The sequence below is a fragment of the Cibotium barometz genome, chromosome 19 (assembly GCF_041138505.1).
Source record: "Cibotium barometz isolate CiBa-2024 chromosome 19, ASM4113850v1, whole genome shotgun sequence".
NCBI lineage: Eukaryota > Viridiplantae > Streptophyta > Polypodiopsida > Cyatheales > Cibotiaceae > Cibotium > Cibotium barometz.
In genome coordinates, this window is record NC_141064.1 from 49,155,359 (window position 1) to 49,227,447 (window position 72,089).

The 72,089-nt window shown below is 42.4% G+C and overlaps 1 protein-coding gene across 1 annotated transcript; it reads left to right on the top strand.

Annotated features, from left to right (window-relative positions):
- The first annotated feature begins 6,433 nt into the window (after positions 1–6,433).
- On the top strand, positions 6,434–19,829 carry LOC147628703 (monosaccharide-sensing protein 2-like). Its single transcript, XM_086813932.1, has 5 exons — positions 6,434–6,905; positions 9,088–9,654; positions 17,174–18,222; positions 18,442–18,629; positions 18,719–19,829. The coding sequence occupies exons 1-5, from the start codon at positions 6,827–6,829 to the stop codon at positions 19,188–19,190; spliced, it is 2,355 nt and encodes a 784-aa protein (XP_086670058.1). The 5' UTR covers positions 6,434–6,826; the 3' UTR covers positions 19,191–19,829.
- The last annotated feature ends 52,260 nt before the right edge of the window (positions 19,830–72,089 follow it).

The following is a 72,089-nucleotide window of genomic DNA, read 5'->3' on the forward strand; positions in this document are numbered from 1 at the left end:
TTCATGAGCCACTCCCTTGGTGAGGGACTAACCCACCCCTGTTACTTTCTTTCATTAGTAGCCAAAGGGCTATGGAATGGTATGGTTGGTATTAAGAAATGTCTTGGTTCCTTTGATGAACATGATGTAGAAGGAATAGACGAGATGCATAGGCATATGTATTGCTTGCTTTGTCAATCAAGAGGAGTATCATTCCTCACATTCGGTCATGCAGGACTACTAAACATGCTTGGGATGCACTTGTGTCATTGTACTAGGTACGTAATGAAGCATGTGTTACTTATCTATGCAAGCGATTAGAGTCAGAGCATATGAATGAGGGAGACTCTATGGATAGTTTCCTTACAAAAATCAAGGATTTTAAGGAGTAGTTGGCTAATGTTGATGAAGTATATATCCTGATAGTTCATTGGTGCCTAATGTCTTGAATGCGTTTCCATGGACTTATATCAAAGTTTTGCTTGTACCATTAGACTCGTGTGATGAAAGAGGTAATCCAAATGCCTTGAAGTTTGAGGAGTTGGTTTTTGTACTCTTGCGAGAAAAGAAATCCAGGCAAAATAGATATGTCATGTGTACAGGAGATCAGGCTTTTGCTACCAGTCAACAAAGAGGCAAAGGTAAATCCTTTGCACAGGGTAGTTACAAGCCAAAATCAGAATCATCGGGCAAGCCTGTAGACAAGGAAGGCAATAAGCTAAAGAAAAAGGGCAAATGCAACTATTGCAAGAAACCTGGTCACTAAATTAATGAGTGTAGGAAGCAGTTGGAGAAGGAGAAAAGAAAGACTCGGGTATGGCTGTAGTTGATTTGTCAGCGTCTAATGTAGAAAATAAAGAATCTACAAACTATGCACATGATGATTTGGCTTTCATTGTGCAATGCATTTTTGATCCTTCGTATAAGGATGTATGCATGGATATTACAAATGTACATGTCTGGTATTTTGACAGTGGCGCTAGTAAGCACATAACTTCTCATTGTAGTTTATTCTTATTTCTTGAATCTACTTCATAGGGAAACACTATAACATGTGCAAATAGCTCCTCATATTATGTAAAAGTAGTTGCTAAAATTGTTCTCACTGCTGCAAATGGTGGAATAATCACGCTCTCAGATGTATTATATGTAACCAAGGATCAAGAAGAACTTATTATCTGTCTCTACCATTACTAAGGCTAGCTTAGTGGTTTAGTTTGTGGATGGAAAATGTGTTGTTCATGATTGCAGCGATGGCAATACAATTGTTGCTTTTGGTACTTTATCTCATGGACTTTACACGCTAGATGCATATGAAAGACAAAAGCATGATGTATGTACAATCTGTGCCACAAGGGTAATGGGTGATGCTAAGCTATGGCATGCATGCTTTGGTCACTTGAACTTTAGTAGTTTGTTGCGTTTGCATAAGCATAGCATGGTGTTTAAGCTGTCATATCTTGAAGCCCCTATCAAGCATGTTTGTGAGGGCTACAAACTTAGAAAAATGCAGTGGGAATCATTTCCCAAAGATGGTTCAACTAGAGTTGTCCAGAGATTGTAGCTTATACACAATGATGTATGTGGTCCTATGAGGACACCACATATTGGGGACTACCTCTATTTTGTCACATTCATTGATGATTATTCCATACATACCTGGGTATATCCATTGAAATAGAAATTAGAGGTTTTTATGTGCTATGTTTCTACAAGTAAGATTGGTACCTTACATACTGATCAAGGGGGGGAGTATATGTTTAAGGAGTTTCATGCATACATGGTCATGGGATAAAATATCAATATATTGTGCCATATACACCTCAGCTTTCATGTTAAAAACAGCAAAATGTATGTTCACAAGACATATTGGACATTCTCCTTCCATTGTTCAATGCAGGATACATTGATATAGAGCATTTGAATAATCAAAGGAATGTTGAAAATCAGCCCATACAAGTTACAAACTAGCATGTTTTTCAGCCCACAAATTAGCTTATTGATGAGGCAATTGCGGATGAAGAAAGAAGGGAAATTAAGGAGTCAAAAAGTATGCCAAAATGGCTGGTGCAAACACTCCATGACAACAAATTGGCCACTCCTTTGTCTAGAAAAACGCATGCAGGTTCTCATCACACATCTCATGTTGATGCAGGTCATGCTCTTATTGATAGTTTATGTAATGAGGAACCTATCTCCTTTGATGAAGCAAAGGAATCTAAAAATTGGATGGTACTATGAAATCTGAATATAATTCGGTACTAAAAAATGATACATGGGATGGTATTATGAAATCTGAATATAATTCGGTACTAAAAAATGATACATGGGATTCAACAGAATTTCCTCTTGGCAAGAAGGCCATTGGTACAAAATGGGTTTACAAGCAACGATGACAGTGTTGAGCGATACAAAGCTAGGCTTGCAAAGGATTATGCACAAGAGAAAGGCATTGACTACGGTGAAACCTTTGCACCCACATGTTGTATGACTACCATGCAGAGTATCATTGCATTAGCAGCACATAAGTTTGGAATGTATGTCAGTTGGATATCAAAAGTGCTTTCTTGAATGGAGGTTTTCATGAGAAGGTCTATGTATCTCCGCCTCGTGGTTTTTTTTAGAAAGAGCACTAAAATTTGACCAACCCTTCTTTTTGGGAAATCTCAAAAAGATGGTCTTATCAACTGCAGGTGTTGCCAATATAAGATTGATGAAGGCACATGCATGAATGATCAAGCCCTATCATGAGAGTATGGGTTTTGGTTTCACTGTGTTTCAAAGTATGCAAATTGAAGAAATCTTTATATGGTCTTAAGCAGGCTCCTAGATCATGGTACGAAAAGATACATGCATACTTGGTTGCATAGGGTTTTTGCAACAACCCAACTGATAATACCCTCAATATTAAGAGGACTAAGGATGTTTTATTGGTCACCATGTTATATGTTGATGACATGCTACTCACAAGCCCTAATGACGATCATATTTCAGCTTTTATAGTAGCTGATTTAAAGAAGTCTTTTGAGATGTTAGATCTTGGACCATTGCACTATTATTTAGGCAATGAGTTTTGGCAGTATAATGATGGCATTGTTATGCTACAGAGAAAATACATAGATGCATTGTTGAAGAGGTTAAATCTTGAAGATTGTAAACCTATGGCTACACTTATGGAGCCAGGTTTAAGACTAAGTCTTGAAGATGCAGGTGATCCTTTTGATGTTGGCTTGTATCAAGAAGTTGTTGGACGTATTATCTTTTTGTGTGACACCAGGCTTGACATTCAGTATGTGGTCTCAATATTGAGCAGATCTATGCACAGCCCAGGCACAAAAAGTATTGGCAGTCTGTCAAACGGCTATTCCATTACCTAAAGGGCACCAAGCACTTTGGGTTATTTTATCCCAAGGGGAGTGAATCAAAGCCTATTTCCAATACAACCCTATTTCCAATACAAAACTCACTATCAATGTACAGGACGAACTGATTTTTAACTTGGACGACTCATTGTTCTCATACTTTAGACCCCCAACCCTCTCTTCACATCCCTTTAAATTGCAGACCAATGGGTGGATTGAGAAAATCCAACTTTTGTGTGTTTACAACATCTTGGAGAAACTCGCATAGAAAATGTAAAATGGAGCACCATATCTCACCTAAACCATGAAGCAACTTTGCAAGTGTGTGGGAAGGCGAAACCTTCATACACTTACAAAGTTTGTCACCATCGGGACATCGTTTGAGTAGATGGGATTGAGAAAACCCATTTTTCGTGCGTTTAAATCCTCTTGGAGAAAATCGCATTAAAAATGTGAGATGGAGTACCATATCTCACTATAAAGATAGACTCCCCTTTGCCTTCAAAGGGCCTTCTTTGTTTTAGTTTGACCACTCACATTCACATCACACAAGCACGTTGGATTGACTTGCTTTGCATCTTTTGCTATGTTTCATGATTGCTTCAAAAAGAAAAGAACCCTCTCTGCATTTTATAATAGTCATGTAAAGGAGCCTTTAATATAATTTCTTGATTAGATATTCATCATTTATGCCTTTTTTACTTATTTTACAAATGTAGATTCATTTTAGTCCCTTGAGAAGCCATGTGTCAGTCATCCTCTACTTCCACCTTGCATGTGAAAAATAGGTGGATACCAAAAACTTGCAAACCAAAAAGAGTTGGAGCATATTGGGCAAACTCATTAAAAAATGACAATTTTTTGGGCACATAAAGGTTCCAAGAACCATCTAAATGTTTCTTAATTTTGCATAATATTAAACTATCAATGTACATTGGAAGGATGAACTATTTTTTTACTTGGAGGACTCACTATCAATGTACATTAGAAGGATGCACTTCTTTTTAGCTCGAAGGACTCATTATTCTCATATTTTAGAACCCCCCCCAAACCCTCTCTTCACATCCCCCTTTAGATTGAAGACCAATGGGCTATAGCCCATAGGCTCCCCTTTACCCTCAAAGTTTCTTCTTTGTTTTAGTTTGACCACTCACATTCACATCACACAAGCACGTTGGATCTACTTGCTTTGTATCTTTTTCTATGTTTAATGATTGCTTCAAAAAGAAAAAGAAGCCTCTTTACATTATATTATCGTCATGTAAAGGAGCCTAATACAAGTTCTTAATTAGATATACTATTATCATTTATGCCTTTTTACTTTGTTACAAATGTAGATTCATTTTAGTCCTTTGAGATGTGTTTTCCTCGTTACTATGCATCATTGGCCCACACACACCTTCCAAGGAGATTTGAGTTACCCACACTAATTATGAGGACAAAACTTCACCTAGTTCAAGATAGGCTCATGTGCTTTCTGTTACAACCTTTTCATGTTATATGTGCTTTGCATATAGTTCTATATCAGTGAATTCTTAGTGAGGCAATCATACATGTTGAGTGGAAAAGGTGAATGTGTGATGAAAACTTGTGGGGATCTACCAATTTGTTAAGTGAGCATGTCAATTCAAATGTAATAGGCACATGGGGTCATATCTTTTATCAATAACATGCCTATCATGGCGCTGACAAAGGGGTTTTCTTTTAGATGTTGAGACACCCACTTTGTTTGTTAAGTGAGCACATCACTCCATCGGGTATGATGTTTGAAGATTGTAAATTTTGATCATTGAAGAGTACTTATCGTAAAGCAAAAAAAAGAAGGGCCTTTAATTGATATAGGCTATTGCAAGAAAGCATACATAATGAGATAGCTTCTTTGAGGATGAGGTGTCATGATCAAAACATGGTTGGTTGGTCATTCTTTCAAATAAATCAAAGCCTAAAAAGAATGACACTAAAGTGGTTTTTAACCAATTGGGATTGATATAGGCATACGTAATGAGATGGCTTCTTTGAGGATGAGGTATCACGATCAAAACATGGTTGGTTGGTTACTCCTTCAAATAAATCAGTAGTTGGATTACATCCTTTGAGTGCTATAAATAAATGACACTACAATTTTTTTTAACCCAGTTGAAATTGACTTCTCCTAGCCCTTATTTTAGGAATGGTATTTCATATGTTTCAGTCATAAAATCGACATTTAGTACACAATATTACTCATAGGGGAGGGGAGATGTCCACTATTGGGAGAGTATGTTTTTTTTTTGGGGGGGGGGGGGGGGGGGCACATCAATAACTAACTTGTCCCCATAATTTCCTTTTAATTCAGGGGAAGTGGGCACCATTTGGGTCTTGACTATGTGCAATTTTTGTCCCTTTTCTTTGGGTTTGATCACTGTAAAAACAAAAAGTAAACATTATAACCTTAGCCAAAATCTAACACACATGGCGCTTATTCATGCAGGGCAAAGGGTTAAGGTTGGGTTTGTGTAGGCTTGATTTTCAACCACTGGTTGAGCTCTAGTGGCAAGCCCAACCTCACGAAGTTCAAGTGGCTCAATGCTTAACCCACCTCCTCTAAAGTGGATCAATAGGTCACCTCATGCATTAGTAAGCTCTAGAAGGATGTGCCCACTTCACACCTATTTCTCCACCAATCGCATTGCTTCCCTACTATTTTGCTTCGCTAGCAAGGTCCTTGACACGTGAATCCAGTTGTTGTTTATTTGGGCTTTGGCACAAGCAAATAAGCCCGACTTGGTGACCCGCACAAACAAGCCCACACACATTCTCTCTCTCTCTCTCTCTCTCTCTCACACACACACACACACACACACACACTTTTTTTTTTTAGTAAACACACACACACACACACACACACACACACACACACACACACACATATACACACACTTTCTTCATTTTCAATTTGAAATGTTGATAAAAGGCGAACACTTTATTTTAAGTTCCTTTTTTGTGGGTTCAACTGCAATATAAATTTATTGATTTATTTTTCTCTCCTTGCCACTTGGCAAGACAAAAAAGGAGGAGCCCACATTGGATTTAAATCGAAACGAACCTCCCTGCCCCCTTCCTCTTCGAGCCATATCTATGCTCTCAAAAGCAGACGCACCGTCGTGGTTGGGAGCTGAGGGCATCCACGCATATACGAATGTGAGGGTCCGGCCTGCCAACGAATTATTTGCAGCCATCTGTCTACAATGGTTGACCCTGCACGCTTCAAAGGCACACACCACTCACTCTAGATTCTTGCTGTATGTTCGATCTAGCGTTCCATGTGAAGCAAGAGCACAGTCTCCTTATACCTTTCTCCTAAATCCATCCTTAATCTCAGCTCTTAATCCCAATAGTACAGCCTTTGCAACCACATTGTAGGCCATTGTCCAATTTAGGCAAGGTTTGTTTTCTCTACCCACAGAGACGGTGAAGGGCATTGAGCAGTACAAAAATCTGCAAGGATGAGAGCCACTAAGATGGTAGCTGGTGCAGCTGCAGTGGGCAATCTGCTCAATGGATGGGATAGTGCAACACTTGCAGGTGAGATCCCTGAAATTTCTCTCTCACTGTTAAGTATGACGAGGCTTTTGCATTGATTTTTTTTCCAGCTTTTTGGGCTTAAAATCTCCAACAAGTTTTCCCTCAAGAAAAAAATATCTAACATGCTTTTTTGCCTTTTTAAAAATTGATCTTTGCATTGTTTCCAGAGAAGAGATTTCCCTTCACATGTTTGGGGAATTTTGGGCACTATAATAGAGGCTTCCTAATATGTGTGAAGCTAATGATCTTTCACAGTCTTAAATCTATAGCTGTATTGTGGTCGTACAAGTTAAGTATCTGTGTGCTTTCTTCTCTGGTTACAGAGGACGTCGGAAGATCAACACATGCTAGTGTGAGGCCGCCAGATTCGGGGGGCCTCCTGTGCATAGAGGAGCGGCGGCCTGTCCATGTGGGGGCTCCATGCCCACAGCCTCACCCTCCCAGCCTCTTCCAAAGTATGGAGTAATTGTGAGGCAATGCTGGCCGCCCTATCAAGGCCTGTCCACATGCAGAGGGAGGCAGACGTGGGATAAACTCCAGCAACCACTGCACAGCCTGGACCTGCATGATTTGCCCTCCAACAGAGGACGTAGTAATAAAAACTTTTCTAGTCACATTGATGGCATTATAGGTTATGGATTCAGATCTCAGTTCAGTTATAGTCTTTCTCAGTATATTTATAAAGCTACACATGATTTCCTTTAGCTTTCAAGCACAGAGCCCAAACTTCTTCCAGCTCTGTCTTACTGCCTTTCTCTCATGAAGGCTTTGCATTCCCATTGCCCTGTGAGAGATGCCATTAAAATGAGCAGATGGGCATGGGCGTGCTTTGGCTATGGGCAGCTTCAAGCATATTTGGGGTGGCCTCTACCAGCGAAACCACTTGTGTGTGTGTGTGTGTGTGACAAATCAGTTGTGTGTGTGTGTGTGTGTGTGTGCACGCACATGCGCGCATCTCTAGGCAGGATTAATCAAAGTTCTGAGTCACAGTTAGTGGCTAATGGAGATGTCCTCAAGCCTATATAAAGGATTCAGTCTAGTTTTTGTCTAATCACTTATCTTGTCATGATGCCGTCGTTTTGGTCATTTATCTTACTCACATTCTTGCATTTCTTGTTATGTAAAAATGTTGATTGTAATCCATTTCTACACACCCTAATCCTCTCTAGGCATAGAATTCAAGTTGGTATCAAAGCCAACCATGATCCCTTGATCATCTAATGAATCCAAGGACAACTCTAGTTAGCTAAATCATTAGTATCCTGATTAGCCATTACATCTAGCGCCTGTTTGCTTTTGTAATGTCGTTGTTCCATCACCAAATATGAAAGGCTTGTACATGCCAGCTCATTTAAGTAGCCCACATTTTAAGGTTCAAAAAATTGAACACCTCTCTGCCTATTTTACAGATCTCTTAGAGTAGCAGACTAAGCGAGAGAAGGCCTCTCCTGATGTCACATGCATCAGGCTTCAGATGCATGTGTCATCACTGGTGAGGCAATGCATAGGGTAGATTATGTTACAGGCCATTGTGAGCCCTAACTGTATAAAGGGACAGGGCCATTGTGTGTACCATTAAGCATGCATTAGGGTAATGTAGGTGCACACCTATGATGGGCCATTGTGTACCATCAAGCATGCATTAGGGTAGTGTAGGTGCACACCTATGATGGGAGATACTGGTGGCGAAGGCAACATGCCGAGGAAACAGGAGCAGTTGAATTGGGCCACCCTAGAGGAGCCCTGGCTAGGTGACCAAGGGCTGTTCAGGGGCTGAAAGTTCTCTTTTTGGGGTCCCCTACAGCAGGCCACAGGATGACCAGTTGGAAGGAGAAAATTTCCAGTATAAAGGACCCTCTAACCCCTCATTCGAGCATTCAGCGTTCTCAAGCCCTTGGCCCTTTTGAAGCAGCAAAAGACTGCTGCATAATATTTTCAGAATCAGCAGCAAAGTGGAGGAGATACTCATTGCCTACAAATCGGAAAAATGTACTTGCAGATTTGGGCCACGGGGGGTAGGGTTAGTACACTTTGCTTTTTCTTCCAGTTTAAGCTGTCTATGCTTTCCTTGTGCAACTACAAGGTTGATTACTTTCATTATGTATGTTCATGTAATAGACAACATGGCTGTACATGTACAAGTGCCTACTTAGGAGATTATGTATGGTTTTCACATGTGCAGGTGCTTTGCTCTACATAGATCCTGAGTTCAACTTGGACGTACAGCCAGTTCTGGAAGGTTCTGTTGCAGCTGCTTCACTTGTAGGTGCTGCTCTTAGTACTACATTTGCAGGGTCAGGAGCAGATTGGCTTGGCCGACGCAAGATGCTATGCATCTCTGCAACACTATATTGCATTGGTGCTTTACTTATGTTGTGGTCACCGAATGTTTACATGCTCTTGGTGGCCCGCTTAGTAGACGGTGTCGGAGTCGGATTAGCTGTGACAGTGGCTCCTCTGTACATATCAGAAGTGTCTCCAGCAGAAATACGTGGAGAGTTGAATACATTACCACAACTTTTAGGTACATCAGGGATGTTTCTGGCATATTGTATGGTTTTTGGCCTCTCTCTTACCAACAGTCCCAATTGGAGGATGATGCTAGGGTTCATATTCATCCCTTCTTTCATCTATTTGACTCTTGGGCTCTTTTTCTTGCCCGAGTCTCCAAGGTGGCTTGTTAGCAAGGGCAGGACAAAAGAAGCCAGGCAAGTTCTACAACGGCTTCGCAGTAGGGAAGATGTATCAGGTATTTTCTTATCACTTGTTTTCTTCTGTATTTGTAAATTATGTTATGTTTGTTTAGGCTATGAGCAGTCTTGGGCTGCAATATTATTTTTGTCAAGCATGTCTTGTCATCATCATCTTGTGCATCAACACCCATGGTGATTGTGACTACCTGTGCCTTCATTTGTCAGGGTGTATGGTCCCATCTGTTTACAAAACACTGACTTGGAAGACTTGAGAACTTGACCCTGTGTATGAAGAGTGAACCAGACAAACAAGGTATCAAGAGGTGCTATGGAAGGATCTTAAGGCACACAAAGGGGCGGGAGACCATGTCACATGCCTGGCTCCTCTCTAGGCTAGTATAAACACATTTAGTGATTTTTATGATATTATTTTTGAGCTTGCAAAAGACCTACTGATGAGTAGAGCTAGTTGGACAAGTATTTTGCTTATAAGTAGGGTTCAGTTCAGTAATTAGCTTTTAGAGTTGGATATGCAAGCCTCAGCCTTAGAGCAACTGTTTAACCTAGTTTCCAATTTGCTCGCCAAAATCGTGGAGTGTACTTAGGATCATGATTATTGACCATCTCTTCAGTATAATGGTTCTATGAAATAAGTATCCAATTCATGACACTAATTGTAGACTGTGTTGAGAGAAACCTAGCCATCTTGGTCAGTCTATCCACGACTACCCAGATAGCATTATGTCCCCGAGGTAACCCAACGGTAAAGTCCGCACCCGCTCCGTTCCGGCTGCTGTTCCGTTCATCCGACAGCTCTCCGTTCCGGCCGTCAGCGCCTCCGCTCGCCAGCGCTCCGTTCCGGCCGCCCTCTCCACTCCGTTGCACCCGCCTTCGACATTTCATTCCGGCCGTCCGTTCGCTCCCGCCACGCACCCGCCAGCGACTCCAGCGCGTGCCCAGGTAACGGCTCCCGCCCGTTCCGACTTGCCTGTGGCTTCCGACTCCAGTGCCGTGCTCGCCTTGCTCGTACCGCTTCGTACGCTGTTCGCGCCCGGCGCCCGCCTCCGGGCCTGACCGCTCTCTGCGCCACAGCCATCGTCTGTGCTGAAGCCCAGGCGGCTGCCCTGCCGTCCAGACCACAGACGCCATCTTCACCTACGGCTGCTCCTGGCGGCTGCTGCTCGCTCGTCGACGCTGCACCTCCGGCAACCCCCTGCCACTCAGCCCACCGGTGGCACCACACCTCGACCTACATGCGCTTGCCTGTTCCCACACCTGCACCTGGCCTAACGCCTGCAAGAGAAGTCCCTGCCATCCGTGCTGCACTCGCCTGCAGGCACTTTCAATGTGAGTGAAAATATGCATTGAAATATTCAATTTTTGCAGACACTTCTGTGCAGGTCAGATTCAAAGAAAAATTGCAGGTGCAATTTGGGGGATTTCTCAATTTGAGGCAAAATTGAAAACTGCAATTTTGGGGTTTTCAAAATTGAGGTCAAAATCAGCAAATTGAACCTCTTTCATTTGCAGAAATTTGGGGCTTTTGTGAAAATTGGCCAATTAGATGCACATTGAAGCGATTGGAGTGCATAAAAATTGGGGATTTTCAGATTGGAACATGTAATTGGGCATTACAACTGCGATTTGTCGCGTATGTATACACATTGTGTGTAATTGGACAATTTGGTGTAGGTTTACACTTGTTTTGGTTTGCAGGTATACATTTGCACAGGACATTTGGTTGCTTGGCAGTGCACATTGGTGCTTGGTTTGCTTGCAGGTATATTTTGTTGACATGACACAGAATGCTACAGATGTATTTGGTGTGCTCACCTAGGAGGACAAGCTGGATGGATCTAACTACTCCCTCTGGAGTTTCATGATCCGTAATTTGCTGGTAGCCAAAGGGCTTTGGGGCATCGTGTGTGGTGATGACACACGCCCACTTACCATACAGCCAGCCACGCCTCAAAGGGGAGGTGCTCAAAGAGCTTCTGATGTAGAACCTGCTCCCACACAAGAGCAGAAGAGATGGGACTCTCTAGAGATGCACAGGCCATGTCATTGATAGCCCTTTCAGTGAAAAGGACTATTATTTCGCACATTCGTTCTTGCAAGACATCGAAGCTTGCATGGGACACATTGGAAGCAATGTATCAGGTACGCAACGAGGCAAGAGTTGCCTACTTGAAGGAAAATTGGATCTTCTTTCTATGGATGAGGGTGACTCCATGGCGGATCATCTCACCAAAGTGAAAGATTTGCAGGAACAATTGCTCAACATTGATGAGGTTATCCCAGACAGACAGATGGTCACCAACACTCTTCATTCTTTACCGCCTTCCTACTTGGGCTTTCACACCTCTCTCAACCTCTCAATGAGAGGAGGTGGTGATCCCGTCACTTTTGAAGAGCTCGTGGGTTTACTCTTGCAGGAAGAGCAAACTTATCGAGCAACCGTGGTGGAGACAAGGCATTTACAGCCAAGGATAAGGGTAAAGCAAAGAGCTTTAGGCATGGAGGACAACAGTCTAGCAAGGCTGGTCATGGACAGCCCTCTTCTGGTGGTGAAAAGTCTGACAAAGGGGATGCAAACAAGCCCAAAAAGAAGGGCAAATGTCACTACTGCCATAAGCCTGGACACTACATCAGTGAACGTAGGAAGCGGATTGCAAAAGAGAAAAGGAAAGAAGCAGGCAATGCAGTAGCAGACTCTTCCGATGACAAAACACAGCAATCAGCTAATGTAATCCAGGAAGAGTACACTTTTTTGGTCACATGCACTAGTGACACACCAAGTGCTTCAGACACTGATATGTCTTGCATTGCATCTGACAGACAGAATGCATCATGGTATTTTGATAGTGGTGCTTCGAGCCACATCACTTCATGCAAAGACGTATTTCAGCACTTGGTTTATGCTTCAAATGGCCGCACTGTATCATGTGCAGATCATACCACATATCCAGTAAAAGGAATTGGAAATGTCATACTTATTGCAGCCAATGGTGCCAATATTTGTATGAAAAATGTATTGTATGTTCTAGGGATAAAGAAAAATCTGCTCTCTGTCTCAGCCATAAACGACCAAGGTTTAAAGGTTGAATTTGAAGATGGGAAGTGTTTGGTAAAAGACCCATCAAAGGGTTATGAAATAGTCACTTCTGGAACACGATACAAAGGCTTGTATAAGCTGGATAGCTATGACAAGCGCACTTATGATGCAAATACAGTGGCTGCCTACACTCCTGCTATGCATGATGAAGAGCTGTGGCATGCTCGTTTTGGGCATGTAAATTTTCAGAGTTTGATGCTTTTGCAGAAGCATCATATGGTTGATAATATGCCGCCTCTTGAGTCTCCACCAAGACATGTATGTGAGGGGTGTATTTTGGGAAAGATGCAACGAAAACCATTCCCCAAAGATGGAGCTGTTAAAGCTGAAAGTAAATTACAGCGCATACATAGTGATGTATGTGGTCCAATGCGGACACCATCCATAGGGGGGCATCTTTACTTCATCACATTCATTGATGACTACTCCAGGTTTGCTTGGGCTTATCCCTTGAAAGCGAAAGCAGATGTGTTTACATGCTTTCGACACTTTGTAGCAATGGTTGAAAATATGTGTGGATGTAAAGTCCAAACACTCCGCTCAGATAGAGGTGGAGAATACATGTCAAATGCATTCAAGGATTATATGCTTCAAAAGGGCATCAAACACCAATGTACTGTGCCTTATACACAGCAGCAGAATGGTGTAGCTGAAAGGAAAAATAGATCTCTCATGGAGATGGCAAGATGCATGGTGAAAGCACAAAAGTTGCCTCACAAATTTTGGATGAAAGCTATAATGTGTGCAACTCATGTGTTGAACAGGTGTCCAACAAAAGCTTTGAAAACCATAACACCATTTGAGGCTTGGTATAGCCGAAAGTCAACAGTGGATTATATGCGTACATTTGGGTGTTTGGCATATGCACATGTGCCAGAACAACTCCGAACAAAGCTAGATGACAAAGCAATTAAATGCATTTTTGTGGGCTACAGCAATGAAAGCAAAGGATATCGTCTTTATAATCCAACTACACGAAGGATTTTTGTCAGTAGAGATGTGGTATTTGCTGAAAATTCAGAACAGCCCATGTACAGCTTGTATAAAAGCAATGATACAGGCATACAGGACATGTTTGATGGACTTTTACCCATTGCAATTAGGGGGGATTCAGATCAGCCAGCCCCTACACAAGAAAATCCTCATGTAGAACATGTGGAACAGCCAGCCATTCAGCCTCCTTCTATGGAAGAAGTGGAAGATCTTGTCAGGGAAGAGCAAACAGCCATAGACACAGCCAAGTCAGTGCCAAGATGGTTGCTGAAAACTTTGCAAGAAAGCAAACTTGCAGCTCCACTCACAGGTAGAACAAGGGCTAGTTCCAGCCATGCTTTGAATATACATCGTGGGAGTCTGCATTAGGAATGGGTAGTCTCTTTGATTCAGAAGAGCCTTCTTCTTATGAAGAAGCACATGAGAATGAGCATTGGTTGCAAGCTATGCAAGCTGAAATTTCTTCTATCATGAAGAACAATACATGGGATCTTGTGGAATTGCCTAAAGGCAAGCATGTCATTGGAACAAAGTGGGTGTACAAAGTCAAAAGAAAGTCTGATGGTACTATTGACAGGTACAAAGCAAGACTTGTGGCTAAAGGCTACTCCCAGAAAAAGGGAATAGATTATGAAGAGACTTTTGCTCCTACTTCGAGAATGACCACAATAAGATCAGTGATTGCATTGGCTGCACATAAAGGATGAATAGTGCATCAATTGGACATCAAAACTGCATTCTTAAATGGGAATTTACAGGAGGAAGTATATGTAAATCAGTCCATTGGTTTTGTAGTTCCTGGTGAGGAACATAAAGTATGCAGGTTACACAAAGCATTGTATGGGTTAAAGCAAGCTCCAAGAGCTTGGTATGATAAGATACATGCTCATCTAACCAGCCAAGGTTATGAGAATAGTCCAGCTGAAAGCACATTGTATGTGAAGAAAACCGATGCCGATATTCTCATAGTCATCTTGTATGTAGATAACATGCTCATTATAGGAACTAGCAAAGCACAAATTTCAGATTTCAAAGCTGATTTGAAAGCTGAATTTGATATGTCAGATTTGGGGTCTTTACACTACTATCTCGGCATACAGTTTATGCATACAGATGATGGCATTGTTATGCAGCAAACTAAGTACATAAAAAGTTTGCTAAAAAGGTTTCACATGGATGAATGTAAGCCCATTTCTACTCCGGTAGAACCAGGTGTACGGCTTACCATGCATGATATTGGAGAGCCTTTTGAGGCCGGCATTTACAGCCAGGGAGTAGGATGCCTCATTTACTTGTGTAACACGAGGCCAGACGTATCTTTTGGGGTGTCTTTGTTGAGCAAATTCATGCACAGCCCAGGCACAAAGCATTGGCAAGCAGTCAAACGCATTTTTCGTTATCTTAAGGGTACCCTGGATCTTGGTTTGTTCTATCCCAGGGGGGCAGCTTGCAGCTTTATGCATACAGTGATTCAGATTGGGCGGGTGATTATGATACTTGGCAATCCATCAGTGGGAATTGTTTTTTTCTTGGCAGTTCATGCATATCTTGGTTGAGTAAAAAGCAACCCACTGTTGCTACATCTACTTGTGAGGCTGAGTACAGGGCAGTCTTCACAGCTACAGTAGATTGTGTATGGTTGAGGAGACTATTGGATGATCTTTATGAGTGTCAGCAGACACCCACCACCATTCTCACTGATAGCCATAGTGCTATGGCCGTGGCACGAAATCTTGTATTTCATGCACGTACCAAGCACATTGAGATTTATTCTCACTATGTCAGAGAGAGGCTACATGCAGGGGAGATCAGTTTATCTTACTGCCCTACACAGGATAATGTTGCAGATCTATTCACGAAGGCTTTACCTCGAGAAAAGTTTGAAGCTTTCCGCAAAGCTTTGGGCTTACTCTCATACAGAGAGTGATCTTCTACCGTGTACAGGTTCACACTTCCACTACAGGGGGGATTTGTAGGCATATGCTCACTTATGGTAGTGCTATGTGTGAACAGGGCTTAACCAAGGGCACTTTTTCCCATGTGGTTTTTTCCCTTGGACATCAAGTGTGAAAGGACACTCTAACATATAATATTTTGTACTTCTATATTATATGGATGTGGCACACATGCAAGGGTTGACTTGCATTTTGTGGATACCACACTTTTGGCTCTCTCTCTCTCTCTCTCTCTCTCATTTCTGTGTGTGAGCTTCTCTACCCTGCACCTAACCCTAATGTGCAGGTTTGTGTGTGTGAGTGTGTGAGTCCAACACCCAACAATTTTCAGTATATTAATAATGTACAAAAAGGTACAAACTCTTGCCATGCCCTAGGCTGCCCTTAAAAGGTGATCTTGACTCTAAATTGTCCTATCCTACTGATCCAACCCATAAGGGACTGAATGAATGATACAATTCTTGGCTGAACCTTTTAGAGGTACTTGGGACAACTCCTTATGCTGGCGGACTGCTATTGGCCAGCTGAAAATACACAAAATATTGTGCCTGCTGCCGACAACACCTGAAGCTCTCTGACCAACCTACTGACCTGTTCTTGCATCCCTAGGATGCCCTTCGGTTGTCCTCCAGTGCCCTGTTCAAGCCCTAATTCCTCTGTTTATCTGCGCAGCCCCTTCAGGGATTAGCCATGGGATGAGCATGTCCATGTGCATGCACATGATAGATACCACATCTAATAAGTTTGGCCTCACCTTGCCACCTGCATGTGATTCAAGTATTCTTACATAGCAGAAAGAGACTTACGAAATTACTTGCTGGCATCCATGAGGATTGCTTCTACTACTGAATTGTTCACCAATTTCAAGAATCTAGTAGTGCAGAAATTTTACTGGTTTGCCTGTTACTATGGCTTGCTTTACTGAACTCTTGCAAATTTGGATCAGCCATTGATTTGTATGTTAATGTAACTGCGTATGTTGCATGTGTGACTACTTTCGTGATTGATTGTTGTTAAGATGCTCAAATTGCAGCTTCAGGACTGAACAAGATACATTTATGTGTTTGTAATTGCATGTATGCATGGTTTTATGTGTCTTTGTTACCAATTTAGGCGGCCTTTGAGCTGTGGGACTTGTGTATCACTCAAATTTCCTTCTACTACTCAATGAATAAGGAAGGGAATCTCAAGTAATATAAGCTACTTCAGGATAAATGAACCTTAGAATCCTTAGTATATAGGGCTCTCCTAGAACATGTCTTAAAGCTTGGTAGCGTTTTTCATCTCTCTCATCTTTACTGCTAGGACGTCCGTAGAGAGCAAGAGACAAGCCAATGGTTGAAGCTTGTTAACTGTCTTGCTCATGGGTTTCACTTGGATCTTCTCTTAGACCAGGCCATTGAGCCAACTTTAGATTTCTTTTGCTTGTTAGTGCTAGCGTTTCAACATTGTTGAGTTTGCCTGTTCATTTACAAGCTTAGTGTTTGAGCCTTTGTTTTTGCTTTTGGTCAGGAGAGATGGCTCTTTTAGTAGAAGGTCTGGGTGTGGGAGAAGATCCGATTTTGGAAGAATATATCATCCAACCGGATTTGGTGGGAGACCTGGATGATGTGATTGGCAGTGAAGAGGACTCTCACATAAAGCTCTTCACTCCTGAAGATGGGACTGCATGGATTGCGAAACCTATCTCTAGTGTAACTGGCTCCCAAGGGTTTCTTTCAAGATCCGCAAGCATCATTCAACAGGGAACTCCACGGCTTGGCAGCATTCCTTTCATGGATCCAACAGTTACCTTGATGGGAAGCCTTAAGGGAACTTTTGCTGACCATTTCCATGGTTTTGGAAGCATGAACAGCCAAGGCCAAGGACATAGATTTGAAGCTGTTGGTGGTGATAGAGAGGATGAAGAGAATGCAGGAAGGCCACAAGAAGCAAATGGTTATTTCTCTGAGGAAGATGTAGGTGACGTAGATGGGGGTTTGACAAGCCCTCTACTCTCAAGACATAGCAGTGGCCATTGGGAGGATTCAGATCTACATAGAGTCGACTCTTTAACTGGCAGATCTCTATCTAGGGCAAGCTCAGCATCAAGGACAGCCTCTAAATTTATCAACAGAGTTTCTCATGATGCGGTGCCGTCTAGCATTGCACCACATGGAAGCTTCATGGGGTCAGTTGGGAGCACGGGAATTGGTGGTGGCTGGCAGTTGGCTTGGCAGTGGACAGGTCCTGAAGGGACTGAAGGCAGACCTGGTCAAGGGAGTTATAAGAGGTTATTTCTGTTTCAGGAAACTCCTGCTGCAGATGGGTCTCGAATGGGCTCTACATATTCACTTCCTCGTTTTGGTAGTACAGTGGGTGAGGTGGAGTCTATTCCAGCTGCAGCTATAGTAAGTAGGCCATCTCAATATGGGAAGGATATCTATTTGGAGAACCAAGTTGGACCTGCATTGATACACCCGGCAGAAACGGCTACTAAAGGGCCAGCATGGTCTGATCTGCTTGAAGGTGGTGTGAGGCAGGCTCTCGTCGTTGGAGTGATTTTGCAGATTCTTGAGCAGGTAATGCAAGTCTGTCTTGGGCATTTGCAAGTGATTAGTTTTACCAAGGGACTTTACACATCTCTCCTTGCCTATCTGATGGGTGGGGCTTTGGATTGGGAAATACCCTGTTCATGAGCAATGCGTGGGGGTGATTACTCCTTTTTCTTGGGCATCGATGAGTGTGTAAAGCCCCTAAAATTGCTTTCAATGTGCTAACCAAGAGTACTTTTTCAATAGTTTGGTGGTATCAATGCTGTTCTCAATTTCACACCGGAGATACTTCAGGAGTCAGGTGCAGAGGTGTTGTTGTCTCGAATGGGCATTGGATCTGATTCAGCTTCCATTCTAGCCAGTGCTGCTACCAATCTGGTGTCCATTCCATTCATCATAGTGGCAATGCGGCTCATGGATGTAGTTGGTCGGAGGTATGCTTTGGGCCAACTTCTTCCTTTGATTTACTTTCTCACACTCATGCCTTTTTTCTGATTGAAACTGAGCTTATGATTGATTGCAGGAAAATCCTTTTAGTCACACTACCAATCTTAGTGTTAGCTCTACTGTCTTTGATCATCATCAACCTTGTGCCCACGAGTGAGGCTGTTTTTGCTACAGTGTCAGTTATGAGTGTTGTTGTGTATGTCATCTTCTTTGTAACGGGTTTTGGCCCCATTCCAAACATGCTGTGTGCCGAGATATTCCCAACAAGAGTCCGTGGGGTTTGCACTGGGATTTGCCAGGCTGCCATGTGGATAACCAACATCTTGGTGACTGAGCTCTTTCCGGTCCTGGATTCGTCCCTTGGTATTGCAAGGACATTTGCATTTTTTGCAGCATTTTGCTTCATAGCCTGGATATTTGTCTTCGTGAAGGTGCCAGAAACGAAAGGGATGCCATTAGAGGTAATTGTGGAGTTCTTTGCTATGTCGGCTGCTGGGAAGAAGAAGCCAGCAGAATATGAACATGCAGAAAAGGAAGTGGAGGTGTGAGATGGGTTAGTTCCTCTAAGTAGGGCTACATTCTTGATGGGTTTTTGTGATCAGCATTGGAAAGACTTTCTGAAAGAGGCATGCATGGGGCCATTCACAGAACAGGGTGGAAATGCAGTTTGCAGAAGGCTTTGGCAGTTGAATGATGGTTGCCATTGATTTTTTTTTCTTTGAACGTGGATACTAATAAGGAAGGAGAAGCGTAAGGTGCATTTCTGAAGAGGGGGAGGCGAGGTTTTGGCTCCGTGATAATCTATAGTGTGTAGTCACACAGGTAAGAAGTAGGATTGATGTTTGATTCCAACAACAGGATACCTTTTTCTTCAATGACCATTCATTCCAAGCAGATGATAGCATTGTGACTATTATCTTCCAAGAATGGGATTCTAGCCATGCTATTCTTTGTGTGATTTTTGGGGGCACAGTGAACTCTGGCATTGTCCGGCTCGTTTGAATCAGTGACTGCATAAATTTTTGTTAGGTTTTGTTCCACAGTTTGTCCTCTAAACCGATGTGAAGCTGGTCAGGTCCAGCTGACCGACCACTTGCATATGGTCAAACTGTGCTTTAATTGGTGTGGGGAAGCCTGAAGGGGTATTATTGCTATGATTTTTGAAACGGTAAATCATATTAAAACTCAATAACGGTAACAGTGTCTGGTAACTTGCACAAAAAGGTACTCGAAGTGATCCATGGTTGCACTTAATACAAGATCGTAATGCAATCCTAGCCTTAAACTACTGTCTTACCACCTCATATAGTACAAGTCCAGAATCTTGACAATAATGGCTCTACTAAACACATTACAGCTAACCATAGGTGGCTGGACTTAGGCATACTCCCACTCCTCCAATGTGATATGCATGTTTTCATCTTGTGCCACTCTCTCCATCTCCTCATATAGGCTTCCACCATACACTAATTGCTGTTGAAAAGGGAAATGCTTGATAACCAATCAAACATTAAGATTGATGAGTTGTTTCGCCACGATCGCCAGATCATGCAGGATCACACTACAATCCTTGTCTCTAGGCATTGCTCATTCTTCTGTCAAATAAATCAACAAAATAAGCACAACTGGTTTGTTTAAGACCTGATCATTTCGGCTTGTCCAGATGCAGTAGCAGGCTAAGCCACTAAACTATTCCTATGCCTAAATCAGTTGTGTTTTCCCTTCACAGAGCATGCAATTTTGCCATGGCCTTGGGCAGCACCTAGTCTATTCTTTTCAATGTATCCATGTCAGCAATGGCGTGAAGCACTATGCTTTCCATACGCGTTTCGAGGCAAACCTTTCAAGAACTTGTAAGCTTTCAAACTGATTCTGTGGCTATTGAAAAGTAGGAGTATGGCCCAAGCTTCATTGGGGTTGTGGATTGCTCTCATCATTCATTTAGCATTCAGTCTAATGGTTAGAGCTGTAATATTGAGAAGGCCAAGTCCTCCCCCTGCAGCTTTTCGTAAGCAACATATGTTTCATTTGGCTTTGGCTGCTCTCCTCTTACCATCTACAAATCGAATGACACGTCTTGAGCACCCTCTCTAGTTTCTTCAAGGGGTCTCCACCCACCAATACATAAAGTATACCACACTAGCCAACAAAGTCTTGTTTGACAAAATTTATTTCCCTGCCATACTCGAGTGACTACTTGTAGCATTTCTTTATCACTTTTTGGAGTACCCATTTCCTTATGCTGGTTAAAAGTACCTTGGCTTTCTAACAATTTGATCCTTTTAAACCCCATGGTATTGCACATGTTCTTTATTTGGTGAAGGATAGCCTATAATACAGTTTTGGTAGTTTGGACCATTGGCCATAAATAATGCATAAGTCTATTGCTGAAGCCCATGCTTCCTTGAATCAGCCCCTCATAAAATGATGTTTCTTGGCAAAACTCTATTGAGATCAATGCAAGCTTATGAACCCACCATCAAGAGGTCTCCCATTTGGATATTCTCCTACCCAGGTATCCAGCTTCTTCAATCTCATGCCCCTGCTTTTCCAGTGATCCCACATCCATGCAGTCAAGTCTAATGACTTAGGGTTGTGTGATTGATACAGTACACCACCATGATACTCTTCATGCTAGACCTATTCTTAGCATGTACATGACTAGCTCAGCTCGGAAATAGAGTCTCTTACTGCCACTAATTGTAGGTTCAAATTTATCTGAGAAGATCTCTTCAGCATCATCCGTGTTAAAGCTACTGGGTTCTTCAGATTGGAGGCGCTCCATGTCTCCCTCCATTCTCTGGCCAAACTTTGGGGATTTTTGCTGTTCTTGCTCACCTTCAGAAGGGGTTTTTCGTACAGTACCTTTCCTTTCAGCTTAAGAGGTGTTGCCACTACTTTTTCTGGCTTTCTGCCTACACAGATTGGATGTTTGTTTGTTTCCAGTCGTTTTTGGTGGTGCTGATTGTGCTTTGCTGTTAATTTATGCTTTGATTTCTTGCCTGTCATCCAGGGATCGTGTCTTTCCTCTCTCTTTTATCCGTTAGACATCTCTTCCATGTCTCTTCCCCTCTCGCCACCCTGCCATACGGAGCTCGTGGATTGAATGCGGCACAGAATTTCCCTCACAAAGGGCTCAAATCATGGAGGGGGTTATTGCTACGAGATTGCACATCTACTGCAAGGATCATGTCAGAATATCTCTATCAAATCTCCATAGAAACTCATACTACCCTTGATTCTCTTAATCACATCCATGAATCTCTCAATCGTATTTTTACCTTCTTTACAACTGTTTGAGCGCATAGGACAAAAGTGGCAACTCGTGTGTATTTGACATTTGAGGGGAGACGTGTGTTTTCTTGATTAAATTGAGGCAAGGGTCCTGCACATTGTTATATATGTGTGTGACCAAACGTTGTGTGTATAATGATCAACATGTGTATTTCTGGCTAAGGAACCTGTACACATGTGGCGGCCCATATATTCTTTTTGAGCCCTCAGACTTTCAATGGGAGGCTGGGCATTTGTAAATATGAGGCCATGTATACAAGAAATTTTCAACAGTGAGAAAAGACACAATCTCATTATCATAATTTGAGCTTGAGTCTCTTGAGCTCTTGCGGTAATAGCTTGCATAGCTCCTTCTCTCTTTGCTCCTCATCTCTCGAGGAATCACTAACCACCACTAAGGTTGAAGCCTTTAGCTTCCTCAAATTGCTGGCTTCCACCCAACCTAGCATAGACCCTTGCATTCTTCACTTATTCCCCTTATGCAAGGCTCAAGAGTTCTCCATTTGGTGAACATCTTTGGCACCACTATCGGGGAACTCTTAAGCCTTGCTTGAGGAGAAGAAGTGAAGAATGCAAGGGTCTATGCAAGGGTTTGGTGGTAGCAGCCAAGCAGAGCCAACAAGCAAATGCCAACCCCTCAATGTGAGGAAGTCAAGGGTTTAGTGGCAGCAGAGCAACCAATAAGCAAATTCCAACCCCTCAATGTGAGGAAGCTAGGGGCTTCCTTACATCGAGTGGTTGGCATTTTCTTGTTGGTTTGCTGTTGCCACCAAACCCTTGCATTTATCACTTCTTTCCGTCGAGCAAGGCTCAAGAGTTCCCTAATAGTGGTGCCAAAGATGTTCACTAAATGGAGAACTCTTAAGCCTTGAATAAGGGGAATAAGTGAAGAATGCAAGGGCCTATGCTAGGTTGGGTGAAAGCTAGCAATGCGAGGAAGCTAGGGGCTTCAACCTTAGCGGTTAGTGATTCCTTGAGAGGGTGAGAAGCAAAGAGGGAAGGAGCTATGAAAAGCTTAACCTCTACCTCAATGCCTATGTGCATATAAAGAGAGCGAGAGAGCATGCAATCAATAACTAATTAATAAATTAACAAGGAAGAAGAGGCAAACATGCAAGCATGCAAGCTATTACCACAAGAGCTCAAGACACTCAAACATGAATTGATAATGGAATTGTGACTTTTCTCTTTATTCAAAATATCTTATATACATGGCCTCATATTTACAAATTATGCCCCATAGTAAGTCCGGGGGTCCAAAAACTAGCTAAGCTAATATCCAGGCCCAAAAGCTATGTATATACAAATCCCATCTTAGCCAGAAATACACATATTGTAGGCTTGTCTAGATCCCATAATCTTATATCATTAAAGCTATGTATATACAAATCCCATCTTAGCTAGAAATACACATGTTGTACGCTTGTCTAGATCCCATAATCTTATATCGCTAAAGCGCATGTCACAGTTAAAAACAATGGAGGTGGAAGTATGTTAACCATATATGGGTAACATACTTCCAAATCGGAGGTGGAAGTATGTTAACCATATATGGGTAACATATCCCCCTTCCTAATTCAGAATCCATTCTCGAAATTGGCAAGGTATGGTAGGGAGTGAAATGTTAGAATTAGATAAGTGGCAAGAAGGGGTGGACCATGTGAGAAAATGGTTTGGTATATTCGCTCGTGAAGGGATGAGTGTATACTTTAGGGTGGTTCATAAACATGAGCTTGTAGTCCATTGTTGTGTAAAACTATCCATTGGGGATTTCCATTAGCCCTACAGTGACTTTTGTAGCTGAATCGGGGTCATGTAGGCTTTATTGAGTACCTGTGGTGTGTGAAGATGCACAGTCTAAGGAAAGTTGAACGGCATGCCCCATATCATTGAAGTAAGCTTGAGTCAATGGATCTAAGAACTTAGGCATGTTTAGTTAGGGCTATAATTGGCGAGGTTTCCCACTAGGTAGGGTTGGATATTATTACTTGAGTGGTTTAGCTCACAGTGTAGAGGTTGTTGGTGTTGTGGTTGTTATAGACGACAATCGGGGTCATGTAGGCTTTATTGAGTACCTGTGGTTGTGAAGAAAATTGGTCAATCTTAAAGATTGGGGAGGTTCTTATTATGTTTGCACGTTAGAAGGGAACCCATGTAATTGGTTATACCATGGAATAGCACCATGGCCCTCCCATCCACATAAATGTATGTGTATGTGGATAGTTATTGATGATGAGGCTATGGTGTAGGTTCTTGTGTATGTGAGTCCCTATACACGCAAGATGTGTTTGTGAAGTGCTAACCCCTTAGTGAATGATGGAGATGATGTGCATGAGTTGTGTGGGCCAAGATGGTGTGTCTAGTGTGTTCTCCTTCAATTTTTGAGATTTTCTCCATCTCATGGCTCCAACTTTTTTTCTTTCTTCCTTGTGTTGCTTTCTTTAATGCTACACCAACCCAGTTTGCTTTTCTTTACTCTCTTTCCTACTTGATGTCTGGATATCTCTAACATCCAAGCTCTTGCATAATTGCTTTCTTCCTTTTAGTTTCTTTCCTCATATCTCCCAACACTCCTACTTTATTTGACTTTCTTTGGCATTTACTCCCCTCATCCTTTTAAGGTCACTGTGCTTCTATGACACCCCTCTCTAGTTGACTAGGGTTTTGTTCCCTTTTTTTCCTTATGCACCAAGACTTGGGTTGGCAAGGCATGTCAAGGGCCTCAAATTGTGGTTGTGGTTTGAGTGAGGCAAGTGCTAAGGCATGTTTACCTTGGTTAGGGTGAATTTATGGCAACTCTACATAATGGATTGCTATGGTAACCTCCTTAGTGCCTTTGGTTGCATGGTAGAAGTGGAGGAGGGGGTATTCTTGTTCATGGATATCAAGCATTTTCTCCCTACATTTGGCTAAGACCTTTGCTTCTTTGTGGGGGCTTCTTTGGCTTTCCATTGCCACTTGGTAATGGATTGTAGAATCATACGGAGAAGAGGGTTTGGGTTTGGTTGAGGTTGACTTGGGCTACCTAATAAAAACTTATGTAATGAATTGCTCTAATAACGGGAGTTGGTGCATGGACGAGGTTAAGTGGTATAGTTCAAGACCGATCCACAACCAGATATATGGCAAAGTGGTGGGAAGCTTTGGGTAGCCCTGATGGTTAGTAAGCAGCTTGTGGAGGCGACATGGAAAGTGATAGGTGATGTGGTTGTGGAAGTGGTGTGGCCCCTTTAACATGAGGTGGTTGGTATATGCTATCCGCAACTTACGATTGGCGAAATTAGCAGCAGGACCACTATGGCATGATTTGCATGGGTAGATGGTGGTTTTTGGATCTTCCTAGCATGACATGAGAGTATGGTCCTATATCACAGTGTGATGTTGAGAGATTGGACCTCTTCGTAAGCAAAATGCCGACGGCCAAGGCAAGGCTATGTTCGTGATAAAGTGGAGTTGAAGTAGATGTTACATGCATGGACGCCTGTTAAGAGGTGCCTACAAGGTTAAGGATTCCCCAGGTGATGGGCCGTACCATGGGCCATGCTTGTACGTGCCATGGTCCCCCATCCAAAGATGTATCTAGAGGGTCGGCATTGATGAGGTTAGTTGAAGGTGCAAGTGGGTGCCTATGTCGTGAGTTGGAGAAGTGAAAAAATTATGATTCCCGTAGTGAAATATGCAAGTGATAGGCATGGGAAATGGGCCAAAGGTGTGCACGTGGGGGTGCACTGCTCTAGCACATAGTGAAATATATAGGCGGTGTGTATTGGCAATGGGCAGAATGTGTGCTTGTAGGCAATGGGAGAAAGGTGTGCTTGTGGGGATGCACTTCTCCAGCATGAATACTTTCTTTGACTCTCTTTTCTGCTTGATAGACCTTTTCTTGAGGAGTCAAGATCATTAGCTTGTTAAGAGGCATGGTAGTGAAGTTGCCCACAGCTACAATGGAGCTACGTGACCTTTGTGGCTTGAGAGATTTGGCATTATCAAGCTTGTGGGATAGAGGCGGGTGAAGCCAAGGCCACACAAAAGGTTCTTGTTAATTGTAGGAAGGCCCATGCGATGGGTCGTACCATGGGCTAGGCTTGTACCCACCATGGTTCCCCCGTCTAAAAATATGCTTGGACAACCACGGTAATATATCCCCCATCTAAAAATATATCTATACCCACCACGGTTGTCGGTGATGGGCTCAATGGTGGCAGGTTTGTGAGAGAGCAGTGCCTATGTTTCTATTACACGCTAAGCTCTCCTGAGCTTGTGGATATATTACATGTGGCATGCATGGGCATTGGGCAAAAGGTGAGCTCGTATAGTAGAAGCATGTAGAAGCTTCTTCTAGTGAAAACTCCAACACTCTACTTTCTTCGACACTTTTCATTTTGCTTTCTAACTCTTACACATGGTCTAAGATAGAGAATTAGTTGTTGATGTGTATGATAAGGTTGGCCAATAAGACCCGTGGCTTGCCATACATCGCCGAATGGATTCGGGTGTTTCTTGAGTCTCTTTTTGAACAGTTGGTGGCTATTTGGCCCGTTTGAGTGAAGCATAGAGATGTCTGTGTGAGAAGAAGGGAAGCATTACAGAGTTGTTATATGCGACATGGGGAAAATTCGGGATTGTCGGACCATGCCAACCTTGGGGACCTGCTAATTGAGTTAATATGGACATGAAAACACAATGTTCTCTCAATGTGGAAATTTGCATTCTCATGTATGTGAAAATATCAAAGATAGAGAAAATTGAAAGAGACCAACAAAATAACCATTTTCACATTGCCCCCTCTATGTGTACATCCCCCATTGGGTGCAAGGACATTGAAAACTAAAAAAGTTAAAAATCTCATTCACATGAAAATACCTAGTTCTCATGCACATGAAAACCTTCCACCACAACTCTCACCTGCGTGAAAACTACAAAAGTATGAAAAGCATCCATGCTCTTAGACTTACAGATCAAAACCATGTGGAAACTACAACCAAGAGTAATCACATCTATGTGAGAATCTTTGATTCTCATGGGCGTGAAAACCCAGGTTCTTGAAGCATTCGCAAAGAGATAAGATGAAAAATCAATCCCATGGACATCCATTATATAGATGAATCCCTAAACCAAAGAAACTAGAAGTAGATATGTGTGAGAATCTTAGATTTCATGTACGTAAAAATATTTCCCGTGTAAAAATCAAAAAGTAAAGAAAGGGAGAATATATTTAGGTAAGCAAGCAAGAGCAGTCAAAGAAACATTCTTGATTGTGAGAATTTTGAATTCTCACGTCAATGAAAATCGCAACCATGAAGACCCAGCATGTGTGAACATTTACTTGGCTATGAAAAAAAAGAGATAAATATTTTGAGCCTTAAAAGTTGGAGCTCTAAGAAACCCAAAATCCCTTATACCGTGTGAAAACTCAATTCTCATGTGTGTGCAACTTGGGCCATGAGAACGCAACTCTCATGTGCATGAAACCTTGGTAATTCATCAATTATAGCAACATTACATAAAGACAATCCATACCCATTGTGAAGACCATACCAACAACTTGACATGTGCAAAGAACAATAGCTGTGAGAATCTCTCCATGAGAGAATCTCCCTCATGTTCTTAATAATCTACTAGCTGCTATGTGAGCACTGACTATCCTCAAGCCGTGAAGATTTGTGCTTGTAAACTCTTGAGACTTGAGTTAGGCATGAAAATCCCTTTTGAGGGAAAGCAAATCAAACCAACCCTAGTTGGTTTCATGCCACTATTTGTTCATGTACACAGGCTTAGAGTCTTAAGATAAAACGAACCTCCTCTTATAGAGAAGAGTGCTTCAAATGATGTTGAATCCCAAGCATCCTCCTTGTAACACTCTTTGGATGATACGAGCACCCTCCTGTAAAGGAGAGAGTGCTTCAAATGATGTTGAATCCCAAGCACCCTCCTCTAAGGCAATGCTATTCAAAAGCACCCTCCTCTTGGGTAACACTATAAGAAGACCCCTCCTCTAGGGTAACGCTATCAGAAGCACCCTCCTCTAGGGTAACTGTCTGTATGATACAACCACCCTCTTGTAAAGGAGAGAGTGCTTCAAACAATGTAACACTGTCATAAGAGAGAAGTCACGCCACCTTGATAATTGAAGACGCCAGATTTTCACGCGGCCCAAAAAAAATCGAAATTTAATTTCCACGTAAAGTCCAGTTCATGGTGTGAAACACCAGTTCAACGCGGCGAAAAAAAAAACATAAAAAATCAAAAATCAAAAATTAAAATTTAATTTCCACGTGAAGTCTGGTTCATGGCGTGAAAATCGTTTCACGACATGAAACACCAGTTCACACGGTAAAAAAAAATCGAAATTTAATTTTCATGTGAAGTTCGGTTCACGGTGTAAATCGTAAAAAACAGCGCGAAAACGATGATGACGAGCCATATTCGGGCTACTTTTTGAGGGTCTAGAGGACAAAATCACGAATGACTTAGGAAAACAAAGTTGTAGTACTCCAAAAATACTACAACTCCCTCATACAGAGTTTTTTAAAATTCCTTTTAGAACACCCTCAAAAACGTGCTGCAAAACAGGGAAAAAATTCTCGAGAAAATTTTTCATCTTGAGACAATGATGGAAAACAGGTTTTAGGACCTCCTCTTCCATCTGGGAAGTTCCTAGCATATACTTTTTTTGGAAAAATATCACGTGCATATAGCGAGAGCTAATTAGAGCAAATGGACACTCGTTTGATCCAACGAAGAGTACACCAAGCCTCTTGAGGCTGTAAAACGGGCTATGGGAAAGTATTTAAATTTAAAAAAAAACAAACAAACTGTGAATGCTCATTAAGGAGCATCTAGGCACTCAAACATGGTCACGATAGAGGGATTGCCCAAGGATTACACAAGCACTGAACCCAATGGTTGACATCTTCGAGCCATTGAGATCTATGCCACAAATTCACCTCCCAATGCCATTGGCCATGCCTATAACAAGCGTGTCATCGGGTTTTACATCCCTTGTGACTTCGATTCCACCAAGCTTTGGTCCCTTGCCTAACATTCCCGCAAAGCCTATAAGTACCAACCCTTTCCTGGATACCCACACCTTGAACATACTGAATAGTCTAGGAAGGGAGGTGGCCCAAGGACTCACTGAGTCTCTTCCAACAAGAGCACTCACATACAGCCTCAATGATTTATACAGAAATACGGCTGTACAAATTTTTAAAATTATGGGCAAATATGACGGAACAACAGACCCTATTCAATTTATTCAAATGTTTGAGCAAAGATGTGAAGCCTTTGGAAATCCCAATTGCCCCGCTAAGGTACATGCGTTGAACTTATGCTTAGAGGGAAAAGCTAGTCGATGGTTCATCGCATTAATGCCGGCGATCAAGACCAACTTCAAAACCTTGAAATCAGCCTTTATACATGGCTTTTCCAGACAAGGTGATCGGGTGGAGTGCAGTAACAGAACTTTATTCAATTGAGCGTCAACCAAATGAATCCATTAGAGATTTTATCATTCGGATAAAACTCTTAGACTCACGTTGTGAGTCATGGGAAAAATTAAACGATGTTCAATTGAGGAGATGTTTCATGATGGGCTTGAAGAATAACAGCTTACACAACTTGATCATTGTATCCAAACATTCGATCAATTTTGTAAAGAAGAAATACCTTTAGATGACACCATGCTAGAAGATGATCATGCTATGAGATGTTCCTCATGTAAACCAAGTGAAGCAATGGCAAAAGAAAGATCAATCTTGGAATTGATATTCCCAGAATTTTATGTAGCCTTGTTTAAAACCTTACAGCCAACATCTGTAAGAGAGGATGAAAACCTTCAAAACCAAACATCCTTAATGCCTATAAAAGTGACGAGCGAAATGCCTTGTGTTGAATGCAATCACTAACGACCATCCCAATCCTCATTGTGCATACAAGGCACTTGTTCTACTATACTGCATATATTGTAAAACCTTTGACCATGATACGAAAAAGTGTCCCGTTTCATCCCCAAACAATGGACTCAAAACCTCCACCTCTCGTGCACCAACAGCCAGAAACAATCCAAAGGGTAGAAATTGCTCAGGAAGCAGTTAATCGGACACTTTAGTGTTTCTATTGTCGTGGACCTCACAAGGTGGCAGATTGCATAGTTTGGAATATTTCCATGCCCATAGTCACTAACACCTTGTGAGTGATGACCAATGTGTGAATGATGCGGCATTGATCACATGTTCCAAGATTGCCCAAGACGAGTTGCTTCAATGCAGCGTGTCTCACAAAATACAACTCTTAACATCTTAAGTGTACAAAACGAGCAACTGGCCATGGTACCCTTGAATGTGCTTGCATGCTTACAAGCGAAAGCATGATAATTAGTCAAAAGGAAAGCAAAAGACAATACCTCAACATGGGTAGAAGAACATGCTTTAAAACAGAACCCAAAAGAGAAAACAAAACCTTCTAAAGGACAACAAACTGTCGAAACCAAGGTCAAATTAAAAGACAAGAAAAAGGAGTCTATACAGGACATAAACCCAAAAGGGGGACATAAACACGAAAGAGCCAAAAGCTATACAGGACATAAACCCAAAATGGGGACAACCAATGAACAAAACATTGAAGTTCCAGGTTACTTTAGATACACTACTCAAACCATCGATGGCAATATGGAGTTTACATTTCATGTTACCCTAGATTCCCTTCTTGAGTATGATGTCATCTTTGGTGGACCTCGGATAAGTGAATCGTTGTATTCACTAGATGAATCCATACAAACAATCACCTTGAACACTCTTGCCGGCAACGTACAATTGCTATTATGGGAGGAAGAAACCTTGCAGGAGTTGGAACTTCCAACATATCTTACTGAAAAGATCCCTAGGATTTTGGTTGGATTGAAAATTTCAAATAAAATCACCATATCTCAAGCACAGCTTTATCCAACATGAGAACACAATCTCGTGACTCTCGAGCTATGGGATTTGTTAGGTCAACCAACACTCAAGACACATCCTGAAAGGATTAACTTTACACAAAACTTGAACATGCCATATATGGGGTACTTTGAACATACAATGTATATTGAAACTAACCCCCTTACTTGCAAGTTTTTTGTGGTTGAGTATGTGTTGGAAGCAGATTTAATCTTGGGGCATAAATGGACTGTTTACTGCCCTAGCACCACTGTGCTTTGCTAGCAATAGAGTCATCATGATGATCAACGATAAAAAGTTGACAATACCATACTGCCAGGAAGAGGATCCAACTTTAATGGATATCTATAATGCTGAATGCAAAAGGATGCAAGCCTCTTCCACAAAAGCCCCTCTACACAATGACCTACCATCTGCGTCAACAACCAACCCCCATAAAGCCTCTACTCCTTCAACCCCCATAAAGCCTCTACTCCTTCAACCCCATCCTCACCTACGAATTTTAATGCCAAAACCTCGCAATCAGCAGCTATTTCTGAAGAATTTCCTAGAGCCCAACCATCTATCTCTAACAGGGAACTCAAAGGAAAGGCCTCGGATCCTATGCGTCTTCATCAACAAACCTCACCAATGGAGATAACCACATGCTCAAAGGCCTCGATAGCCACTCAACAAGAGACTCTAACCTCATCATCATCAACAATGCCCATGAGTCTCAAACCTGTAGCCTCAACGCCAACCAAAGTCAAGGAGGGTCCCAAACCTTCCACATCACCCCAAAAGAAAACTCCACCACGACAACCACAATCAAGAAATCTTAATAGTATCAAAATGTGGGTGGAGAAGTAGCTACTTGTAGCTCAAGGCTACTATGAAGGTGCCAATCAAATTTGGGTGCCTCGACAGTCAAAACCTCTTCCTCAACGAAGCACTCGAAAGCCAAGGAAGAAGAAGAGTACTCCACAACACCGTCCATAAAAGCCTACATGAGTTCCTCAAAGAACTCCACCAATGCAACAAGTGTGGGTACCAAAAACACTGCTGCAAGCACAAGGGTACTACTAAAGAAGTACCAAAGCTTGGGTTCCCAAGCGCATCACAAAGTCTCCTAAGCTTGCACAAAGAAGAAAGCCTCAACACCAAGCATAGCGGCCACCGAATTTCAGTGTTTGTCAAAGATGGGTGCCTGTGCATGTACACTATGATGGTAATTCCATCATATGGTTACAAAAATCGAACATTGTGAAGAAAACCTCACCACCGACTTCAACCCCAAAAAACTTCACCTAAAGTTTGACAAGAAGGCCCAAGAAACAACAAGCAAATCACTTAACCACTCTCGTGCATTCAGCACCAACACAAGAGCTTGTCTGTTCAAGCAAACAATTAGCAGTCTTCCCTACTACCTCGACATCATTTCAGCAGGCAGCTGCTCCATGAGTACATATCCATATTCATGCACTGGAGAACATTTGCACCAAAGCCTCACCATCGACAACTTCCAAGTACATCTCTGGATGGGGGAGCCATGGTGGGCGAAAGCCTGGTCAATGGTACAACCCATCGCCTCGAATTTTCCTTCAAATTACAACCTCTCCAAACGACGCCACCATCTTCACAAATCAATAATCTTCAATCCTTTTAGTAAAGATCTTTATATTAGTCTCGCAAGCCGATGTAATTATTTCAATCCTCACCAACAAGTGGCTACTTCAACAGAGAGCAGTTCAATAAGAGTCTATATGACTCAATTCTTGTACTTCACAAAAATCTACTACTAAGAGCACTTAAATATACATAAAAACATAAAAAGCACATGGGTAGAAGAAGACAGGATCAGGTCCTACTCAACAACATTTGACAAGAATCCTGCCACACAAAGGGACATCATCACAAGCCAATTACTTCAAATGATGAATGTTGCTTCAATGAATCAAATGAGGAACTGAGAATCACCATCTCCTTTCTGATGATTAAGTCTATGTTCCTCTGGATTCCTCTCTCTCTCTCTTCTCTCCCATTATTAACATCGCTTAGTGTCCCCACTAACAAAAATCACATGTAACATTGCCGATGATTGCCAAAAAACAAATTGAGCCAAAAAAAGGGGCTCACACAAATATAAAAAAAGGGGGCTCACACAAATATAAAAAAAGAGACTCATTCGCAAAAACTCCCACCCCGTTAGGAATTCCCAATACACTGCTAACCTCTTCATTCATTAACTATCTTTTCTTATTCCTTCCGGAGGAACAAAGACCATTGAACGTCATTCAACATCAAAGCCATCGACAAAGCTTGTTCATTCTCCCCACCCAAAGGTCTTTAACGTGATCACCACACGGACGTGATCATCATCAGGAAGGGGGGAATGTTAATCCAAATCTAGGATTAACAAGAGCTATTGCCATTATCGTACATCAAGGAGTCATGGTAGATACACCAAAGGGTCATACATTCAAGATATGAAGCAATAGTGTCCAAAGCTACAACTTGGACAGGCGCCCGTAATGGTGTGACGGAGTATTTATGGCAATTCTCACTTCAAGAACGTGTGGTAGCAAGTTAGGATGAAGTCCTAAGTGATGTACTTCATGGATATATTATGAGAGTAGTCATTGTAATAGCATTAGGCCTCTTATGAGCCTAAAGTGCCCGGCCGGCCCCACAGTTTAAGTGAGTGTGAACACTTATGGCCATGTATATAAGTGAATTTCTCTCATCATACAACATACTCTCCCATTGTGCAATTGAGTCTTGCTCTTGCTAATCCTCTTGCTAATCTCTCCCTAATGCATGCTAGTGAGTGTGTGTGAGTGAAGTAGTGAGGTGAGAGGAGGGACGAGGACCCGTAGTGCAATGCGGCGGTGTGACAACGCTCGCAGGGGAGACACGGTGGAATTGCTTCTCAAGGATTTGTAGAGCTTGGAGACCTCAAGGATTACGAGCTCGGCCATTGGAAAGATCCTCACGATAGTTTTCGGTTCACCATGTAATCTCTTTTTGGATGTGCTTCAAGGAGGGTTAGGGTGAGACATAACACCCTAATGACATTTACCAACTCTTTACCATAAGCTCTCTACCCACCCAATCATCCTAAATTTAGAAAGTTAGTGTCGTGTCCTCACCATGTGCACAATATTCGATGAAGAAGAGTTTTTGTCGAGGGGTCTAAAGACTACTCAATGAAGTAGCACATCTTAAGGGAATTGGCTACATGATGAGTGTTGGGTACTTGAGAGTCTCTGTGTGTGTACCCATCATGTACGTGTATCCCTGTTTGTGTACCCACTTGAGGTACTCTTTTCTCCAATCTAGCTGGATGCCAAAATCTTCCAGCTTGGGGTTTGTATCATCTGTGATAATTGTTGTATACCCCCCTCTTGTGTGGACTAGATGAGTCTTCATCCATCTATGGAAGCAATAACTAATCACAAATGTCACAATTCTTATTTCCAAAAACAGATCGGCCTGTTGTGGGTTTGCTAACTTGGTGTGCCATGCCACGTTAGACCATAAAGTGCCCTCTCTAGCCACCAAAGGTAGGAGCTCTTTTAATTTTGATTAAGGTGCTTGAAGAGGGTACGGTACATTGGGTTGCTTTGTTGGTGTGACATCTGAGTATGCTTTTGGTCAAATCCGCTGAGTTGGTTCAAAGGGTGTTATTTGCATTAACACCTTAAACATAAGTTTTGGCTTTAGCAGTGGATTCCCAGCCCTTATGAATCCTTCATATTCTGTAGTAGACAAGAACTCAAGAATAGTATCATCAATAAAAGATTCAATGGTGTCTTGTGGGAGAGTGTGACGTACCTCCTGAGTTTGCCATGGGGGAGACGGGTGAGGTGCCGATACCTCCTCGGGGGAGAGAGTGTTAGTGGGAAATTCTAAGGGTTGAGAAGGGAGAGTAGAGAAATACAGTTTGCCTGAGACTTTTGTCAGTAGGTAGAGCATTAGGATATGGATTAAGTAATTTATTGGCGACATTAAAATATACGGGGTAAGTAGGGTTAAATGATAAACTTGAAGTTTCTTCCTGACCATGGCCTGAACTTGGGGGTGGGTGGCTAGGTTTGTGGAGTTTCATAAAATCTTGGAGCTCAGTTATATCCTCAAGATTTATGTTAGGACACTCAATATGTGTTTTATCAAAAGTGTAAAGGACGTTGGTTAACATTGCTTCTAAATTCTTGTAGATATTATGATATAGTTTTAGACTACCCCCAAAAGGATGATATAAAGAGCATTCACATAGGTTTAAGTGCTAGTGAGTATTGTATACCTCTAGCCACCCATGGCTTATGATCCATTGATAACTTTGGGCTACAACCTCATAGTTGGCCAGTGTGTCAGGAATATCATCTGGAACAAACAGGTCTAATTTATCGATGCTATTGTTTGTCCAGGATTTCGGAGTTCTGGAGCACCCAACACCAACTACAAAGGTTTAGCACAATTGGGTGTAAGAAATAAAAGTAAATATCCTGAGGATCAGTTAGTACTACATCCCCTCGAAAAATCCACATGATGATAGTGGGATCAGCAAGCATCACGTTCGGTATTTTGTTTAATGAGTGTGTGTTAGTTCTCCTAGGCTTAGGTCCTCAGACAAGCTTATATCATATTGAAGCAATGAGAGGGTTAGTGTAAACAAAAAGAGAGAGAGTTTGAGGAGGGGCTCGAGGAGTTACCGGCCCTGACCTATTTTCGAGGCTTGCTCAAGGAGTAGGCACATCTCATCTTTGGGTTCCTGTTGTTGACTTCATTCTTGGATGGCCACTTGTTGTTCCAACTCTTGGATACGTGAGTCCTTAGTGCTGAGAAGGTTTGACATAGTTGTTTCTCTGACCATCCTTGCAGCATCCAGCCCCTCAAAGCGCATTATTGACAAAGACTGCATTGAATCCTAAAGGGTTAAGGGTATATTTGTTAATTCAATTTCAATAGAACAATCAAAGAGAGAGTGATAAAAAGGACATCACTAATTTCGATCACCAACATGTACATGGAAACTTACATTATATGCAAGCTTTCCAAGGTATCCTCGTGTCAAGGGGAACCATGGTTCTACTTCCTTGGTGTTTCTTCGACGGATGGTACATCTGAATCCAAAAGCTCTCTCAAATAATCTGGAGAGTTAGCCGAGCAAATATTTGCAGTGTTGACAATCTTGTCTCTCTGAGGGAGGGCACAACAAGGGCATGTGCTGAGAGACTACACAATAAAAACAAAATGAGAAGCTAAACTTTTGACAAGCATCCCGAAAATAGATCACACTCTCAAAATATTATGAAACACAAAAAACTTACATATTTATTCTTTGAAGTCCTATCAATAATGTAATCTCACTGACCTTCTTAGGATCAATGATTGTGCAAAACACTCTCACATGCCGACTCTTTGTGTCAAAGAACTTCTCTCTTATGATTGATGACCATGCCATTGTCCTGCGATTTCCCTCCCAAACATAAAACATGTGTCCTAAATAGATTTTCAGCTCATCGCTATGCGCGATGTCATTTTCAAACTCTATATTGATAGCCCTCTAGTGCTTATCCCAACTCTCCTCGATGTCATCAATGACCATGCTCTCCTCCCCATGTGATGTACACAAGGACTGTATAAAAACCCTCTTCTCCTCCACATGTAACCCTCATGTTGAAATGTTAAGAGAAGAAACATCATCTCGTAGTCCACGGACTTTGGCATGTGGAATCAAGAAACATAATGGGATAGGTGGACAGATAGGTAGAGCTCATAATCTTTGTCCTCCTTATGATGTCCTCACCACGAATCATGGTGATGTCCCCTTTCCCACACCGGCACATGGCTCATTCTCAAAGGTGGATACATATGGCCAATTTCTAGGGAAGCCTCTATTACAATTTGTGTCTCATCAATTTGCTCTTCCCCCTTGCTTCATCCATCCCACTCCCATGTCCATTGCCCTCATTCAACTCGGCAATTGATGGAAGACTAAGTTTCTCCACAATCTCTTTGTTGTGTTCCCTGGACAAAACCTAATTGCTCTTTCGTCTTGCCATTTGTCTTTGTTTCCCCACACTCTTTGATGAGTCCATAGTTTTGCTCTCCATCGTGTGAACACAAAAGAAAAATACCAAACCATCGTGCATGGAGAACATGTATCCCACTAGAGCTACATAAAAAACACAACATAACATCAAGTTGTTTCATATGAACTTAATAGAGACTTCATACATATAACAACAAATCATTACAAAACATGGTTGTTGATAGAGCAAGGGGGCCGCCATGCCAATGTCCATGGGAACAAAAGACAACTACCATCATGTTAATCCATTGCCCATTTCATTCTGCTTCCTTCAACCGTGCTTTGTACATTGACACACAAATACATGAACACACACACATACATAAACAACATATAAAAATTCAAGACAGTCCTGTGCTTCCTCAGCAAATCCATACTCAACATATCCTACCATTAGTGTGTTCCAAGAGACTACATCATCTCGAGTCATCTGCTTATCCACGCTCAACATACCCTGCAATTAGTGCACTCCAAGACACGACATCTCGAACAGATAGCTCATCAAACACTTCATGTGCTTCTGCAATTAAACCACATTTGGTATATATATCCACCAAAGAACTGCCTACGAAAGCACCCTTTTTGAATCCATCTTTGACTATCACAACATGGTGTTGGGAAGCATCCTGCGTCGACGTGGGCTGCTTCCCAACATCATTGTGCAAAACATCATTGGCCCTCCAATCGCATCTATTCCAGACAGTCAAGTGCATCCTCAGAAAGCCCATGTGCTACTATATCTGCACTAAATAGGTGGTCCCTTTCCTCACTCACCACAACAGTCAAGCCTTTGCCAAGCCATGGCCAATAGTGTTGGGAAGCATCTCGTGTGTCGACGCGATCTGCTTCCCAACACCATTGGTCATTGCTTGGCAAAGGCTTGGCCATGGAAGGCATTGTAAGACCTCAGGCACCATAAAATCCAAGACATGCCTAAATATTATGATCATATACAAGCAAGTAAAAGCTACTAAATTGTATATATACATATAGACCCCATAGATTTTGCTTCTGCCATCATGCATGGAATACATACATATTGGACCCATAATACAATCATCCTTGCACACGATCTAATTCAAGTCTTCCTCAACAATCATCCTTGCACACAATCTGATTCAAGTCTTTCTCAACAATCCGATTCAAATCTTTCTCAACATTATGATTTTGACGTCTTGCACATTTTGACTTGTTTTGTTGATTCTGACATATCTTGCTGATTCCAGCTTGTTTTGCTGATTACAACATGTCTTACTGATTCCAGCTTGTTTTGTTGATTCCAACATGTCTTGCGGCGATTCTGACTGCCCTGGCTGAATCTGACATGTCTCATTGATTTCGAATGATTCTGACATGTCCTGTTGATTCTGTCCAATTGATTCCGTTCAATTAAGTCTGACCAGCTGATTCTATCCAACTGATTTGGTCCAACTGACTTCGACCAGTTGATTCCGTCCAATTGATTCCATCCAACTTAGTCCAACCAGCTGATTTCGTCCAATTGATTCCGTCCAACTGAGTCTGACCAGTTGATTCCATCCAACTGATTCTATCCAATTGATTCCGTCCAACTGAGTCCGACCAACTGATTCTATCCAATTGATTTCGTCCAACTGAGTCCGATCAACTGATTCCGTCCAACTGATTTCGTCCAACTGAGTCCGACCAACTGATTCCGTCCAACTGAGTCTGACCAGATGATTCCAAACAATCCAACCGATTCCAAACAATCTAGCTGATTGTGACTTATGATGCTAATTCTGACCTGTTGATTCCGACATGCTAATTCCATTCATGCTGACTTTGACCTACTAATTTCGAACAATCCAGTTGATTTCTACTTGTGATGCTGATTCCGTCCTATGATACTTGGCGTTTGTGTTCTTATATGGTTTGTATACTACATGTGTCATGTTTATTTTATGGAGCTTTTATTCAAGAGGACATTACTTCAACAATGCTTATGCTCTCGGAGATTCTGAAGACCAAAGACAAAGACAAAGCTTGTTGCAGTTACATCCTTTCAAAAGAGTTTAGTGCTTCATGGTGTTGGGATTCAACAAAACAAGTGCATTGTAGATGTTGTTCATGGTGTTGGAAAGTAACTCGTGTCAACGCGGGGCTGCTTCCCAACATCATTGTGCAAAACATACGTGCCATGTTTATTCTGTTATTGCACTTGGAGCATTAAGTTGCATGTAGGGTTTAAGATCTTTTCCAGAGTATTCTTATGTCCATGTCCATGTCCCTTGGCTACAAGTATAATATTCTTATGTTGGGAAGCAGCACGTGTTGATGTGGGCTGCTTCCTAACATCATTGATCATTGGTCATGGATGCTAAAAAAAGCTTGCAATGGGTCCAACATCATTGGTCATTGGTCATGGCCTTCACCCCCCATCATTGGTCATGATCATAACTATAGAAAGCCAACTTAATCAGGCCGCCATATACCTCCTATTCAGTATCAAGATCAAGATTTAGCCCTAATTTGCATTATTAGCAAATGCCCATCACAGAATATGTCCATACTTGTTGTTGGATTACCTTCATTCTACCTCTAATCAGAAAGATAATACTACTGATCTCTCTTAGTGTATATTGCCATGACCAATGGCCACTTTACTTAGCAATGGCCATGGCCTTGCCATTGGCCATTGGTTGTGCGGTCTGTGTATAATAATGGCGGTGCTAAAAAGATCATGCATGGCAAGGAGAGATCTTGTGTTTTCCACTGGGAGAAGACCATGCTCAATCATATAACGAAATGTATATGTGCATCTTCTCAGGAGGACCACAAGATTTTTTACACAAAATGGAAAGAAGCCCCCATAGAGTTTGCCGTCGAACAGTGCAAGCAAGACTGCCGTGGAGGGAGAGATTCCTTACTTGGAAACTTGGCTAGCATGGTGAGATGTTAGGGCCTTCCATTGGGGGTCATGGTTTCTTATGCAAAATTATTATGGCTTGTTTGTGCCGACAACAAATTTGGCCGAGGCAAAGCACTCTAGCATGAGAGCAAGTGTGGGATTCAAAAATCACATTTCCTTGTATGAAGTTGTTAGTGCTAACTTGGCAGTTTTCCAAAGCTTGAACTACCAATTGTCTTTGCATTCCACGCTAGCAAAAATCTTCACAAAAAAAACCATTGAAGGCTGATCATTATTTATTTGATTTTGATGAGATTGAGCAACTACATCATTTTTAGTGTTGTATAGGGAGAAGAAGAACACCTTTAACCATGGGAAAATTCCTTTTTTAGCCAATGGACTACAACCATTGATAATTTTTTAGAAATAGTGCTTCGTTATATTTGCGAGAGCTTTTGCATGCTCAAAGGAGGAGGGAGGATACCCTATTGTGCTATTAGCCCCTCTATCCAATGCCCTTCAACCCTTTGTATTAAAATGTAAATATGATATGAGCCCTTGGCTAAAATTTAATGTTATCCTTTAATTTCAAACATGTGAAGCCTAATGCTAGTAAGGATTTCTAAAATTCATAAGAGGCAAAGTTGCCACCATAAATATTAATAGAAGTTTGTTCAAAAAAACATATGGAGATTTTTTCTCAAAAACATACGTGTTCCAAATGCTTTACATTGAAAATAGAGAGAGAGAGAGAGAGAGAGAGAGAGAGAGAGAGAGAGAGAGAGAGAGAGAGAGAGAGAGAGAGAGAGAGAGAGAGAGAGTTATATTAACGTCTACAAAATGCCAAAATGACATGTGAGACCAAAAGGATTACATCATGTCCATGGAATACATCATCATGGATACTAAAATGATTGAAAATTTAAACGCTAAAATACTAAAGCTGAGATGCTAGGGCTGATCTATGTACAAAGAGCATAAGGCTCACATATCATCCTAAGATATCCCACATGAAGTGTTGCAACATGGCACTCAAAGTGGTAAAGCTGAGCACGCAAGAGGAAATCTTGTGATGGCGTAAGATGATGGCCCTGATGCTCTTATGGTGGCATGGGCATGGGCGGGAACCTCTGAGTCAAGGTCATTGACCTCTATATAGCTCAGTGGCTCTGTCTAGTGTCACTTCTCTGGGTCAAGCTCCTACATCAACCTGGGGTCAAGGTAGGGTGGTTGGGCCTATCCTTGGAGCTTGGGTCTAGAAGGAATCAATTAGAAGGAATCAGTGTGAGGGATCTCTACACTGGTCCTTGGGTCTAGAAGGAATCAGTGTGAGGGCTCTCTACACTGGTCCTTGGGTCTAGAAGGAATCAATTAGAAGGAATCAATTAGAAGGAATCAGTGTGAGGGCTCTCTACACTGCTCAGTGTGAGGGCTCTCTACACTGGTCCTTGGGTCTAGAAGGAATCAATTAGAAGGAATCAGTGTGAGGGCTCTCTACACTGGTCCTTGGGTCTAGAAGGAATCAATTAGAAGGAATCAGTGTGAGGGATCTCTACACTGGTCCTTGGGTAGATGCTGTTGGTCTAGGCCACAATAGCAACTCCCTATTTCTGCGAAGCTCTAGAAGGAAGAGCTCTAGGCATCTTTGATACGGGAAGTCCATGATCCTAGAGAGTGGTCCAAACCTGTCTCGAAAGAGGCAGTGGAACCTCCCCTCAATCTCATAGTATACCAGACATCAGAATATGTAGCACTCCTCTGTCTCGGCCTTTGTATGGCAAAGCTAACATATTCTATCCTTTGGTGCAGCCATCCTTGGCCTATATTTGGTCATCTCCACTCTCAACATTGGTGGGATGAAGTGCAGATCTAGCCAATTGTACATCTCACTCCAAATGACAGATGTGTGTCCATGTAGTGTTGGCATGTGATAAAGCTATCCTCCATTAAGTGGAAAAGATTATCTCTGTAGAAGGTCATCTTCATCCCCAAGGGTTGAGTGGGTGAGAACCAAGGCCTCTAAGTATCCAATCTAACAATGTCAAAGGAGGGTGTGTCTATGCTATATTGAAAAGGCCCTAGGGAGTGCCTCCATCTGCATGCCATGTATATTTAACAAAGTGCTCACCTGCGCATACCAACATTGTGTGTCTCCATCTAGTGCAAGTTGTCTCGAGGACACCATGGAGAGCCGAGGGTATTTGTCCTATGGAAGCTCCCATAACTTGTACCAGTATGCCACTGTTTGGAGCAGTGTCTCTATCACTATCAGTGCAGCCCCCATCTCCACCCACACAATCTCATGTGGCACTGATGGTTTACTCCTAATCATGTGTGAGATCATCCTGATGAAGGGACTCTCCATCGACTTCCATCCATCATATGCATCCTCACCAAGGGACTCTCCATCCACTTCCATCCATCATATGCATCCTCACCAAGGGACTCTCCATCGACTTCCATCCATCCATCATATGCATCCTCACCAAGGGACTCTCCATCGACTTCCATCCATCATATGCATCCTCACCAAGGGACTCTCCATTGACTTCCATCCATCCATCATATGCATCCTCACCAAGGGACTCTCCATCGACTTCCATCCATCCATCATATGCATCCTCCTCCATACCTCCCTCAACCGTTTCCTCCCTACATATCCTCCTATGGTATAGGCTAGTCCCCTAGATGGAAGCTTCATACAATAGTGTAGGTGTGACTAGTGTGTCAAATAGCCATAGTTTCATCCTCAGCTCCGGGCTACATAGCCATGTGTCAATCTAGTTTCATCTACCTTCCTCATAGAGAACTTGGGTTTAGAAAAAGTGATCCCAAGGTATACATATGATGTGAGATGCTCCACATGCTCCCCATTGTAAGTACACTACTGCTATGCATATCTGCCTATCCATGGTGGGGTAGTGTTAAAGATCATAACCTTGGTCTTCCCAAGGTTCACAATGAGGTCTCGGTCCTCTCGCTTTCACAGAAGGCCTTATAGTGCATCTAGGTGCCTCTTGCATCCCCTCCAGTGAGTTAGATATAAGCTCACCTACATACAATAGGATCAGGATCAAGACTCGTGCCAGTCGTGCTCTTGGTCCTTCCTGTTGTGTGGTGTGCTCATCAAGTGGGGTGTGGGGGTGGTCGAGGTCATGAGGGTGTGGTAAATGTGGTCGGAGTAGATGGGAGAGGTCTCTCTGGTGAAGTGGTATCTTGGGTGGTGATGGTGCGATAGAACAAGGGGCTGGGTGGTGTACTGGGATGTGAGGGAGAAGGCTAGATATGTATGGTCAGCTACTATGACTCCGATAGGGTGGGGCAAGATGGTGAAGTTTAGGATGAGTGCTATCAAGGAGAGAGAGCCCATCAAGTAGTGCACTATATTAGTGCCATGTGTGAAGGGGCAGCATGTGAAAGAGCTGGAGCGAGAGGCCATCGGGCTAAGCCATTGTAGATGGCTAGTCCGTGAGCTCCACCAAGGGCCAGGAAGTGCTCCCATAGGTGTGGATTGCTATGTCGTGTGATGTATGCTTGAGGTTTCTGCCCTATATGTCAATCTCCTGATACATGGGATCCTCTGTCTCAAAGAAGGGTATCTATGCATTGCCTTTGTGGGCATTTAAGTCTCTCGCGAGAGCAAGGAGGATGTCTCTTAGGTTGGAGAACTCCAGAATATCATCATAGAGTGGCAGGTATGGGGACTTTCCAAACGGGTGGCATATCTCGATGTAGCTGGTGCAAAGTAGCATACTTCTAAGAAGATATCTCGGGTCTGCATACTTCTAGGTCTGCATCTGTCTGTCGTAGAGCCCCATTTCAGTCCAAACAACGATTTCCAACTTGGTCTTACAGGCCTTGCACCATGATTGGGTGCGATGCTTGGTGATAATCACCCTCCTGATTTTGTCCATTGCCCATTTCCCTAACTTCTGTGCCTATAGTATGCGCATCATGCATTCCCTCTTGTGTGCCACTTGGGTTGGTGTGAGGATGACCTCACACTAGCCCAAGTGGCATGCATTCCTTCTTCCTATGTGCCATTTGGGCTAGCGTGAGGTCATTCTCCAGTATGCATGGCATGCATTCCCTCCTGTGTGCCACTTGGGCTCATCCAAGGTTATCCTGCAATATGTGTAGCATGCATTCCCTCCTATGTGCCACTTGGCCTAGTGTGAGGTCATCCTCTAGGTAAGTCTTTTCGCCCTTTCAAGGCTCACCTTTTGTTGAAGAAGGTTTACTTTGCTTCCAAGTCCCCAAACTTGAGGATGCGGGCATGCTCTCTTGTGGTATCCTTGCCCACCCTTGATGCTTTGACAAAGGGGGTGTCGAGGATTCCCATCTTTGTGCATAATGATCAGCATCTTCCTTTGGTGAGGCCCCTTCCTTCCACCCCACAACTCGCACATGTAAAGCTCGAGTCTTCCTTCTCTCCTCCTCCTCAAGTGTGTCATTAATGATGTTTAGGGCTAAGTGTGGGTTCCATTGTTTCTTAGCGACCTCGATCCGATTTCCTGCATCCTCCATCAGCTTCTATGTTCCTTTGATCACTTCAGCCCATGTGGTTGCCTCATTGGCAATTTTCTCTTCCTTCTCTTGGAGGGTCCTCAATTGCTTCCGAAGCGTGTTCAACTCATCACTGAGGAATGGTTGCACTATTTCCCCTTCTTCCATAGCCACCTAGGCTATTTTGAGAACCTCGATCTCATTGCTTGGTCACTGTGGCATCCAACGCCTCAATCTCCTTTTCTTGGCCTATGGTTTCCTCCTCATAAGTAGTCAGTTGGGCTTCTTGAGATTCATGCCTAGTCTCGTCTGCAGCTATCTCTTCCTGTAAGGCTTTATCTTCTTGTTAAGATTGTGTGAGATCTTATTCAGACCTATGTCTCCTTGTTTTTTTAGTTCGTGGAACTCAAAAAGAGAGAGAGAGAGAGAGAGAGAGAGAGAGAGAGAGAGAGAGAGAGAGAGAATCTATTTACCACACTCAAAAAGGTGGAGTCCAAGTATGAGATTGACAACAAGGAGCAAAGATGGTGCTATGTTAGCCTTTTTAAGGTTCACCTCATCCAACGCACGTAGCCTCTCTCTCCATATCATAATTTACAAAGTCATCATTTCTCTCTATGCACCCCAGCCTCTCTCTCTCTCTCTCTCTCTCTCTCTCTCTCTCTCTCTCTCTCTCTCTCTCTCTCTCTCTCTCTCTCTCTCTCTCTCTCTCTCTCTCTCTTGTTTCTCTGTGTAGTCCCGACGTCTCATAACTGCATCGCCTTTCTTTTTCCAAATTAAACAGGCTATCTGTCTCATGCGCAAGAATGATCACAAAAAAAAATAACTCGTTTCTGTTAGTGCTCTCTCTCTCTCTCTCTCTCTCTCTCTCTCTCTCTCTCTCTCTCTCTCTCACACACACACACACACACACACACACACACACGGGATTTTTATAGGTCTCCTTGAACTCTCTAGATCTCGAATACTCCAGAATGCTCGAGCAATGATGCTAGCATTTAATTTGGAAAAAAAATTCAAAATATTGAAAAATACACCACACTAACCTTTTGATTATATTTTTTTTCACCTTTGAACATTGCCTTCTACTAAGACTTCAATAGCTTGCCCCTCTTCCCCCAAATAGGGGCATACAACTAGTGAAAAAAGATATTCAATTAATTAATGGAGGGGAACTTAGATAACATTTGTTAGTGTTAGTAAGGTTTGACCTTAGGATAAAAAAACCTTACGTAATATAATTTTAAATTATTAAATATTACGTTTTTATTTCAACGGTTGCAACTACGGGATCTGGTGATGGTTGGCAGGAGGCAACTTGCGAGTTGGCATTGCTGCATGTATGCTGCCTTCCACGAAGGACTAGTACAAGCAATGGGGATGTGGGACAGACAAGGCTACACACGTGCAATGGCGAGGTCAGCCCAGAGCCCCAAGCCTTGCAGCCTGCCCAAGAGCCCAAGGAGTTTCGCCATTACATTTCCAGTCTGAAAAGCACGTCTTCTTCGTCTGTAAAATGGTGGAGACTTCAACATCCTCTGACAGAAAAACAACCTTTCAATAAGTTCTCCGAGTCCATAACCAGGAGCCCAAGGAGTTCCGCCATTACACTTCTAGTCTGAAAAGCACGTCTTCTTCGTTTGTAGTGGTGGAGACCTCAACGTCCTCCGATAGAAAAGCAACCTTTCAATAAGTTCTCCGAGTCCATAACCAGGTATGCAAATTTCGGTCACACAACCTCAAGCTCAAGGGACACTTTTTCGCAATCAGTGCCAGCTACAATCAGTGTCAGCGTTGTTGTATTAACCCCTCGGCAATAGATAATAAGTTATGTTGTAATGTGAAAACCACAGATGGGTAATAAGTTACATCATATGCGTAATAAGTTATGTTGTATTAACAATACAACATATGGGTAATAAGTTACAACATATGGGTAATATGGGCAATGGGCATCGTCGAGGGTGGCTGCAACTTCAATCAAGTGGTGTCAAATTACAATGCTGCATGTAAGGGGATGTGGACTGTGGCCCCCCGACTACAAGCGGATCATTGTTGGACTGAAAGCAGAGCTAGACATCCTTGTTGCTATATGATAAAATTTAATTGGTTGTTGGCTGTAGGTTTGATTTGGTGTTCATTTTGAGAAGAGATTTAAATAATTTATTTTGATAAAAGGTGTGGAAACACTAACTGTACTTCGATTATTATTTTTTTGAACTTACATTTCAGACTCGTTGTGCTTTGGTAGTCGAATACAGTATGCCAAAGATATTTAGCATTAGACCAATTTCATAAATTTGGTAATCTATGTCTTTTGGAAATCTATTTTTGTAGACCGTGGTTTAATTTGCAAATAAATATAATGTTCTTAAACTTGGCCAATCAATTGCTCATTTTTCTTTCCACAATCGTATTAGCAATAATTTGACTGTATTTTGAATTATTAACTTATTCTTTTCTTTTCTTATGTAGTGAAATGTCAAAAATGAAAAAAAGAGCAAGAGAAAAAACGACTGGAAAATTTATAAATCCAACTAATGAAAGCCATGATGTTTCAAGCATAGAACCCAAGAAAAATCGTGGTAGACCTAAGAAGGTCTGTAATGGGGATGCAATGTTAGATCAATCCAATGTCAACTTGAAAGTGCTTCAGCTAAGTGTGACAATATCATTAGGTGGTAGTGACATTGATGAAGCATTACTAAATAATCTTCATGATTTTATCACTAAAGAATGCCTTGTTGGTAGTTTCTCATTGGAAATAGGATGCACAACTTTCCATTTACACTATTAAATGATCATTAGAATTCATGCAAAGTCAATAATTGCACTTAATAAACTCATCAAAAAGTATCTTGGATGGGATAAGAATAATCCCATTGGTGGCATTGTAATGTGTAGAGCATTAAGGCATAAGAACATGCAGACATTTCATGGTTTGATAGGCTATTGTATGAAAGATCTTGATAAGCCTCATTATAAAAATGTGTCACATAATATTACTGCTGAAGATATTTCAATGGGAATAGAAATTTACATGCAATATGGTGTAGATGATTTGAAGAACAAAGTTTGTCTTACTCCAACAAACATTTTTGATAGAGCATTGATGTTTTGGAAGTTCTATTTAAAGCATCCTTTAGGGAATAATTTCTGCACCACCATTCATAAAATGATCAATACAGGAAAGTACTACCCATCTTCTAATTGGATAACTTCATATCAAGGAAGAGGAATGGAGCTTCAAAAAGTTGATGCTTTAAGGAGGACAATGGTATATCCATCAAACATAACAATGAAAGATATCTTTGACATTTTTATTAATAAACTAAATTTTGATGCTTCACATCCAAGATTAGATTGGTTCATGAATAGATGGAAAAGAAATGAGAATGAAGTTGACAATTTGAGGTATGCCTTTAATGAAGGTGAAATAGTAGAGAATTTATATAAGACAAATAAGCAAACAATAGAAATAATGGAGGAAGAGCAAACACATAGAACGGGTAAAGAAATAGAAAAAGAGAAAGACATTCCTATTGATGTTGAAGGTGATGATACTGACAATGAGGAGAACATCCACAAGCTAGAATATATTCCTTTATGCCAAAAAAGAAATATTGGTATTGTAATCACATGAAAGATCAATAAATGACATTTCTAATATGTTTCAACTAAATGTGAATCCATAGGAATTTTTGTCATTAAAAATAAAAAATATCTATGGTCTTTTTTTGGTTGCCCTCTTTTTTAAAGTTGAGTTAATAATTTTTCCTGAATAGTTAAGTGAATAGTAGTAGTAGTAGTAGTTGACAAAACCCCGCTTCCCCCCAATTAATTAATAGAAAAAACCATTTGGGACCCATATTCATTTAGAGAATAGTGAGGCTATTGATACCCTAAAGTTTAAGCTTCTATCTTGCACTTTAAAACACAAATGAAATAAACGGGTCTGACAATCTAGATATACACAAATATAATAGTGCTCAAAAAACACACTTTGTAGTGTGTTTTTTATGGAAATAGAAGTTAAAATTTAGGTTTACCTTTATTTTCAAGGGTAGGAAAATACGTATTCTAGTTGTAATCTTTACATTTATCTAATTTTTAATATCAAAAAGAGTTTTTTTTAAATTGGTTAAAACAAGCATTATTTTGGAGCCCCTCAGCCCTAGTACATTTGTACTTACATCATGTATATTTAATATGTTGTAAAAGTGTTTTTTTATGTCATTATTAATTAGTAGGGAATATGCTGGGAATATACTGTTTGTATTATTATTACACAACTTGTAGTTGATTTGGCAACTTTTTTATTTAGGGCAGTGGCCCCATCATTTGAAAATAGAGCCGTGTCCAGCCATGTGTAACCATCAGTGAAGGCCACAAGCATTTTGAAACTCACGGAACCACACATACAAGGTTAGCGGATGACTTGGACAAGCACATGTTGTATTCAAGTATGTGCTCTTGCCATACGGTCTTTTTAAATATAGGCATGTGTGAGTCTCTGGCTCAACACGAGCTTTGTATTTTTGGGCATGGACCACCTCGTATGGGCATTGGTTGGCAAAAAAAAAAAAAAACTTTGGCCTTCCAAGTAAGTGTGTAACCTCCTTTAGAGCCTCATTAGAGGTAATGGATGAAGAGCAAAAATTGTGAACTTCTAAAAAGGCAAGTCAAGGCTTAAAATTTATTATTGATCTCCTTCCCCCACTAACACCCACCTTTTCACAAGGTTTCAAAAACCCCTTCATAGTTTATGGAACCCCACTCATCGTGTTTTACAATGAGGTATGTTCACCCTACTCACCTCACTCACCCTGCTTTACTTCGAGGTATGTTGACCCTACTCACCTCACTTACCCTGCTTTACTACGAGGTATGTTGACCCTACTCATCTTACTTCAGGGTTCAAGAAATTACTACGAGGTATGTTGACCCTACTCATCTTACTTCAGGGTTCAAGAAATTAATTTTACCGAGCCTTACATCAATCCTTTTCATCGTGAATTGAAGAAGAAATTGTAATTTTGAACAAGCTTTTTCTTTATACTGAAATCTAAATATAACTAAATCTTGAAATTTTTTAGGAGGTGTTTTTCTCAATTTGAGAAGGTCTTTTTAGAAATTGAACAAGTTCTAGGTTAAGGTGAACCTATCTTTTCCCAAACCCTACCTCGCTCCCCCTTCGCATGGATGTTACGAATAATAAAATTGACTATTTATCTTGGGTGACCCAAGTGTGATTTAAGTATTAGTTGTAAGAGTGAATCTGATTAATTCTTTAAAGGGTGACCCAAGTTGGTTATGAGTGAATCCAACCAGCTGTGACATGTGTGATGCATGTAAGGAATGTGTGAGTTTGATTGTGAGTGAATCCGATCAACTCGGCAACACGTGTGATGTGTGTGAAGACATTGTGAGTGAATTCAATGTGGAAGTGAATCTGATTAATTATGTGTGACGCATGGTTTATGTGTGAAACATGGTAGTGAACGATTTCCATTTGTCAGTATTATTTTTGTGAGTAATTCCAAAAGTAATTATGATATTACATTGTGGACTATTTTTGAGTATAGATCATAAGTTCGGGACAACAAAGGTGGTCATTGGACCGAATTATCTAGCCGTGCATGTGAGCAAAATAATTAATTTTGGATGGTTTGGCCCATTGTACATATGTTGAGTAAGGTTTATTTTTGATGAGATACTTTAAAAGCATTGGACTATGGTTCAATTTTGTAAAAGCCCAATTTTGGAAAAGCTATGCTATTTATGGCTCTAAGGGCTAAATTTATAAACTATGATTTAAATACTGTGTGTGAGAGTGGAGTCACACACATCAAGGGGGAGGATTTCTCCTAATCTTGTATTCTCTGAATTTTATGCTCTTGAGTTATGCTATGGTGTTTATGGTTTATTTTCTTTATTATTCAATTTGTGGAATATTCAAATCTCCATGTACCAAAGGTCATGTAACAGTGGTATTAGAGCACGGAAAATTCAAGTATTGAATTTGGGTCATGGAGACTTGAAGAAAAATCAAGAAATTGGTTTTTTCTCAAAGGTTATTGGCTTGGAGCAATTTTGAAGGCTTTTCTACAAACTCAAAATACTAGCATGGGAAGAGGAGAATCTGCAAAAAGGTCTGCAACAACAAGCAGCCAAGGACTTTGGACAAAGACATGATTCATTCAAAAACCTAAAGAGCAAAGGAACAAGAGTAAAGAGACCTTTGGGAAAACATTCAATGGTTTATGGGAAATGTTTGGGCTGTTCAATCCAGATTTGGATCAAGGGTTAAGGTTTAAAGCCACCTTCATGCATAAAACCACTTTTCTTGAAGTGAAACCACCCTTCTCCTTCCTCAATTCTAATCCTCTTCATAATCCATATGTATGGGTGAAATCAGCTCATTGAGGTGATCTTTATTCTAACTTCTGAATAGGTGATCTTACACTCAGCTCAATTTGTATAAAGGAGGACTCATATAAATCCTGCAACTCAAAGATTTTCAAATTATCCTCATTGGAAGAAAAATGTGTTATGCCGATTTCAAGAGAGGGAGAAGATTAAAGTCTTATTTTTTTTTTTCAAATTTTCTCTCTTCTTCCTCTAATTTGACTCGATGGCCATGGGGCTAAAGCTCCTTCTTCTTCATTAAAATCTGTGCTATGCGCTAGGTGGATGTAGCGTACTTGGCGGGTTTCCTTCTATGCACTATATGCAGGTGTGCTGTCAGTGCAAGCCACTTTATAAAGCTTTAATAAGCTTAGTCAGGCTTAATATAATCTAAGCTTTATAATAATAATAAAAAAGGCAACAGTTTTCTTTTAATGCGCTGGGCACCGGAGAAGACTTTTTAAAAAAAGCTTAGCTTTTGTAAGCTTTACAAGCTCAATATTATAAGCCTTACAATATATATATATATATACAGAGCGAACCTTTATACTATAAGCTTATAAAAGCTTACATAAAAGCCTATCTTCAAAAGCTTTCTAAAATCCTATCTTGAAAAGCTTTCAAAGATCTCAAAGAAAGAAAGGGAGTTTTACAAAAACAAAAAAAAAAACAATCTCAACAAGTGGACAAGGGGATTTCTGCTTTGACAAATTTTATACTCATTTAAAGATTTCTTCAATGAGTTATTATTCGTGTTTATTGTCAACATCAAGGCCATAATTGGATTATTATTTTTATTCTTCATTGGATGCCATCAACTTCAAGCACTTCAACAAGCCTTCTTTTGAAATACACGGGAGTCAGATAAGCTTGCTACTTTTTCTATTTTTTTTATGCACTTCCATATTATTTTGCTTGCTTCTTCTACAATGGCAACATATCCTCTACCACCAACTATCCAAGATCAATTAAATTCACTTCAAGCTCAACTCGTCGTCGCCTTCCGAATTAGACTCTTTAGATTCTTAGGGGATCGTGTACACAAGATAATACAGGCTACTCCTCAAGCACATGAAACGAAGAAGGGAAGCAAGATCAGTAGAAAGGCCTTTACTTTTCAGGATGATTTTGATGGAAAAAAGGATGCACACATCATACTCACATAGTTGAGCCAGCTTGATGATTATTTTTTTGGAGAGAAATTTTCTGAGAAGGATAAGGTTAAATGTGCTACTAATCATTTAGGTAGTGTAGCTCTTTGGTGGACTGTTATTAGACAGGGAAAACATAAACCAAAGTCATGGAAAGAATTCCAAAAGCTGATCAAAAAGGATTTCTTACCTCCATCGTACAAGAGTAAAGCCAAACAGCAATGGGATATTTTTAGACAATTGGAAAAGGAGAACATATCATCTTATCGATAGATTTTGGCAAACTTTATTACAACTTCAAGCTATAGAGAAAGTGCGTGAAAAAGAGCAAACGAGAAAGTTTAAAGTAGATTGAAGTTAGTCATTAGAGTGGAAGTGAACATGTTCCATCCTCATTCTCTTAGCAACGCCATCTCTCTAGCCTTAAACTGTGAGAAGAAAAATGGATATTTCAGGGACACCACAATGGAGTGTCACATTCCTCTATTTCCTTGATCTAACCATCTTTCCAAACCTTTTGAGAAATTTCAACTTAAGGGTGAAGCAGTGAGGGACAATAGTACACAACTGAATGGAAAGAAGGCCGAACTATCAAAGAAGAATAACTTTGGATAGCAAAAGCCTCGTGTGATTACATGTTATAGATGTGACAAAGAAAGTCATTATGCATACGAGTGCCCAGAGAAGTCAAAGAATCGACTTACAGCCGTGAATGTGATTGAAGATGACAGGCAACGACAACCAACCAAATCAAGAGGGTACTCCAAATCATGACTTCTATGACTAGCAAAGTAAGCCTAACACTCATTCTATTACATTGTTCAATATAAAAACAAATTTAGAGTCCATAGGTGACCTTTTTGCCAACCAAGAGGGAAAATTTTATTATTAGTTATGTTTATTAATTATTATTGATTAGTTAAATTTAAATTATTCGTTATAATATTTTTAATGATTGATATGTACTTTCTAAACGTAGAAGAAAATACATATTAAAACATTTGCTATTAAGACTTCAGTGAAATAACAATGATGCACATATGTTTTCCAATTGATCACTGAAGGATATATGTCACTTATTGCCATTTCACAATGAACCCATAGACCTTAATAAATGTATAAATATATTTCAACTCTACAAATTATTTTCTTTTCAATTTTAAAATAATAGTTGTCTGTGACACACACTTGTCTTAGTGTTTGTGAAGAATACTCTTTTGCATGTCTATGACGAATACTTAGTGATATTCATTTGTGATGGATAACTTATCACAATCAAGTGTTGAGAGAGATTCTATTGGTGATGGATATTCTATCTTGACTCTTTTCACTTACTAATTAAATATGCAACTGAGGTCAGTTGCAACCCAAGCAAGAGGGAATGTTACGAATAATAAAATTAACTATTTATCTTGGGTGACCCAAGTGTGATTTAAGAATTAGTTGTGAGAGTGAATCTGATTAATTCGTGAGAGGGTGACCCAAGTGTAGTATAAGAATTAGAAGTGAGTCTAATTAATTCTTTAGAGGGTGACCCAAGTTGGTTGTGAGTGAATCTGACTAGCTTCTGTGACATGTGTGACGCTTTTGTAAGGAATGTGTGAGTTTGATTATGAGTGAATCCGATCAACTCTGTGACACGTGCGATGCATGTGAAGACATTGTGAGTGAATCCAATATGGGAGTGAATTTGATTAATTATGTGTGACGCATGGTTTATGTGTGAAACATGATAGTGAATGATTTTCATTTGTTAGTATTATTTTTGTGAGTGATTCCAAAAGTAATTGTGATCTAACATTGTGGACTATTTTTGGGTATAGATCATAAGTTCAAGACAACAAAGGTGGACATTGGATGGAATTATCTAGCCATGCACGTGTGCAAAATAATTAATTTGGTATGGTTTGGCCCATTGTACATATGTTGGGCAAGGTTTATTTTTTATGAGATATTTTAAAAGCATTTGTTACATTATTGGCCCTCTATGGTCTATTGGGGATGCCCATCCGACCATTGTGCCATGCTTGCAATTAGTATCGTGAGTGATGTCATATTAAATACTACATTGTAAGTGTGATTGGCATATGCTTTGCGGGTCTATGCTATGTATGTTGTGATTAGGTGATGCCATATAGTGTTGTTGATATTGGTGTTTGATTGCCTCACCTAACATGTTGACTTGTTAAGTATAGGTGATGAGTACGAGGATGCCGAATGAGGCATTGTACTTATGCGAGGGTCACCGAACGAGGTGTCCCACAGGCATGAGTGTGCAAGGGTCACTGAACAAGGTGTTGCATGCGCGAGGGTCACCGAATGAGGTGTCACGTGGATTTTGTCATGTGCATGGGCGTTTACATCGCCTTAACATTTATGAGTTATACTTCATTATTGTCGGTTGGCCGTGTGCCATTTATTTGTACTCGTATATTTATGCACCTGATGTGCACGGGTGTAATGCGTGTGAACTAGAGGTTCACTATTGTTTTTGGTACACACTAGATGTGTGTGAACATCCTCTAGAAGGATTGATTATTTTTGTAAAAAGAGCCCTATTTTTGGCAAAAGCTTCACGATTGGCTCAAAGGCTATTTTGAGGAATACATGATTGGCTCAAATGCTATTTTGAGGAATACAGGATTAAAATACTCATGTCGTGCAAGAAGCCAGCACGCATGAGGAGGAGATTTAACCCAATCTCCTCCTCATGCGGAAGAGATTTAACCCTATCTCTTTAGCCATTAATTGTGAGAGAAAGAATAATGTTCCAAAGGAGAATCGTGTTACCCAGGAGTTCCATCCTTTAAAATCTCAAAAGCAAGTTTCATCATCTAAATCTTTTGACAGGACTCAAGGATGGCGCCGCAACTTTGGTCGGTTCAAGAATAAAGAAAGCAACGAATTGGAAAGTAAGAAGACTGACAATCTTTCGAAGACAAACAAAGAGGAGCCCAAGCGTCGAATCCGGTGTTTCAAATGTAACAAGGAAGGCCATGTGGCATTTGAGTGCCCAGAGAAGAAGAAGAATACACCAAAAGCTAGTGTCAACATGATCGACGAGGACGACGACGACTATCTGCCCAAGCAAGAGGGTAACTCTGAAGACGAAGATCTTTCAGATCCAGGAGGTAAGCCTAAATCTTTACGGGTTAAGTCTAAATCTTCACGACCTAAGTCCACACCACGTATGTTGTTGAAAATGAAAGGAAAGATTAAGAATAAATTTATTACAGTCTTGCATGATGACGGGAGCACACACGATTTCATTTCTAAAAAGATGGTAAAGGCACTTAATCTTAAAATAACTCCATCTCGTTATTATAAGATTAAGTCTACTTTTCAAAATCAAAAATATAATGCACTAAAGAAGTAAGGAATTGAACAATACCACTTTCACCTTATGAGGAAAAACGAATTTTTTTGGTTGCACCATTGCAAGGTGTAGATGTAATACTTGGCATGCCATGGCGACAACGGTATAATCCATATATTGATTATGACACACATTCATTGTATTTCATGTTCAATGATCAGCATTTGTGTATTAGGGGAATGATGGAAGACAGGAGTGCACCTTTCCTTAGCCATACCCAGGCTAAGAGAGCACTAAGGAAGAGGGAGAAGACATTTCTCATCTTTGTGAATGAGATTACTGCTCTGATACCACTGTCATGAACTTGCCACACAAAAGAGAATCGAAGTACCAAAATTGCACAGAATAATCACGAATAAATATTCAACTCCAAACAAATAACAGATTTGGACATATTAAACATATACATGGAAAACATGGAAGATAAACCATAGACTTGAAAACTGTGCGCAAAATAAACATCACCACCAATCAACAAGGATTGGGTTAAATCTCCATGGGCGTTTACATTGCCTCGACATTTATGAGTTATACTTTATTGTTGTTGGTTGGCCATGTGCCATTTATTTGTACTCGTATATTTATGCACCCGATGTGCACGGGTGTAGTGCGTGTGAACTAGAGGTTCACTATTGTTTTTGGTACACACTAGATGTGTGTGAACATCCTCTAGAAGGATTGATTATTTTTGTAAAAAGAGCTCTATTTTTTGCAAAATCTTCACGATTGGCTCAAGGGCTATTTTGAGGAATACAGGATTAAAATACTCATGTCGTGCAAGGAGCCAGCATGCATGAGGGGGAGATTTAACCCAATCCTTGTTGATTGATGGTGATGTTTATTTTGCGCACATTTTTCAAGTCTACGGTTTATCTTCCATGTTTATTTCCATGTATATGTTTAATATATCTAAATCTATTATTTGTTTGGAGTTGAATATTTATTCGCGATTATTCTGTTCAATTTTGGTACTTTGATTCTCTTTTGTGTGGCAAGTTCCTGACAGCATTGGACTATGGTTCAATTTTGTAAAAGCCCAATTTTGGAAAAGCTATGCTATTTATGGCTCTTAGGGCTAAATTTATGAAATATGATTTAAATACCATGTGTGGGAGTGGAGCCACACACTTCAGGGGGGAGGATTGCACCCGATCTTGTGTTCTCTAATTTTTATGCTCTTGAGTTATGCTACATGGTGTTTATGGTTTATTTTCTTTATTATTCAATTTGTGTATTTAAATCTCCATGTACCAAAGGTCTTGTAACAATGGAGAGGCTTACCAGCTTCACGACTCCCCAAATTCTTAATTGGAATCATGGATTATTGGCATAATTGCTTTTCACTGGTGGCTATCAAGCCCACTAATGGGCATTTTCACTGTCAAATACTTGTAAAAATATATCAAAAAACACTCATTGTTGTTGTTTTTTACAGTGAAAATGCCCACTGATGGGCATTTTCACTGTCAAATACTTGTAAAAATATATCAAAAAACACTCATTGTTGTTGTTTTTGAAGGGCAAAGGTCCCCATTCAAAAAGGTAACCTTATCAAAAAGCACTCCTCCTTGTTGTTTTTTAGGGCAAGGGTGCCCATCAAAAGGCAAACTTGATTATAGGTATGAGGACATTCTCTACATATGAATGTGAGATTCAATTTGTCAATTGATTTTCCATTTCCTACATCAATCAGGAAATCTAGTAATGCCACTTTCTCGAGAACATACAATGTCTTCAATGGACACAACCATACCTAGGTAGGAGGTCTACTTAAGTGTTAACACTCAACGGCATTACCATGCCTAGGTAGGAGGTCTACTTGTGTGTTAACACTCAATGGCATAACCATGGCTAGGTAGGTGGTGTCTCAACAATTAACACTAAAAGAACACATATTGAAATGGCACTTTGGTACTGTGGTCATGGTTTGTTGGGCCACCACAAGTCAAATTGCATTATTGTCAAATCAAAAGACATTTTCTAAGAAGGTTGATAGAATATTGACATCTTACATGTGGAGCAATTCACAAATCACAACATTGCTCAACATTTTGTAAGGTGCTAATATGTGCTTGTTGAGATATCGAGCTCTAGTGAGGCGGTGGACACTGATGACTCGCCTGGGGGATAGGCCCCGCACTTACACCACTGGCATGGTTGGTGAGATCTTGGGTGATATGCGGCCAGTGGGATGACAGGCTGTGTGACAGCCACTCTAGAGACTGGCATAGTTATAGCGCCAGCTCATTTAGTCGGGTTCACATTATAGAGAACCCGTGTATGTATTTGGTTGAGTACCTTTCATATTGTGTGTACTCTTATTCTTGTATATGGTGTGTTGAGTGTTGAGTAGAGAAGAAGAAGATTTTCAGCCTCTCACCTTGTGTGTTCTCTATTAGGGTTTTGTGAGTGTGTGTGTGTGCTTGCAAGAGCTCAAGCTCTCTTCCCCCCTGCATCTTTTCATGGTATCAGAGCCTGGTTCGTGCTAAGGGCTGAGCTGCAAGCAAGAGAACCACAGGAAGCGGTACGAGGGTAAGAGCTTCAACTACTCTTTCCTATTGTGTTGGTGACTACACCCTTGTCGGGAGCTCTACGGGAGGCACCGGCAAACGATCTCCGATTGAGGAGCTTTCTTCGCGGGAGTGAAGCTCTAGGGCAACTATACAGTCCTTTGGACTAAGCTTTTCGGGCCGAAAACGCGTTTCGGGCGCGTCTGGACCTCCGTTTTTGAGAAAGCAGGCGATTTCGAGCACTGCGGGTAAGTCATCGATTCTCTGCAGAACTCTGTTTTAAGAACTGCAGGAAGACAGATTGACTGTGCAGACACTGTGGGTGCTGCAAAGAGGTCTACAGTTGCCATTGGGTGTATGTATGTGCATTGAAGTCACTGGTTGTGACATTTGAGAGTACTGCAGTACCGCTGTGCAGAAAATACAGCATTTGTGCAGAAAAAACCAGAGTGCAGTTTCTGGTAAATTTGTGTGTTTGGCAAGATGTCTAATGATGGCATAACACAGATTGTGGCTGAGAAGCTGGACAAGAATAACTTCCATGCTTGGAGGTTCAGGTTGACTAATTTCCTGATGGGAAAAGGCTATTGGGACTACATAGAAGGTGAGCATGAAGAGGCACCGGAGATACCGAATATAAATCCGACTGCTGCAGATGTAAAAGAGTTTAAAGACTGGAACCAAGGAGCCAGGAAGGTTATGTATTGGCTTTCCATTAGTATACAGGACACCATGATTGGGCACATTCAGGATGCCAAGTCCCCCAAGGAGGCGTGGGACACCTTGGTAAAGCTTTATGAAACAAATACCAAGGCTCGTAAGATACAGTTGAAGAATGAACTTCATACTGTGGAGAAAAAGAGCATGTCTGTGAATGACTATGCGCTGAAGATAAAGGGTATTGTGGAATCCCTTGCATCTATTGGTGTTTCAGTAGATGATGATGACAAGGTGGAAGTCTGTCTACGTGGTCTCGGGCCACAATACAAGGCGTTCAAGACGTCCATTCAGACTCGGGAAAACATTCCCAATTTTACAGATTTGGTGTCTATGCTGATTATCGAAGAGAAGAGCTTGGGTGAAGACCAACAGTCTTCACAAAGTAAAAACAGTTCAGAGCAACAGGCCTTCTACACGAGTTCAGGAAGAGGACGAGGTAGAGGAGGCCGTGGACGCGGTCAAGGAGGTGGCCGAACAGGTAATCAGAATTATGGTCAGCAGCAGCAGCAGCAACAACAGTCCCAGAATCAACAACAACAACAACAACACGCAGGTGGAAGAGGAAAATACAGAGGCAGGGGGAGTCAAAGAGGTCGTGGAAATTGGCAAAGGCAATATAATGATGCACGTGAATGCTACTATTGTGGTTAGCCAGGACATGTGCAGTCAGAATGTTATAAGAAGCAGGCTGACATGCAAAATGGGAAAGTGCAGCAAAACAACTATGCATCCTCAAGCAGAAATAATGAGGACAATGAAAGGTTGTTTGTTATGCAGCATGTTGTAAATGCCATGTCTGAAAATGTTGATGCAGCACAAAAAGATAATGTATGGTATGTGGATTCAGGCGCTTCGAACCACATGACGAGTCATGGGGAGTGGTTCAAGGACATGAAGAACCCGGAAAGACCAGGTTTTGTGGAAACAGGGGATGACACTGCTCATCCAATTGCCCACATTGGAGATGTGCCATTATCTATGCAGGATGGCAAAGTGAAGTACCTTGCAGATGTACTTCATGTACCGAACATAACAAAGAATCTGGTTTCAGTTGGCCAGATGATTGAGCAGGGGTTGCAGGTTCGGTTTAACCCTGATGGGTGTTATGTTGAAGATTTCAAAGACAAGTGCAGGTTGGTTGCAAAAGGCAACAGAGTGGGCAGAATGTTTACGTTGGATGTAGACATGCCTGAAATGAGTGCTGCGATGTTTGCAAATGGTTCAGGAGTTGTTGCAGACACAGACATATGGCATAAAAGAATTGGACATGTAAATGTGCAGAGATTGAAGTCTATGCAGACAAAAGGAATTGTGACAGGGCTGCCAAAATTTAAAGTGGAAGGTATGCAGAAAATATGTGAAGCATGCCAATTTGGGAAGCAAACAAAGCATGTGTTTCCACGTAACAGATATGTGAGCAGAAATGCACTAGATCTTGTGCATTCAGATGTATGGGGTCCTACGAAGACCGTGTCTATGGGAGGCTGCAGGTACTATGTCACTTTCATTGATGACCACACAAGGAAAGTGTGGGTATATTTCATGAAGGAGAAGAGTGAGGTTTTCACTCACTTTCAGAATTTCAGGTTTTTGGTTGAAAAGCAAACAGGAAAATATGTCAAGTGCCTAAGGTCAGATGGAGGGGGAGAATACTTCTCCAATGAGTTCTCTGAATTTTTGAAGAAGAATGGAATTCGGAGACAGTATACATGCAGATACACTCCGCAGCAAAATGGAGTTGCTGAGCGGAAAAACAGGCACATTGCTGAGATTGCGCGGGCATTGATGGAAGAGAAAAATATGCCGCATTGCTATTGGGCTGAGGCTGTTTCTACAGCAGTATACATCATGAACAGGACTCCAACTGCAGCCATACATGATGTAACTCCAGAGGAGAGGTTTACTGGCAGAAAACCAGATTTATCTCATCTGAAAGTTTTTGGATGCATTGCATATGTGCATGTGCCAGATGAGCTGAGAACCAAGCTGGATCCGAAAGCTGAAAAATGTGTGTTTATTGGATATTCCCTTGAGCAAAAGGGATACAGGTGTTATAACCCTGCTACACGTGAGTTGAGGGTAAGCAGGGATGTTGTCTTTGATGAGATGAGCAGCTGGTATGCTGCTGAAAAAGAAGCTGTTGGGGCTGATTTGAGTGGAAGTGTGGTTGCACAGAATGCAGGTCAGCAATCACAGTCTTTAAGTGGACCAGGAGAGTCCTCATCTAGTGGGTCTGTTGATAGACCATGGAGTGGCAGGCTGCGTCATAATACCAGCCCTGCAAATGTGATTAGTACATCACGTAAAGGAAAAGAGAAAGTGGTTGAGCCCCTTGGTATGCCTGACATTTCTGCAGGGCATTCTCATGTTGATGGAGAGTCTAGTGGCTCAGATATGAGCCTTGATGAGGAGCTTGGGATCCCAGCTATGAGAACACCTGGTGTAAAGAAGGCTATGGAAGCCATGAATGAAAAGCTGCGAAGATCAGGGAGAGTGAAGAACCCTGTGCAGAGATTTACATATGACGGTTATGTGGCACATCACTATGCATATATGGCAAAGGTTGTGCAGGTTGTTGAGCCCACATGCATTGATGAGGCTGTTGGAAATGTGAATTGGGAGAAAGCTATGGATGAGGAGATGGATGCACTATATGGAAATGAAACTTGGGATTTAGTGCAATTGCCTGAAGGCAAGAAAGCCATTGGATGCAAGTGGGTGTACAAAGTTAAACATAACAGTGATGGAAGCATAAACAGGTACAAGGCTAGATTGGTAGCCAAAGGATATGCGCAGACATATGGGATTGATTATGAGGAAACTTTCAGCCCAGTTGCCAAGATGGCAACGGTGAGAGTTGTGATAGCAGTGGCTGCGTCAAAGCAATGGTCTTTACATCAGATGGATGTAAAGAATGCATTCTTGCATGGGGATTTGCAAGAAGAGGTGTATATGTTGCAGCCACCTGGTTATGAGGATGTGGGTCACCCCGAGCATGTTTGCAGGTTGAAGAAAGCCTTGTATGGCTTAAAGCAAGCACCAAGAGCATGGTCTGACAAGATTTCTGAATATCTTGTCACTATTGGCTTTCATGTAGCCAATGCAGATTTCTCATTGTATGTGAGACATGGTGATAGAGGAGTTGTGCTTGTTGTCATCTATGTAGATGACTTGATCATTACGGGGGACCATGATGCAGAGATCTTTGATGTAAAGATCTTGCTTAGACAGAAGTTCGAGATGAAGGATCTGGGGGAGCTCAGATATTTCTTGGGCATTGAGGTGATTAGGTCACCACATGGTATTGGATTACTGCAGAGACAGTATGGCTTGGACATGTTGTCCAAGTATGGTATGACAGGCTGTAAGCCTATTTCTGTGCCATTGGATCAGAATGGCAAGTTGAGTGCAGATTCAGGAGAGATCTTGGAGGATCCTACTATGTACAGACGCATAGTAGGAAGTTTGATCTACATGACGATCACCAGACCAGATTTGAGCTATGCTGTTGGGTTGGTGAGTCAGTTTATGCAGGTTCCACGGAAACCGCATTTGGATGCAGTGAGACGCATACTGAGGTATGTGAGGTCTACTCTGCATTGTGGACTATTCTATGAGACTGGGACAGAGATATGTGTACATGGGTACACGGATGCTGATTAGGCTGGTAGTATCTCAGATAGAAGATCTACCAGTGGATTCATGTTTTCTTTGGGGAGTGCTGCTGTGACTTGGAGCAGCAAGAAGCAGCCTACGGTTGCTCTATCGAGTACAGAGGCCGAGTACAGAGGAGCGGCTATGGCAGCATGTGAGGTAGCTTGGTTGAGAAAGCTACTTGCAGATTTGGGTCTATCAGTGGATAGACAAGTTGTCATTTTTTGTGACAACATTAGTAGTATACAGTTGGCCAGGAACCCAGTCTTTCATGCTCGTACGAAGCACATAGAGGTCCACTACCACTTCGTCAGAGAGAAGGTCTTGGCAGGAGACCTTGACCTTGTTTATGTCAGCACAGAGGATCAGGTAGCTGACATCTTCACCAAAGCATTGGGTACAGAGAAGCTCCGCAGATTCAGGGCTTCGCTTGGTGTACATGAGATGGAGTTGAGCTCGAGGGGGAGTGTTGAGATATCGAGCTCTAGTGAGGCGGTGGACACTGATGACTCGCCTGGGGGATAGGCCCCGCACTTACACCACTGGCATGGTTGGTGAGATCTTGGGTGATATGCGGCCAGTGGGATGACAGGCTGTGTGACAGCCACTCTAGAGACTGGCATAGTTATAGTGCCAGCTCATTTAGTCGGGTTCACATTATAGAGAACCCGTGTATGTATTTGGTTGAGTACCTTTCATATTGTGTGTACTCTTATTCTTGTATATGGTGTGTTGAGTGTTGAGTAGAGAAGAAGAAGATTTTCAGCCTCTCACCTTGTGTGTTCTCTATTAGGGTTTTGTGAGTGTGTGTGTGTGCTTGCAAGAGCTCAAGCTCTCTTCCCCCCTGCATCTTTTCAGTGCTTGCTTAGGCCAATCAAACAATCACTCCCCTAGGACAATTATAGGGGAATGGGTAATGTCACTCACCTCTTTTCTATGCGGCAAGAAAGGCCAAGAAAGGCCTCCAAAAGGCCATTTCATAATCCATACATATCAATATATGTCCTTTTCAACAATCGACATGGGAAACCAAGCCATAAGACCATATTAGATAAAATGGGAAAAATCTTGCATTTTGGGAATTTTGAAATTGGTATGTTTCGCATAAATTGGGAATTTCCCACTTATTGTGAAAATTTGTACGCATGTAAAGAATGGCTGTTGGGCCATTCCATACTTGCAAGGAGAGATAGATCATGTAGGAAGGTGGTGTTGATAAACACCATAATAAGAAAGCTGCATATGTCTTGTACATAAATACCCATAGACTTCATGATTGTGGATAAAACTAATAAATGAAACTCTACCTTCAATGAAAACAATTAAATGAAACAATCTTTAAATTTCAAATAAGTGAGACTGCTGCATTTTTACTATCATGCAAATTTAAAGCACAAAAGTCATAGCGCCCACAAAAGTCATAACATTTGAAGGCAGGCACTGTCAAAGTTTTCGTCATGAGATTGATCTGCTCCACCTAGGCACATTCCTTCTTGTGCTTTTTTGGCTTCCTTGACTGGTATCTTGATTCTCGTATAAGGACCTAGTTTTTTGGGCCTCCATGACCAAACAATTGCATTCGCCTCTTCCCACACCCGAGGATCTACCTTGTTCTCCACCCAAAACCCCTTCTAACAATCAACATAGGCCTCTACATCTGTCAAACCACCCTTTCTTGCACATGGTGCCCAATACTATGTATCAGAATCTTCTTGTAGTTTGGTGACTTCCTATCCATATCAATGTTTGATTCAGCCATAGCAAGCCAAATAGGATACACATCTCTGTTTGGTGGGAGCAACAAGATAAAGTCCCCTTGCTGGACATCTTAGCATTGGGTTGAATTCTTCCCTTGGTTTCTCTCGTTGAGGCCCATAATAATGATCATTGTACTCCTCATAACCTAAGAACCTTTCAGGCTCAAAGGAAGCATCCATGTCTCGCTGTTGAGGGCCTTGAGACTTTGGCCAAAAATGTGTGTACAATCTAGCCTCCGATGCTATAATTGGCTTATCAAGCTCTTGGATTACATTATTCCAGTAATCTATCACAGGTCTATAATATCTTGGAACAAAAGAATCTTTTCCAAGTTTTTCCCAAATCTAATATAAGACTTTATACTTGATATCACATCCTTATGCCCCTTTACATGCTCTGCCACATCGACAACAAAGGTGGATTACCTAGTGGTTACATTGGCTTACCTTCACTATCTTTCTTCCATAGTGGAATACCTCTGTCACTAGGCCTCCAATCAGGTGTTGTTACATGCACTTTATATTGCATTACTGGTGTGTCCCCATTCATGAAGAATCAAAATTGAAGTGGCCTAGAGTGGACTATAAGTGCATCTTGCCCACATCACAAATGTATCCATCACAATATCGCTTGAAGTCAGGCACTTGAGTTAGCAAAAAATGCACTGGTGAAGAGCTTGAGCTGGTCCTTAAGGTGTCCATCAAATGTGGTAAAGTGAAGGTCTGTCCGACTCTCAATTTTTCTGAGAGCCTACTAAACATTGCATCTATATCCTCATGTGTGTGTCCGACCATTAAAAATCCCAATTGAACAGTTTTAAAACCCCCCCTTGCAACTAGAAGAGATAGATATGCAAACAAATATCGATTCTTGTTTTCACCTACACAATTATCTAGTTGTAGTAGCAAGTTCTCTAGCAATCAAGCTGGAATCACATTGACACCTTGTAAATCATTTGGACCTGATGCATGTTCTCCTGGAACAATGGTGGTTGTGGAATTTGCATGTGCATTGTCACTCAATACCTGCTAGCCAATAAGCTCTTTGCCATCAGTATCATAGTGGTAATCTAAAGCTTCCCTTGAGCTCAAGGCATGGAGAAGTGAAACATTGCTCCTTGAAGCCCCATCTGTAGCTAGATCACCAAGGGGGTGCTTATCCATCCGCTCTAGGTTATGCAAACACAATGCAATTGATCCAATTGTGAGATTAGGATCCGATGGCCATAACCCATTTAGCATAAAGTGACTGTAATGTCCCTCCCCATGTCCATGAGTGATCATACCAATCAATGTCACCTGTAGTAGCTGCCATGCTGAATCTATGCCCTTTGGTACCGTTTGTAGTCTAGAAATGGCCGTCTTCTTTTGATCCATCTTATCATGGATGATGCACACATATTTCTCTGGTTGTAATTCTGAAAATGCACGCCATGCATAGTACATGTTTCTACAACTCTGTTTGCTGACTCATGTGAACTTTTATTTCCTCCTTGATCTTTGCTCTTTCTTGTAGACTTGGCTTGGCTCCCATTCTAACCTTCAATGAACTACACAAACTACACTTAGAGAACTCACTTGTCTTTGTCAATGCCATGTGGGGATACTCTTGATTCCATATTCTCCCAAAAGAAGACTTGGATAACTTCTTTTCATATCCCAATTGATCAAGCGTTGTATTGATCTCATCCAATATGTCAACCTGCTTGTATGTTTCGGGGGTCCTTAACTGAGTCTCCCTTGAGCCATCTAGCATAGTTCTACTCTTGTTAGGCATCCGCCTGAGTTAACGTTAATGTTGATGAACTCCTCAGGTAGTGTTCTTGCCATACCAGTATGCTCAAGGCTTCTTCAAACTCTCCTTGGGTTTCCATGTACATGTTGACGCACACCAGTCTCAAACTTTTTCCTATAGCAGTAAAAGGATGTCTTCGGGATTCCATGCACCTCATACCATGATCGGCAGACACCCATCCCATTAAGTTTAAATTCATATTTAATCTTCTTTGTTTTTTAGTCTTGTAGCCAAGACACATAGAACACATCATATACATAGTTTGTCCGAATTTCTTGAGATTGTCCCCAAAAATCTTGGCGTATGCACATTATCATGTCGCGATTTGCAAGCTGACAACATTTGTTTTTACAACAATCAATAGAGGCAACCCTTTGCACTGATTCCATTGACAAATAGAAACTCGAAGTTGGTGGTTCTCTCTCTTTTGGAGTTCTTTTTATGAAAGTATAGGTTCTCTTTTTTGAGGTTATAACCTCCTGAGCTACCATTGGATACTCAACAGTGTTCTGCTCACCATCACCCTGCATGTCTTAAAAGGCTACATAGCACTATGATGGAGTATTGTCTAACATTGTAATTTGCTTGATAGGCCACTTAACTAAGTTCATGTTGTCCACCTCATAACCATTTCCACTTAATGTACCCTCTTGCGCCCTATCAATAGCCACACCTACGCAATGCTCACCAAGTTGTTCAACGTTGACAGTTTTCTGGAAGCACATACAATATCAAACCCTTGTACATCATCTGGGTGTTGCTCTCATCCCATAAAAGGACATTTTTGCTCTTCCAAGACTCTCGAGTTCTGATGTCAGACTCTAAAGATGTCACTGGTATAGCATCCACAATTGGAGGTTCCATAGGACAGGCTTGTCCAATTGCTCTCCAAAATTTGGAGAATCTCTAAAAGGCATTGACATAACTTTAGGCCAACGGACGAAAGTCCGAACTGCACCTCTTAGATCTCTTGCATCCATAGTTGAAGGGGAAGGTCTACATCCTTCACACATTTCTCTATAAACACACCTTGACCAATCTTAGAGCCACTACAAAACATCTCTGGATCTGTTCTAAAGATGCAACCAACTCCAACACATTCACTTGCTCTAGCATCATAAAGACGTCTCCAAGTCGAGCATCCATACCTATCAATGATAACATCATAGAGTCAAGAGTAGATCGTGCAAATCTCCAAGGATGAAAACATAATACACTCAATTTTGTTCATAATACTAGGGTATGTTTGAAAGGGCTAGAATGGCTAGAAAGGTATGTTTGAAAGGGCTAGAATGGCTAGAAAGGTATGTATGTCCCCATTCTTGCATGACCCCAAGGCACATAGGTCATGTTGGAAATGGCCATGGGGCATCCAAGAATGGCCCTAGGGCCATTCTTAATGCTCTTCTACATTCAAGAATGGATATGGGGCCATTCTAGCATAGCCTTGGTGGCACCCAACTTTTTTGCATGCTCTTATAGGCATCCAAGAATGGCCCTAGGGCCATTCTTTTCTTATACAACAGGTGCAAGAATGGCCATGGGGCATCCTAGAATGGCCCTAGGTCCAATCTTGATACTCTTATGCATGAAACACTAGCCTTAGCACCATTCTAGCATAGCCTTGGTGCCACCCAACCTTCTTGCATACTCTTGGACAAACAAGAATGGCCATAGGGCCATTCTTTTCATGCACAACCGCCGGTGCAAGAATGGCCCAAGGGCCATTCTTTCGTGGCAAATAAGGTCATTGTTTTACCTTAAAGGCCTCAAAGAGCATGCAAGATTGGCCCTAAGGCATCAAAGCATGGCTCTAGGGCCATTCTTGCATGACCCCAAGACATAGAGATCATGTTGGAAATGGCCATGGGGCATTCAAGAACGGCCCTAGGGCCATTCTTGATACTCTTCTACATGCAAGAATGGATATGGGGCCATTCCAGCATGGCCTTGGTGGCACCCAACTTTCTTGCATGCTCTTGGGCATCCAAGAATGGCCATAGGGCCATTCTTTTCTTTTTTTTCTTTTTTTTTTTTTCCGGGAAAAAGATCCTTCTATTAGTTAATGAGAAAACGCCATAAGGCTACAAAGCTCACCTCGCAAGGAGGGATAAAAACACAGTGAACTCCTGAGCTCCACCCCCGTGGCTGGCCGCTCTCTGGGGGGGGCTACCTAGTAGTACATATGGGAGGTGAGAAAAGCCAGACTGGGAGGCCTGTAGTGCCAAGTGACATCCTCGCCCCTCGGGGTGAGGAAAGGGCCAGGCTGCCAAGTGCGGAGGAAAGCCTTGCGGCGCCCTCTCATGCGATCCGAGTCGCCCTGTGTCCTCTCAAGGTGTGAATGATGTCCACCGCCGGTGGAGTCGCCTGGCGGTCAATGGCCTCCCTGCATCGGGCTCTCCATATGTGCCAAGCCGTCATGCTGCTGATCATCTCCCATCTGTGCCCGACCCCCTCCTGAGGGGCTGCCGAAGAGAAGTCTGGTGTCGGAACCACCGCCATCGCCCTGTCAGAGACCTGGATGGTCGCACTGCCAGGGACGTCCTCATATCCAAGGGCCGGGCCGCTGTCCGTGGCCCAAGCCACCGCACCCCACGTCACCAGCATCTCACCTGGTGAGCCTGCAAAAACCATCCTGAGAGCGCGCTGCCAGACCTGCTGTGCCTGTGTGGGCAATCCCATAAGCAGTGCCGCTGCGACTCCTGTGCATGGCCGCACCGAGGGCAGGACGCTGGGTGTCTGCCAAAAGCTAGCCAAGACCCCACAGCCAGTCCTCTATGCGCTGTGAGCCAGAGAAAAAGCGTCACCTTCCGGGGCCGGAAGCTGGCCCAAAGGCGCTGCCAGAAGTCCCTAAGAAAGGCAGGGGAGAGCCCCTGTCGTCGCCAATGCTCGGCCGCCGCCGGGGTGCTCGCTATCCTGTGCCTCTGAATCCGCCGCCCCAGCCTCGCTGTGTACTGAAAAAAGGGGATGCCTGGGCTGGTAGGGGCCAAGTAGGGATCTCGCCAAAACCACTCACCTGGATCCCACTGAAGGCGAATAAGAGGCCTGCTGTCCCAAGCCCATAATCTCCAAGAACAGTCCTCCCCTATCGAGGCCGGTGAGGGGTCTACATGCCACTGTCTCTGATGAAAGCCGACCACCCGCACCCTCTGAAGAATACAACCCTGGAGCCCATCCAAATCTAGTCGTGTCCTCTGAAGCTGGCCACACTCTCCCACCTCAAAAGTGAGTGGGGCGACTCTCTCCGCTGTGCCGCAGACCGCTAGAAGGATCTCATGCCGAGTAAAGACACCCATCCACTGTGGAGGTGGAGGGTCCTGTATTGGGGTCCGCCACTCCCGGGGGATGGCCGCCTCAATGTCCTGTCTCATCAACTCTCTGCCCCTCATCCCACTGAGTCTCCTCTCCTGAGCCTCTAGAGGCAGCTGCTGAAAACATATCCAGTCGTCTAGGGACTGGGCTGGGCCGGAGCTCAACGGGCCCCACGACACGTGAGACCGCGATCCAACCATATGGCCACTGGGAAGTCGAATCAAGGGGTTCCAGATCAATGGCTGCCTCAGGCGCTCCTCATCCGTGCCCGGAGGAGTCTGGAAGAGTGACGGCCTCAGATGCGACCAGGCCCTCAGAAGGCTAGCTGCAAAACGCTCCTCGAAGCCAAGGCCCACTCCTCTGGATCGCTGCTCTGTAAAGATCCACCTGATGCTGGGGGTCCAGGGGCCGCTAAGAGAAGGGGTGCGGCTGAGCATCCTGGAAACAAGAAACTCCTTCCACGGCTCAGCGCGTGGAAGGAGGCCACGAACTACCAACTTGCCAAGCAATGCTCGGCTTTGGCAAATAGGATCAACAATGCCCAGGCCGCCTCTCTCCCTCGGCTGAGTGATCACCGCCCATGCCACCTTGGCCCTGGCGGGCCGCCCGTCGCCACCGGACCAAAGAAAGTTCCTGATGAGCCTCTGCACCTGGCCAATGCATGCCCGAGAGAAGGCCCAGCAAGAAGTGATGTACCACATAGTAGCAAGCAGAACCTGGTTGGCCACAACTACTCGGCCAGCCAGAGATAAACGAGCGGTACTCCAATATAGAAGCTTCTTCCAAATGCTCAGAAGAAGGGGGGCTATCTGCTGCTCCGGAGATATGTCAATGCCCACATAACATCCCAAATAACGCACTGTAGTGCCGGGGGGCAGCCACTGAAAACCGTCAACTGGCCTCCAAGTCGGGGGGGGCATAGAGCTGACCCACAGCCCACATGACTTGTGCCAGTTGATCAAAGCGCCCGAAGCTCTGCAAAACCTGTCCATGGCTAAGGCGAAGCGGCGGAGGTTCTCCTCACCTCCCTGAAGATAGACAGCAGTGTCATCCGCAAACTCCGAGTCTAGGAGCTCCTCCGAGGTGCGGATGGGAAGCTGGAGGCCCCGCAAACCTGTATCCTGTGCCATCAAAAAAGTGCTCATGGCCTCCGCCACAAAAAGAAAAAGAAAGGGCGCCAAGGGGCACCCCTGCCGCACCGAGCGTGAGAGCTGGAACCTCTCTCCGCGCACGCCCTGTATCAGCACCTCTGCCGATGAGTAGGTGCAGAGACCCCACGGATCCACTGAGGGGGGAAGCCCATCCTCTCCATAGTGCCTTCCAAGAAGGCCCAGTCCACCCGCCGATCATATGCCTTCTCGAAGTCGAGAAGGAGCACTGCCAGATCCTCCTGTCGAAATCTAGCCAGAGCCGTAGCCTCCCAGAAAGAGAAAATGTTATCCAGAATGCTCCTATCCTAGATGAAGCGAGTCTGCGTGGAGTGGATGATGTCCGGAAGGTGAGGCTGAAGCCGCGTGCTGATCGCCTTAGCTAGGACCTTGTAGGCCGTGCCTAGCAAGGTGATCGGTCTCCACTGTCTAATCTCCAGTCTGTCTCCTCCCTCTTTGGGGATCAAGTGGATCAACCCCTCAGCCATGCTGTCCGGCATGACTCCTGACTCCATAATCTCCTGGAATGCCAATCTGAAGCCCCTGTGTAAGAGGCCCCAGTACCTCTGGAAGAAGGCCACCGAAAGACCGTCCTCTCCTGGGCATTTGCCCTGAGGTAATGCCTGAAGAGCCTCCTCCAGTTCCGTATCCGAGAAGGGGGAGAGAAGGGAGTGCTGTAAATGGGCCGGCACAACCGGTCTCGTGAAGCTCCAGACTGGGGCCATTCTTTTCTTATACAACAGGTACAGAGAATGGCCATGGGGCATCCTAGAATGGCCCTAGGGCCAGACTTAATGCTCTTGTGCATGAAACACTGGCCCTAGGGCCATTCTAGCATAGCCTTGGTGCCACCCAACCTTCTTGCATGCTCTTGGGCAAACAAGAATGGCCATAGGGCCATTCTTTTCATGCACAACTGGTACAAGAATGGCCCAAGGGCCATTCTTTCATGGCAAATAAGGTCATTGTTTTGCCTTAAAGGCCTCAAAGAGCATGCAAGATTGGCCCTAGGGCATCAAAGCATGGTCCCAAGGCCATTCTTGCATGACCCCAAGACACATAGATCATGTTGGAAATGGCCATGGGGCTACATGCAAGAATTGATATGGGGCCATTCCAGCATGGCCTTGGTGGCACCCAAATTTCTTGCATGCTCTTGGGCATCCCAAGAATGGCCATAGGGCCATTCTTTTCTTATACAACAGGTGCAAGAATGGCCATGGGGCATCCTAGAATGGCCCTAAGGCCAGACTTGATGCTCTTGCGCATGCAAAAATAGCCCTAGGGCCATTCTAGCATAGCCTTGGTGCCACCCAACATTCTTGCATGCCCTTGGGCAAACAAGAATGGCCATAGGGCCATTCTTTTCATGCACAACAGGTGCAAGAATGGCCCCACGACCATTCTTTTCATGCATAATCGGTGCAAGAATGGCCTAAGGGCCATTCTTTCATGGCAAATAAGGTCATTGTTAGGCATATAGATCATGTTGGAAATGACCCTAGTTTAATGCTCTTCTACATGCAATAATGGATATGGGGCCATTCTAGCATGGCCTTGGTGGCACCCAACTTTCTTGCATGCTCTTGGGCATCTAAGAATGGCCCTAGGGCCATTCTTTTCTTACATGCTCTTGGGCATCCTAGAATGGCCCTAGGGCCACTCTTGATGCTCTTCTACATGCAATAATGGATATGGGGCCATTCGAGCATGGCCTTGGTGGCACCCAACTTTCTTGCATGCTCTTGGGCATCCAAGAATGACCATAGGGCCATTCTTTTCTTGCACTTTCTTGCATGCTCTTGGGCATCCAAGAATGGCCATAGGGCCATTCTTTTCTTGCATGTTCTTGGGCATCCTAGAATGGCCCTAGGGCCAATCTTGATACTCTTGTGCATGAAACACTGACCCTAGGGCCAATCTTGATACTCTTGTGCA

Excerpts from the sequence above, each read along its gene's own strand:
- LOC147628703 (XM_086813932.1), top strand. The coding sequence starts at position 6,827 with ATGAGAGCCACTAAGATGGTAGCTGGTGCAGCTGCAGTGGGCAATCTG. Across the intron at positions 6,906-9,087 it reads GGATAGTGCAACACTTGCAG|GTGCTTTGCTCTACATAGAT; the intron begins GTGAGATCCCTG and ends TCACATGTGCAG. Across the intron at positions 18,630-18,718 it reads ATGGATGTAGTTGGTCGGAG|GAAAATCCTTTTAGTCACAC; the intron begins GTATGCTTTGGG and ends GATTGATTGCAG.